The sequence below is a fragment of the Neoarius graeffei genome, chromosome 25 (genome assembly GCF_027579695.1).
Source record: "Neoarius graeffei isolate fNeoGra1 chromosome 25, fNeoGra1.pri, whole genome shotgun sequence".
Taxonomy (NCBI): Eukaryota; Metazoa; Chordata; class Actinopteri; order Siluriformes; family Ariidae; genus Neoarius; species Neoarius graeffei.
Window position 1 is genome coordinate 53,023,990 of NC_083593.1, and position 72,089 is coordinate 53,096,078.

General features: G+C 39.4%; 1 protein-coding gene across 2 annotated transcripts; it reads left to right on the forward strand.

The window, feature by feature from the left end:
- Positions 1-7,383: 7,383 nt before the first annotated feature.
- Positions 7,384-56,264, forward strand: phf24 (PHD finger protein 24). Of its 2 annotated transcripts, XM_060908204.1 has the most exons (8): positions 7,384-7,773; positions 23,607-23,792; positions 39,886-39,964; positions 40,174-40,376; positions 43,366-43,532; positions 51,444-51,479; positions 55,797-55,889; positions 56,168-56,264. In XM_060908204.1, exons 1-8 carry the CDS (start codon positions 7,384-7,386, stop codon positions 56,262-56,264), a joined length of 1,251 nt encoding a protein of 416 aa, XP_060764187.1. The 2 variants fall into 2 exon arrangements, with proteins under 2 accessions (XP_060764187.1, XP_060764188.1); XM_060908205.1 differs by lacking the exon at positions 51,444-51,479.
- Positions 56,265-72,089: the final 15,825 nt, after the last annotated feature.

Consider the following 72,089-nt stretch of genomic DNA (forward strand, 5'->3'; position numbering starts at 1 on the left):
TTCATTCATAAGAAATAACCGAGTTTCATTAAATTCCTGTGAATTAAATAAGTAATGTAAATTCATTTGCATACAGAATCAGAGTAACTCATTACCAGTTGGATAACTCAAAGCTGATCAACCGAGGATCAGACTCAGGATCAGAAATGTAGGATCCATTTTTAGAACTAACTGCACGTTCACGAAAACCTCATTTCTGGCGTAAATGCTCCTTCAATAATTTAAAAATAAATTAATTTGTATCTAATAAACACGGTCCTAAAAAGCACGACCCATCCCTGCATGCTTATCAGAATATCCCGCATATAAATAAAGTAAATCTCTAATGAGAACCTGTTTAAAAGCCTGAAACCCTTAAATCCATCTCTGTTATCACTGAGGAAGCAGCGTTTTGTTTACAGATGCATGTTATTCGATCCTCTTTATCAGTTTTCCTGATGGATACACTGGTATAGAAGTTTCCAGCGAAAGAGAAAATAATTAAATCTTCTGTTTAAAATTCATAGTTCCGATTTATAGTTCATTTTCATCTGCCAGGAAAGAATATTAAGAAGTAAGAGAAGCTGGAACATTCAGATAAGAATGGGTTCTTTCGGTTGAAATTTCAGGAAGTCGACTCTGGAATGAATTTAGACTTCCTGATTTATTTTATCTGTAATCCACACCGTGGCAATGCTTTTCAGGGAACACGAGTCTCATTCCAAATCATTCATAAGTGCAAGTACGATGTCATATACGGTAATATACACTCACTGGGCACTTTAATAGGAACTTGTTCTTGATCCTAAGATTCCCGTTCTTCGCAGAAGTGGAACGCATTGTGCTCTTCTGCTGTTGAATGCTGAGATGCTTTTCTGTTCACCACGGTTGTAAAGAGTTCCTATGAGTTACTATATCCTTCCTGGCAAAAAAGCTCAAACCAATCTGCCCATTTTTGTCTGATCTCTCTTATCAACAAGGCGTTTGTTTCTACTCACAGAACTGTCACTCACTCAACTCTCTCTATTTTTTTGTTTGCTTGTTTTTTGCACCATTCTGTGTAAACTCTCGAGACTGTTATTTGTGTGTGAAAACCCCAGGAAGGAGATCAGCAGTTTCTGAAATACTCAAACCAGCAGTCCATCTGACTCAAACCAACACCCATGCCACAGTGAAAGAAAGTCACACGAAAATTGAGATAATAATTTTTCCCATTCTGATGTTTGAACATTGTGAACATTAACTGAAGCTCTTGATTTGTATCTGCGTGATTTGATGCATTGTGCTGCTGTCGAGCGATCGGCTGATTAGAGAACTGCATCAAGCAGCTGGTGGGTGTATGGGTGTTCCTAATAAAGTGTCCAGTGCGTTTAATTTGTTCATAATATGTTCACTACGATCACAGCATGCATTTCCCCCAGTTTTGTTTTTAAAAATTATTATTGATATTCTCATTTTCTCTGTTTACCTATAATTTATTTATAGTTGTTGTCATTGCTAATAATTATTTCATGTTTTTATTTTTTATAAAATTATTTTATTGTCGTCTTTCTCTTCTATGTTTTTTAAATTATTTTATTGTCATTTTTGTTATTGTCATTTCTCATGTTTTTATTATTTTGATTGTTGTCACTGTTATTTTGTCTTTTATGCATCTTGTTGTTTGTTGTCAATTTTATTGTCCTTTTCATTTCTGTTTTGTTTTCCTCTGTTGCAGTCATTTTCCCTTTTTATGTTGTTCCATTGTTTGAGTTGTCATTGTTATTGTCATTTTCTAGTCTGTTTTTATTTTTTATTATCATTTGTATTTGTTGTCATTGTTATTTTCTCTTCTATATTTTATCATCTTTCTTTCTTTCTTTCTTTCTTTCTTTCTTTCTTTCTTTCTTTCTTTCTTTCTTTCTTTCTTTCTTTCTAAGCTTTTAATTGTTGTCATTATTTTCATTTTATAATCTTTGTTAACCATTTTTGTCATTACTGTAATTGTCATTTTTCCTTTTTAAATTATTTTGTTGTTGTTGTTGTTGTTGTTGTTGTTTTTATAAAAGTCCCATAGCTCATCCCATAGCTGTAGGTGTAATGCTGTGATTACGTCCTCCATGATGTAAATTCAGATTTCACAATGCCAAGTTAAACAAAGGATTTCAGGGCACTACATCCACACAGTTACCTCCGTTTGCAGTTTGTTTGAATGCAAATATATTAATTCAAAAGCTTCAGCTCGAATTTTCTTCATCTGTGTTGTCTGAAAGCCAGACTTCTGTTCGTGCAGCAGCTGACACTGAGGAAGACAGCGTTTGTGTGGGTATTTTGAGGTTGAGGATTAGTTACTGCAGCGAGCTGTCTCACACACACACACACACACACACACACACACACACACACACACACACACACACACACACACACAGTCTTGAAGTTTCTGACTGCTTTCCCACCTTTGCTGGTAATTAAAGTTGCTCCACACGACTCCGTCCTCAGGGAGAAAGCTGATACAGCAGTGCTGGCCAGCATGATGATAGAGGACAGCTGTCTGGAAAAATGAGCTGAAGAAATTGAGGACAGTGAGTGAAATACACAGCAGAGAAATAATAACAGTTTTTTATTTTTTATTATCAGGTCACTTGTGGAAAAGAGATTTTAATCTCAATGGTTTTTTTTTTACCTGGTGAAATAAAGGATATTGATTGATTGATTGATTGATTGATTGATTGATTGATTGATTGATTGATCAGGGTAACTGCTGCCTTACAGCTCAGGATCCCAGGTTTGATCATGAGCTCGGATTACTGTCTGTGTAGAGTGTTCGAGTCTCCTTGTGTTTGTGTGGGTTTCCTCAGGATTGGACTCCTACCTTTGCTCCCAGTGTTCCTTGGACAGACACTGGATCCATCATAACTCTGACCAGGATAAAGCTCTTACTGAAGATCAATAAATAAATGAATTGTAATTGTTGGTACCAATGGTATCAGAGGAATAAAACACTTCAAGAGAAACTGTTATAGGAAAATAATAAACCTTCAAGAGGTAAGAGTAACTCCGCTTCATCACAACACACTGTCGTAAATTACTCTCCTATAATATCAAGTCCAAGTCCAGACGTCTTTTAATTCTTGACTTATGGGCTAATGTTGAGGTGTGTGTAACCAGTCTCCACTATATAAAAACATGATCTAGTGAAACTCTCATAAGATTTATAAATTATCTGTAAGTAGCTACTTGTACCGTAGCTTGCAGTAAATGTCAAAGTGGTATTTCTCTGCATTGCAGGATAAAGGAATGGGTTTTTCCAGGCATCCATAGCAAACAATACATAAGAAACAGTGAAGTCTTGAAATATGGGCTTAAAGCATTCAAAATCCATTAAACTGTCTACTGTAATTCTAGTGAAGATGAATAAATTGAATTCTTGCTGTGCTTGTCAGAGATAAGGTTGCAGTTTCCTCTAGTCTCAGCCTCAACCTACTTCCAGAGTCATACCATTTTGTTGTGTGTTCTGTAATTCAATACGTACAGCAGGAAATCGTGCTCCTCCTGTAAAGCCTTGTTAATTTTGCTTTTGTTGGTGAGTTATGAAAAAAAACTAGCTATATACAGTAGTCTGTAGTTGTTCATAGCTCTTTTAATTTCAAGACTGCATGTCTGTATTTTGTAGTACCACCCTCTTCCTACACTGTACACATGAGTACAGTAGGAGTCCATTTCTGTCCCCAAAGATAAAACCTACACTAATGTACCCCCTTAGGGCTCATTATTAGACCTCAAAGTAACTATGTGTACTGTAAATATACAATAATGTCTTTTTTTTTTTTAGTGTATGGGCTATGAAAAACAACAATCTGTGACTGCTTGTTTTGAAAGGAGGTGATTCTTGGTTATGTTCTTGCCCATGAGAAATTTGACACATGAGATTACACTTCCCATTATTGAGATTATTAGTATTAATAGTCAAGTTGAATTAAGTGTGGTCCTGCTATCCTGTTATACATCGAGCATCATTTCTCATTTGTTCATTAAAGAGCTCTTTGCTGCCCTGTAAGCATATTGTGTGAGTTCTAGTTTCACTAATAACTCTAGGAATGTACTATTTGGACTATTTAGCATGCATCTATCCATCCACTCATCCATTAACTATTATCCATTATGGTTGCGGGGGAAGCTAGAGCCAATCCCTGCTGACTTTGGGTGAGAGGCGGGGTACACCCTGGGCAGAGCTTACTGTTTAGCATTTATTTAAAATATGGTGTGATTTTGTCTGTGTACTTAGGCTTATAGAGCTGAAGAGTGCCTATTCACTTTTTCAGCAGCGCTGGTTGTAGATGTAAATTCCCCATTCATTTTCTCTATAGACTTTACAGAAAATTCTTCAGAGTTTAAAAGCAGCGAACCAAATGAAACAGCAATGAGATGAATGAATATGAGATTAAAAGAAGTTAATATGTTTAACTGTCAGATGACTGCATACAGGAATATATGTTATATGACAGCTTTTTGCTGCACTTGTTCACATTGGTGCTCATTCAATATTTTATTTCACTTGTTTGCATTTTATATGTACCTGCATGTTCCTCATTCTGAAAAGATCATCGATAATACATGGAAACTAAATAATTTACCTAGTTAAACCCATTCTAACATCAGTTCGATGATAATAATGAGTGAAGTCTTAAATCACTATTGTAGCTCTTGTTTTCAGCCTTATTAATTCATTCCATATTCATCTTACACACGCTCATTCCTAAACTGCCTTTCTTTTCCAGACATGACTGATGAGCTGACATTCCCCCTCACCCCCACTTGCCTACTGGAGTATGCTAATCCACCTCATGTACTTCTCATGTTCACCAATATGTCAGACTCTTGTAGAGCCTCAAAACGTTACAGTTCATTTTTGTATTTTTTTTGTGTTCATTGACATTTATAAATTCAGTTTTGAATGAAGCAGCTAATGCTAATTATTAGAGAGCATTTCTGTTGAAAGACAACCACATAGCTCTTTATTTCACAGGCTCTACCAGGGGCGATTCTAGCATCTGATCTTTGGGGGTGCTTAGCCCCCAGAGCTGACAGAGGCACCTGGCTTGAACGACAGTGTTTCCACGTTTATTCCGCATTTAGACTAGACTTAACTAGACAAGAAGACTAGACTAGACAAGACTAGACTTATGCAATGTTTTAACAGAAGCTGACCCAATAAACTATGATATCTACACATTTACAACCACTGACACAGATATTTACGTTATATTTTTAACTAAACAAGACCTACTACTGCATTTGTAATGTTGGAGCTATTCATTTTGAACAGTGGTAATTGTTAATTAATGTGTTATTGTGTATTGTGTAATAATAGTGTGTATTATTATGATTTTACATTAGTTTACATTAGTTTATATTTTTTGTTATATTTGTTATATTTTGGTAGCGTTCTTTTGAAAATGTAGGCTTTATCCAAACCACACTCACTGTCCCCCGAGACAATGACCAGGGTTTGGATTTGTGAATGATAAGCAAACGTAAACGCTATGTTACATTAAATAAAACTGACTAACACACGGTGGTCTAGCACCGTAGCACTTGTACAGCTCTGCACAAAAGTATCTCGATATCATATCGAGATACTTTTTATGATCGATGATAAATGTCATTTTTATCATTCTGTTCATAGACCAGGGAACATCAATATTGCATTATGCATATTATTGTGTTGTGTTTAACAATTGTAACTCCAGTCCGTACCTTCACATCTCGCTATGCCAGTAATACTCGGGTGCTACTTCGAGTTCCTCATCGGCGTGGAATCCAGTTAAAAAAAACACCATGTCGTAGCAAGCACTCGCGCGGACAGGCAACCCAATCAGAGGGGACGCAAGGAGGAGAGGTATTTTACTGCTTATAGAACTATCACGTAACAGGTGAATTCAAGAACACACACACGCCCGCGCACACATTCATTGCGCAGTGCACAAGGGCACTTATTTCTGAAAATTACGTCCAAAAGCAGTGTTTTTGAGGGTGCTGAGCTAGGGGGTGCTGAGCTCGTTTTTGGGGGTGCTTGAGCACCCCCAAAAATAGGCTAAACACACCCCTGGGCTCTACTACAGCTATTTCTATGCTCCACAACAACAATGCTATTTCTATACAACTATTTCTCTTCAAACATAATTCAGTGGTATAATGAACTTGGTGTATTGGTAATTTGCAACTTTTTTCTGTTATTCCTCACCAGTTAGAAATGATAGCAAATAGCTGGGAACCCTAAGTGACATTCTACTTGACCAATCATATTATCAAGCAATGCAAGAATCTCATCTCATTATCTCTAGCCGCTTTATCCTGTTCTACAGGGTCGCAGGCAAGCTGGAGCCTATCCCAGCTGACTACAGGCGAAAGGCGGGGTACACCCTGGACAAGTCGCCAGGTCATCACAGGGCTGACACATAGACACAGACAACCATTCACACTCACATTCACACCTACGCTCAATTTAGAGTCACCAGTTAACCTAACCTGCATGTCTTTGGACTGTGGGGGAAACTGGAGCACCCGGAGGAAACCCACGCGAACACGGGGAGAACATGCAAACTCCGCACAGAAAGGCCCTTGCCGGCCACGGGGCTCGAACCCGGACCTTCTTGCTGTGAGGCGACAGTGCTAACCACTACACCACCGTGCCGCCTGGAAGGATATAGTAACTCATATAATCATTTTTTACAACCATGGTGAGCAGAAAAGCATCTCAGCATGCAATAGCAGAAGATCACATTGGGTTCCACTTCTACAGCCAAGAACAAAAATCTTAGAATCAAAAATTAGTTCCTATTAAAATGGCCAGCGAGTGTAAATGTAAACACAATAGAATTCCACTTGTATCAAAACTGAATCTTGAATTAATGGCTGTCCAAATCGTCATGCTCAGTGACCAGGATATGATAAAATTGTTACAGTTAAAGCTCAAAACTATACTGTATATTTCCTTATTCAATCAAACGCTGTGACACAACTACTCACATTAGGCTACTGTTTTTCAAGATGAATGTAAAGTAGCTAGCTTGCTAGCAGCTTAATAGTAGCCCCAAGAAACTATCTAGTTAGAAAGAGAACAGAAAAAAAAACCTTATTATTAGATTGGTTTGTACCCATTTTTCCTCTCTAGCATTATTATATATTTCAACCACAACCTTAACCAGGATACAGTGAATATTGAAGCTGAATAAATGAATGGACGAGACTCAAACTTTTACCTTGGAGGCTTGAAAAAACTGAAAGGAAAAATAATTTAATTTCAGAGATCACATCAAAGGGTTGTGTCTGCCCTGATAGCATGATATCTACATGATTCTCTCTATGTGCTCCAAGCCTCTAATCCATCTCCAATCCAATATTTCTCTGTGTGTTGTAGCCATGGGTGTTCTGATGTCCAAGAAGCAGCAGGTGGAGAAGGTTCAGAAATGCAGTGCGGTGGTCTCAGCATTTCGTGATGGTCTGAAAAACCAGTCGAGTGCCACTCAGGCTCAGAATAACTCTGAGAGTAAAGATGAGGCTCCAAAACAGTCAGAATCTGATGAGTCTGGACGAAAAGAGGAGGACGGGAAACCTGGGCCTTCCACCGCGCCACCCAAAGAAGAGAACAAAGCCAATCAGGAGGCCTGGGGCCGCTTACGGGATGGGAAGGGAGTAGAGCCTGAGGAGTTAAATAAAGTGCATCAGCTCACGCCACCGGCCTTTATAAGGCCGAAGAGGCAACCGAATGATGATCAGCCCATACAGATTGACCTTGGTCAGAGAGAGCAGGTAAGACTGCAAATGAAAGCATTTTGGATCAACAAAACATCTCTATCATTTTACATGAACTTTGGTACAGTCTATATCAATCAGCCATAACATTATATATGACCACTGACAGGTGAAGTGAATAACATTGATTATCTCATTACAATGGCACCTTTCAAGGGGTGGGATATATTAGGCAGCAAGAGAACAGTCAGTTCTTGAAGTTGATGTGTTGGAAGCAGCAAGCGTAAGGATCTGAGCGACTTTGAGAAGGGCCAAATTGTGATGGTGAGATGACGGTGTCTGAGCATCTCCAAAATGGCACATCTTGCGGGGTGTTTCCAGTATGCAGTGGTTAGTACAGTACCTACCAAAAGTGATCCAAGAAAGGACAACTAGTGAGCCGGCAACATGATTAGTGGCGGCCAAGGCTTGTTGATTTGCATTGGGGCACGAAGGCTAGCCCATATGGTCCAGTCCCACAGAAGAGCTACTGTACCACAAACTGCTGAAAAAGTTAATGCTGGCTAAAACAGAAAGGTGTCAGCATTAACCTTTCCAGCAGTTTATGCTACAGTAGCTCTTCTGTGGGATTGGACCATATGGGCTAGCCTTCATGCCCCATGCGAATCAACAAGCCTTGGCCACCCATGATGCTCTCACCGGTTCACCAGTTGTTCTTCTTTGGACCACTTTTGGTTGGTACTAACCACTACATACTGGGAACACCCCACAAGGCGTATCATTTTGGAGATGCTCAGACCCAGTCATCTCGCCATCACAATTTGTCAAAGTCACTCGGATCCTTACACTTGCCCATTTTTCCTGCTTCCAACACATCAACTTTAAGAACTGACTGTTCTCTTGCTGCCTAATATATCCCACCCCTTTGACAGATGCTATTGTAATTAGCTAATCAGTGTTATTCACTTCACCTGTCAGTGGTCATAATGCTATGGCTCACCGGTGTAAATTAAACTTACAATAAATATTTTCTACAAATGGAAAACCTCATTATGTTAAAGATTGTGTCAGACAGATAACAAGCCTGGTTGTTGCTGTGTTGCTCTCATTAGAATGATAGAAAAAACAGCTTTGCTAGCTAACCCAGGCATTTTTCAAACAGAGAACTCAACTGACAACTTTTGGACATATTTTGATAATTACACACCCTAGTTCCCACAATTTCACAACCAAAACAAAGGCCCTATTGATATGGAAGGGGCACCATGGCAACAATCGCAGATTTCCTCTCGTCCTTTTCACACAAAACACTCCTGTCAGACTCGTGCCTCTCTTAACCTGTGTAAATGTCATCTCGTCCACAAAGTCTACAATTGAGGTATCTGCCAAGAGCTGGTGATTCATATCACACCTTTATAAATGAGACTTCTTTTTCTCCATACACTCAGCTAGCACTGTTCAAAGGCACAAAATGTCCATCACACCTTTTTTCTAACATCAACCAAAAGCACCTGTGTGTGTGTGTGTGTGTGTCTTTATTAATACTGTGTACCTAGGGAAGTTTCACTGTTGCACCAGCCTCAATTTTTACAATATGGCTCTATGGCTTAAACAATGTATTGAGGAAATGTGCCTGTTAGGCCAGTTGAAGGAGGCGTGGCCACTGTGCCTGTCAATCACTGTGAGAAAGGTGTGTCATTCTCTGTGTCATTCAGTGTGAAGAAGGTATAGCTTTAATGCCCGTCAGTCCAACTGAAGAAGTTGTGGCCTAAATGCCCGTCAGGCGTTATGAAAGAGGCATGGCTGATTTACCTGTCAGTCATTATGATGGAGGTGGAGCCTTATTACCTGTCAACCATGTTAAATGAGGTGTGGCCTGTGTGTCTTCCAGTTACTCTGAAGGAGGTGTGGCCTGTTTATCTGTCAGGCTTTGTAAAGGTGTGACCTCTGATAAACTGGCCAATGAGTGCAAGTGCAAAGTAGGTTTTCCAGATTTCCCTTCAAGGATCAATAGGATCCATCCATCCATCCATCCATCCATCCATCCATCCATCCATCCATCCATCCATCCATCGTACTAATACAGTGCTGAGGCTGGGAATCAATCCTGGAGTTTAGTCTCTCTCTCTCTCTCTCTCTCTCTCTCTCTCTCTCTCTCTGTGTTTTCATGCATTTACTTATAATTCTTCAGTCTTTGTGAATTAGGAATGTTGATTCTGGCTCAGTTTTAAAGGGGAATTTCTCCCAGGAGCCATAAGCAGAGGGAGCCACTGTTTGTGTGACTGTGTTGGTGCATTTGGCACCAGGCTGATGGTGGGTGGGTTGTCAAGGGGCCCAAATTGGGCGAGAAAGCTGAAAGCTGAAGAGAAAAGACAAATTCTGTTAGCGTCCAGATCCGAGCTGATTAATTCAGCTGATTAAGGCTGACAGCAGTGGGGTCACCGGCTCTACAGTGGTGGATGAGAACTCTCAGCTTGGCTTTGTTTACTGAGCCGCTCTCTCAGTGGAGAACCAGGAGAGGCACCTCTCACTTAGCGACTGTTTGCTGTAAGGGTTTTTATGAAGCCTGTGATAAAGGTGTTCAGCACTCGGTTGGAGAGCTGGAAGCGAATGGATTTGTTATGAAACAGTTTTCAACAGGATAAAATTAAAGTCACTGAATGTTTGGTTTAATAGCAGGTATATTAGTATTGGTGTGAAGCAACCGGAAAACATGGAAATGAACAGTTTCTGAAATCTAGATATGCCTGTCTGTTAAAATAAACAAAATTCAAGTGTTACTGCTGTTTACAGTAGATTGATCAGATTTACAAATCAATATGTTTAAAATGTTGGAAAAGTGCTTACTTTGGCTCCAGTTCACATTAATTGTCTCTAATTAATGTGTAGCTAGGAACTGTGTCAGAATACTTAGGTACAGCTTTACAAGAAGGAAACTAACAAAACAAACTGCCCAAAGATGGAGCAAGCAGATGATTAAAAACAAGTTGACTTTCCAATTAGCAAACAAGAGTTATGCTATGTTGAATTTTACACTTGTATGTTGGGTTGGGGGCGGCACGGTGGTGTAGTGGTTAGCGCTGTCGCCTCACAGCAAGAAGGTCCGGGTTCGAGCCCCGTGGCCGGCGAGGGCCTTTCTGTGTGGAGTTTGCATGTTCTCCCCGTGTCCGTGTGGGTTTCTTCCGGGTGCTCCGGTTTCCCCCACAGTCCAAAGACATGCAGGTTAGGTTAACTGGTGACTCTAAATTGACCATAGGTGTGAGTGTGAATGGTTGTCTGTGTCTATGTGTCAGCCCTGTGATGACCTGGCGACTTGTCCAGGGTGTACCCCGCCTTTCGCCCGTAGTCAGCTGGGATAGGCTCCAGCTTGCCTGCGACCCTGTAGAACAGGATAAAGCGGCTAGAGATAATGAGATGAGATGTTGGGTTGGAAGCTAACAGGAAGCCATAATGAGCCTTAATATTTAAAAATTTAAGGTAAAAACATCATCTGGCACAAGGGGATGTCCATTTTCATTTCACCCTGGCTAATGACTTTGCCAGGATGCTTCTTTTTACCTTCCTAAAGGTGGGCTGTTGTTCAGGGGCAAACAAACTCTTGAAGAGTGAGGACAACTTTGCTACGGTGACTACGAATGCCTTTAAAGGTGTCTCGGCAGTTTTGGCAACTTGGATCCTTCCAGACTGAGAAAGAAAACTCATCACGCCTCCTCATCACAGGACCTCAAGATCCTGCTCTGTTTCACTGATGGTCCCCGTGGGAGGGTGACTGGCACTCATGTCCGTTTATACTCGCCTGCCCTCCTGTGTGCTGCTGAGAAAAAGGCATGATCTTGTTTATCGGCATGTAGAAAGATGGATTAACTCCTGAGGCATCTTAAAAACATGGACTGTTTAACATGGGAAATGTAGCACAGATCCACTATTGTAAGCACTCGGATTACAAGGGGGCTCGGGGGGTTTTGTGGCAGGCTAATTACAATGCTGATTAGCTTGGCATTAACACAGTCAGGAGGCTCTGGCATGGAGAGTGCAGGAAAAATAATCATACCAAATAATCAGACAAGTATTTCTGGATTTATTATCATGCCTTCAGTTCAACATGCTCCAAGATTGGGGAAGGAAATATCACTCAATCACTCAATCTTTTATTTCAATTACATATAAAAATATAATAGACTCCACGAGTCTGCAAATAGCGCACTGCTAATCAAGGCAGACTCATGTTTACAAAGAAAAAAAATATTTGATATGAATTAATATAATACTTAAATATGTATGAAAAGATAATAAAACATACTTGACAAATTAACAACTATTTGGTAACAAAAGGAAAAAGAGGAGACCATACTTGTTATTCGATATAAAGGTACAGTAATATATCATTCAATAACATTGAAAAAAAATATATATATATATAGAGGGAGAGAGAGAGAGAGAGAGAGAGAGAGAGATACTTGTCATATTGATAATAATAATTAATGCATGGTATTAAATAAAGTTAAAACTAAGATAAATAAATAAATAAATATATATATAGCTCTTAATTATATATAGAAATAAAGTTATGTAGAAAGAAAGAGTTTGGAGATGTCAACATCATATCCATATCTACTTAAATCAGAAAAAAGGTGGTGTCTGACTTTTTTCTTGAACAACAATTTAGATAAAGATCTTATAGAAGTTGAAATCTGGTTCCGTACCCTAACACCAACACGGGAAAATTAATTCTTTTGTAGATTTGTACGAGAATACTGAGTATATAAGTTCTTGGAGTAAGATGACCTAGTGTTATAAGAATGGATACTAGAAATGGAAGAAAATAATTTACAAATGTTTGAGGGTGCACTTTGATTAACAACGTCATACATTAATTTAGAAATACATTCCTAGAAAAGAAGATTCACTGGTAGAATATTGGTTTTGGAAAACAATGGAAGGGCACTTTGACTATTATCAACAAAATGGATTAATCTGGGCAGCACGGTGGTGTAGTGGTTAGCGCTGTCGCCTCACAGCAAGAAGGTCCGGGTTCGAGCCCCGGGGCCGGCGAGGGCCTTTCTGTGTGGAGTTTGCATGTTCTCCCCGTGTCCGCGTGGGTTTCCTCCGGGTGCTCCAGTTTCCCCCACAGTCCAAAGACATGCAGGTTAGGTTAACTGGTGACTCTAAATTGACCGTAGGTGTGAATGTGAGTGTGAATGGTTGTCTGTGTCTATGTGTCAGCCCTGTGATGACCTGGCGACTTGTCCAGGGTGTACCCCGCCTTTCGCCCGTAGTCAGCTGGGATAGGCTCCAGCTTGCCTGCGACCCTGTAGAACAGGATAAAGCGGCTACAGATAATGAGATGAGATGAATGAGATGGATTAATCTTAAAGCTCGTTTTTGTAGAATTAATACTTTATTTAAATGAGTTTTAAATAAGCCTGTCCCCAAGAACTAAGACCATATGTTAAATAAGGTTGAATCAGACAGCGATATAATATCATAAGGGTATGTAGTGGAATAAAATGTCTAAGCTTGGCCAAAAGGCCGACAACCTTGCTTATTTTGTTGCAAATAAAATCTATATGAGGCTTCCAAGAAAGATTGTCATCGATTATTAAACCCAAATATTTGACATACTTCTTATGTTCAAGTGAAACAAATTCGTTTTGAGAGTTATTCAATATTTTAATATTAATTGAAGATACTTTTTTACGATAGTGAGAAAAAATTACAAAATTCGATTTTTTTTAGATTAAGAGTTAGCTTATTAACTGTAAACCATTCATGAAGTTTTGTTAGCTCTTTATTTACCACACTTTCAAGTACTTTAATAGATTTATTAGCATATAAAATGTTAGTATCGTCAGCAAAGAGGTGAAGCTTAAGGATACTGGAGGCATTTGAGATGTCATTTATATAGAGTAAGAATAGTAAAGGTCCAAGAACTGAACCTTGTGGTACACCACAAGTCATTTGTTTTTTATTTGAGATACTGAAACCAATAGATGTAGTTTGAGTTCTACTGCTTAAATAAGATCTAAACCAGTCATAAATTATTCCACGGAACCCATAGCAGTATAGCTTATTTAACAATATACTATGGTCCACAGTGTCAAAGGCTTTCGATAAATCCAAAAATATTGCACAAGAGAAGAGGTTTTTTATCAATATTCGATTGTATAGCGCTTATTATATCTAATACTGCATGCTGAGTTGAGAAGTTTTTTCGAAAGCCGTATTGAAATTCAAAGAGTAGGTCATTTTTATCAATAAATGCAATTAAACGATTTCATCTCATCTCATTATCTCTAGCCGCTTTATCCTGTTCTACAGGGTCGCAGGCAAGCTGGAGCCTATCCCAGCTGACTACGGGCGAAAGGCGGGGTACACCCTGGACAAGTCGCCAGGTCATCACAGGGCCAATTAAATGATTATAAATCAATTTCTCAAAGATTCTATTAAAGACTGAAAGTAATGCAATTGGTCTATAGTTACTTGGATCAGAGTCATCATCTGATTTGAATACAGGAATAATTTTAGAGAATTTTAATTTAGAGGGATATGATCCAGTGTTAATAAAGGAGTTTATTAGATAAGCTAAGTGATCACTAATAAGGTGACACGAGGCTTTAAGTAGGTCAACGGGACGAGAGTATAGACCATAAGACTTATTTTGGGGCAAGGCTAGGATTTCATTTTCAATTTCTTGCCTTAGAACTGGTGAGAAGAAAAAAGACTCTTTTAGATCTACACTACTGTTCAAAAGTTTGGGGTCACCCAGACAATTTTGTGTTTTCCATGAAAAGTCACACTTTTATTTACCACCATAAGTTGTAAAATGAATAGAAAATATAGTCAAGACATTTTTCTGGCCATTTTGAGCATTTAATCGACCCCACAAATGTGATGCTCCAGAAACTCAATCTGCTCAAAGGAAGGTCAGTTTTATAGCTTCTCTAAAGAGCTAAACTGTTTTCAGCTGTGCTAACATGATTGTACAAGGGTTTTCTAATCATCCATTAGCCTTCTGAGGCAATGAGCAAACACATTGTACCATTAGAACACTGGAGTGAGAGTTGCTGGAAATGGGCCTCTATACACCTATGGAGATATTGCACCAAAAACCAGACATTTGCAGCTAGAATAGTCATTTAGCACATTAGCAATGTATAGAGTGGATTTCTGATTAGTTTAAAGTGATCTTCATTGAAAAGAACAGTGCTTTTCTTTCAAAAATAAGGACATTTCAAAGGGACCCCAAACTTTTGAACGGTAGTGTAGATTCTTTAAATAATCGGAAAAATGTTTATTAGACAAAGGAATCTTGCTAGCTAGTTTAGGCCCGATCGAAGCAAAATGTGTGTTCATAATATTGGACAAATTTCGAGTATTGAATTCCAGTTTTTCGTTATTTAACGGGTCTTTAAGACGGGAAATGGTTTTCGATCTTTTTTATTGTTATTAATACTGTAATAGCTATAGGTCCTGGTCCTTGACTAGCCAGAACACATATTGTTTTATTATTTATGACATTTTACCATGACCACATGTGAGGTTCTGCAGGATAAAGTTACTTTATTGTATTTCATAAAGCTTCTCAAGGGCATGGACATGGGATTTCATGCCATCCCAAAGCAGCTGCACCACTGTACCTACACTAATGGTGCAAGGGAAATTGTTGCTATATTTAAACCTCAGAAAAAGAAGCGTGTTAATGGAATAATTATGGAAGTTCAGTTGTGGAAATTCAAGTTCATACGACGTTCAAGACGCCAGACTAAAATGCTCCACAGCTCCTTTAAATTTAGAAATAAAGCAGCAATTCAGATTTATTACCCAGTGGCCCAGAGAAAGGAAGGTTATATTATTGAACGCCAGCTTCAATCTCTTTCCATAGTCCCTATTTTTATTTCTTCCTTGTTTCCAGTAAATACTAGGTTTTGTTTTGTACCATAATTGGTCTTATTAGTACATTTTAAGAACACATAACCCCCTGATAACCAGGTTTGTCTGCAATCTGACTCCATTTCTGGATATTCCCCATAAATCTTTGATATTCCTAAAGAAGACAGTGTTTGACTACATGCATGTCCCTGTCATCAGTAAGGGTCTTAATGTATCTACTAGTGTCATGGACCTGGGTATATCTGATCATTTCTGTGTTTTCTTTGATGTTTCCACTTCCCCTCACTTTCAAAACAAGTCTGTGACTGTAAAAAAGAGGGTAATTACCAATGGCACAGCAGCTCTTTTTGAGCAGGCACTCTCAGAACTCCCATGTCAATCTTCAGATTGTGCAGATGATCTAATGGAAATTTTTAATTCAAGAATGAATCATATTATGGATGCTATTGCTCCTTTAAAAACCAAAAGAGTCATAGACAAAGGAAACGCACCCTGGAAACTAAATCCAACAGTTAAAATGTTAAAGAGGGAATGTAGAAAGTCTGAAAGAAAATGGCGTAAATCTAAACTCCAGATTCATTATCAAATCTACAAAGGGATGTTATGTAAATACAACTTAGACATTTCTAAAGCAAGACAGTCTTTTTTTGCTGACATTATTAATAGGAATATCAACAATACCCGTGTGCTATTTTCTACAGCTGAAAAGCTAACAAACCCATCAAAACAAATGCCTTCTGAATTTCTCTCAGTTAATACATGCAACGACTTTGCATCTTTTTTCAAAGGAAAGATTGATAAAATACGTATGAATATAGCCACACAGGTGCAAACACTTCAAAATCTGGAACCATTGGATAACGAGAGAGGGGGTCGTAATACAATGTCAACATTTAGTTTAATTGATGTTGAGACTCTGAGAAAAACAGTACAAAGTCTCAGCTCCTCCACATCTGAACTGGACATTTTACCTACAGTCTTTTTCAAATCTGTTCTTCACCTAATATCAGACGAGGTACTTCAGATTATCAACACCTCCTTACGAACTGGCATGTTTCCCTCATCTCTGAAAAAAGCGGTTGTAAAACCCCGACTGAAAAAGAATAACCTGGATGTCTCAGTACTCAACAACTACAGGCCCATATCCAATTTGCCATTCGTTGGTAAAATAATTGAAAAAATTGTTTTTAATCAATTAACTGTCTTCCTGACATCAAACGGATGTTTTGATAAGTTTCAGTCAGGTTTTCGTGCTGATCATAGCACTGAAACAGCTCTTACTAAAGTCATGAATGACCTACGTCTTAGTTCTGATGCTGGTAAAACATCAGTCTTGGTGCTTTTAGACTTAAGTGCTGCATTTGACACGGTAGATCATTTCATACTGTTACATCGACTGGAGCATTGGGTTGGATTTACTGGTATAGTAATCAACTGGTTAAAATCTTACCTACAACAAAGATTTTTTTATGTGGCCATTGGAGGCCACAGTTCATCACCCGTGCCCTTGAACTGTGGGGTTCCCCAGGGCTCAATCCTGGGACCATTACTACTCAACCTTTATATGCTCCCACTTGGACAAATTATTAAGAATAACTCAATAAACTTCCATAGCTATGCAGATGACACTCAGCTTTACTTAGCTATGTCACCTAATGACTATGCCCCTCTTGAGTCTCTTCATAGATGCATTGACCAAATTAACAAATGGATGTCTCACAATTTTCTTCAGCTGAACACAGATAAAACTGAAGTAATTATATTTGGCAAAAAGGAGGAAAGGCTTAGGATTGCCACTGTTCTTGAAACTAAGGGGCTTAAAGCAAAGGATACTGTCAGAAACCTTGGTGTCCTTATTGACAGCGAACTTAACTTCAACAGTCATATGAAAGTGGTAAAAAAGTCTGCATTCTATCACCTAAAAAACATTTCTAAACTCAGGGGTCTCATGTCAAAGCATGAGCTAGAAAAACTTATTCATGCTTTCATCTCCAGTAGGGTTGATTACTGCAATAGTCTTTTCACAGGTCTTCCAAAAAAGACCATCAAAGAGCTTCAACTAATCCAAAATGCAGCAGCAAGGGTTCTTACAAGAACAAAAAGGGTAGTTCATATCACTCCAGTCCTAAGGTATCTGCACTGGCTTCCAGTGAGCTATAGAATTGACTTTAAGGCATTACTTCTTCTATTTAAAACATTAAATGGGATGTGACCCAGCTACCTACTGGATATGTTTCAATTATATGCACCAACTAGGTCTCTAAGATCACAGGAGAAAAACTTGCTAGTAATACCAGCTGTCAAAACGAAGTGTGGTGAAGCAGCCTTTAGTTGCTATGCTGCTAAGCTTTGGAACCGACTTCCAGATGAGATCAAAAATGCTCCTACTGTTGTTAGTTTTAAATCCAGGCTCAAGACAAAGCTGTTTTCAGATGCTTTCACTTGATTAATTTTTACCTAAAGTGTAATTAATTTCCTTTAACATAATTTCTTTTAATTTTGATTTTAATGATTTTACTTTAATTCTTTATTTTAATTTCTTTTTAATTTTGGATTTTAATGATTTCACTTTTACTTTAATTCTTTGTTACTGTTCTTATGCTTTTATTTTTTGTGAAGCACATTGAATTGCCTGTGTGTGTGAAATGCGCTATACAAATAAACTTGCCTTGCCTTGCCTTGCCTCAGGCTGTATAGGTTGTATTCAGTCATGTGACTTTTACTTGTGAGTTAACTTCCGGTGAATGAAGTGGTGGTCAGGCAAACAAATTTGGCTGCCGTGTTGTAAAGAGCTCATGAAACCATCTCGCAGTTTAGAGGCCAACACATGGTCAAGATACCTTCAGAAAGTTGCTTTTTGTGATGGGATAGATCCTTACATGCTAACAAAGAAGGAATTTTCCTATCAGTTGGAAAATAATTCATCTGTTGAGTTCCCCGACATCTCAGACTACCTGGTGCTGCAGACATCGTTCTACACGAACAAACAGATGAAAACTTGGAAGAGCATGGAGGCGTACAACTTTTTATATGTGGCTGGGTTAAAGATCTGGGGAGCAGGACATTACAAGATAAATCCTGTATTGTTTTTGCCCAGGTAAGGAGGCATTTCTGGGCTTTTTGTACGCGCCTTTGTGATGGTTGCTAGGACGCAACGAGTTTTAGTATCGGGTGTAAACAAATCACAGCCGCTCGATTCTCAATCCTCCCTGCTTTTCTCTTCCAGGTAAATAATTCACAAAGATCCACAGAAATCCCTTTAAACACCTGGGTATTGGTGAAACAGGACGGACGAGTCATCATGGCTCACTGTAACTGCATGGCCGGGGAAGCAGTTTCGTGCTGTTCATTAACTCATGAACTCTGCTTTTGTGTTTCCATGGATCGTCTCGATTATTTTATCTCTCTAGTCCAGTGTACGAGCCCAGTCTACATCATCATCCTTGTAAAGATTGCTAGGACGTCCTGATAAATAAAGTGAAAACATAGTTTACAATATGGCAGGGCTTTTCAAAGTGTGGGAGAGTCAGCCCCCCCCTCAGAGAGCAAATAAACAACAGGCCCCCCCCCCCAATTTTTGTTGCTGCTATATTTAATGTTCCATTCGTATTTAAAAAAAAATGGTTGTTGTACACATTTTTATTTTTTTCTTTTACACATTTTAAACATCTGTGCTTTTTGAAAACATCTTTTTTTACACATTTAAAACATATGAGCTTTATTAAAACATCTTTTTTTACACATTTTAAACATCGGCGGCACGGTGGTGTAGTGGTTAGCGCTGTCGCCTCACAGCAACAAGGTCCGGGTTCGAGCCCCGGGGCCGGCGAGGGCCTTTCTGTGCGGAGTTTGCATGTTCTCCCCGTCTCCGGGTGCTCCGGTTTCCCCCACAGTCCAAAGACATGCAGGTTAGGTTAACTGGTGACTCTAAATTGACCGTAGGTGTGAATGTGAGTGTGAATGGTTGTCTGTGTCTATGTGTCAGCCCTGTGATGACCTGGCGACTTGTCCAGGGTGTACCCCGCCTTTCGCCCGTAGTCAGCTGGGATAGGCTCCAGCTTGCCTGCAACCCTGTAGAACAGGATAAAGCGGCTACAGATAATGGATGGATGGATTTTAAACATCTGTGCTTTTTTAAAACATCTTTTTTTACACATTTTAAACATCTGCTTTTTTAAAACATCTTTTTTTTACACATTTTAAACATCTGTGCTTTTTTTAAAACATCTTTTTTTACACATTTTAAACATCTGTGCTTTTTTTTAAAAAAACATCTTGTTTTACACATTTTAAACATCTGTGCTTTTTTTTAAAAAACATCTTGTTTTACACATTTTAAACATCTGCTTTTTTAAAACATTTTTTTACACATTTTAAACATCTGTGCTTTTTAAAAAAAAAAAAAAAAATCTTGTTTTACACATTTTAAACATCTCATGGCATCGTTAGCTAGCACCTCTTGGCAGACAACACACTGTGGCAGTGGAGCATCTTCAGATCCAGTCCATGAAAATCCAAACTTTAAATAATCGTGGTCATACTTCCTTCTTTTTTTTTTTTGCTTGGCCCAGACTCTGTCTCCTCACTCACTGTAGCTTTAGGTACTAAAAATCGATCCATTTTGTCTCTGGCGAAGGCTAGCTGAAGTTCGCTAAATGTCCGCAATAGTAACTTATTCTGGTTTATTTTTCCTCACGTTGCGCCCCCCCCGAAGAACTCTGGCGCCCCCTAGGGGAAGCGTGCCCCACACTTTGAAAAGCCTTGCAATATGGCAACCACAATGAAACAGTAAACAAAAACATATCTGAGGACTTAAGCGTCTCCTGAACTTCAAAACATTACAAAATACGGAAAATGGCGAGAAAAGTGATTTGCGAATCCGAACGAAATAAATCAGAGGAATTTACAAACCTTTCCTGAAGTGATCACTGCAACCTTGAGCATTCTTCGACTTGGCTCCCTTCCATCACAGCGAAAGGGTCAAGAGCCCCCTTTCTTGTCGTCTTTTGGTAAAATCCTTTGCTCTTTCTCCCTTTATCACTTAACAGAAAACTCAGAAGAAACTTTGATCAGTTTCACAGTTTGCTCAATTTGAGCAACGCAAGCGTAGGACGCTTTTAACAACTAGCAAAAGACTCCAGTGATAGTAACGCTTTGTGAACAGTGAGCTTAGCTGACCACCACTTCATGTTTTGCATATCTAATGAGGTTGATGTGACATCTGATACAACCCACCTATAAATGGATTGGATGAACCATACAGGAATTATGACTCGTTAGAATTGAGTGCCAATAAAGCTGAGTAATCAGTTCCCACTGGCAGTGTAAGATCACTGAGGTCATGTTTTTTTTTTAATACATTAATTCTATATTATGATACATCAATACCTGCACTCTTAATACATGTAGAACCCTTAAAGGAACAGTCCACCGTACTTCCATAATGAAATATGCTCTTATCTGAATTGAGACGAGCTGCTCCGTACCTCTCCGAGCTTTGCGCGACCTCCCAGTCAGTCAGACGCAGTCAGACGCGCTGTCACTCCTGTTAGCAATGTAGCTAGGCTCAGTATGGCCAATGGTATTTTTTGGGGCTGTAGTTAGATGCGACCAAACTCTTCCACGTTTTTCCTGTTTACATAGGTTCATATGACCAGTGATATGAAACAAGTTCAGTTACACAAATTGAAACGTAGCGATTTTCTATGCTATGGAAAGTCCGCACTATAATGACAGGCGTACTAACACCTTCTGCGCGCTTCGGCAGCGCATTGATATCTGAGCTCCGTATCAATGCGCTGCCGAAGCGCGCAGAAGGTGTTAGTACGCCTGTCATTATAGTGCGGACTTTCCATAGCATAGAAAATCGCTATGTTTCAATTTGTGTAACTGAACTTGTTTCATATCACTGGTCATATAAACCTGTGTAAACAGGAAAAACGCGGAAGAGTTTGGTCGCATCTAACTACAGCCCCAAAAAATACCATTGGCCATACTGAGCCTAGCTACATTGCTAACAGGAGTGACAGCGCGTCTGACTGCGTCTGACTGACTGGGAGGTCGCGCAAAGCTCGGAGAGGTACGGAGCAGCTCGTCTCAATTCAGATAAGAGCATATTTCATTATGGAAGTACGGTGGACTGTTCCTTTAAAGGAAAACCCCAACCTGAAGAGCTTGCATATTAATCTTTAAACTAACAGGTGATCTTCAGTGTCATCTGGGATTTCACTTGTACTGAAATTGTAAATTTAGATCGATTGTACAATTCTGTATGTCATTTTTGTGCTTGCAGATTTGCAAAATGGTAGGCACGACTTTCATCCATTTATTAATTATTATTATTATTTTCCTTTGGTACGAACAATCAAACGGCAAAAAACAACACTTGTCATGGCAAGTCATCATGCAGGAATTCTTGTAAACGAGGAGAAGGAGCTTTCACATACAATGCAGGCCACACCAGCGTTCAGTTGAAACGAATCCCAGACCAACATTTTGAACAGGACAAGGATCTGGGTCAGTGATCCATTCCTGGGCTTCAAAACAACATTGACGCTCCATGAAATGGAGCGAGCCTTCACTGTGATATTAATAATGGAATTTTCAGAGTTATGATTATGTTTTAAATTACATAATGCCAGTCTTGATCTTAGCCAAAAGGCCGAGAAGCGATAGGCTCCAGCTTGCCTGCGACCCTGTAGAACAGGATAAAGCGGCTAGAGATAATGAGATGAGATGAGATAATGCCAGTCTATGTGCAGTCTAACAGAAGTACCATTGCCAGGGGCATAGCTAGGATTTTTCAAAGCGGGGTGGGGTGTCACACACTGACTGGCAGCCTGAGTGCGTTATGTAACAAAAAATAATTACCATTGCTAGTTTTAGGTAGCTTAGAAACCGGTTCTTCCATTATTGCTGTTTCTTCTACGTTTTCTTGATGTGTTCTAGAAACGGCACAATAAAACTTAGCTTCGAAGCCACAAAATGCAACTTTGATGGAAAAAATATATAATAAATTGCTTACCTCTCTTCACGTCGAAAGAAGGAGGAAAGTTTCACTTGTTTTGACATGGAGAATTATTAACACGAGGAAATACTCGTAATTCGCGACTAAAAAGACTGCAGCTACACCGGCAGCTTGACCATGCTTTCTAGTGCGATCGTGTTGCGCTTGCGCAGAACTGTGTCGGTCCTACACGCCTTGGCTCGTGCACCTGAAGGCGTGTCTCGGGCTGCGTGCGTGCCTAATGAGCTCCGTGCCAAAGAACACCTGTCTTTAATCAATGAACTATGTTTGGGCTATTTAAGGACTGCGCCCATGCAAGGACGATGCGAAGTATTACGCCGCATCTAGTGTGCCTTACAGAGCCTTGGTCCCTGTTCTTGTTGACCTCCTGGTTTTTCGACTCCTGTTTCTCGTCCCTTGATCTTGTATAGTTTTGCCTCTGATATTCTGTCCGTGCCTCGATTGACCTCCTGCCTGTTTCCTCGATTACGACTTTGCCTGCTGTTTCGGACTGTTTGCCTGTTGTGTGCGTTTCACGCACTTTATGCTCATATCGCACTGTGCATGATTTAACATACCTGCACTTACATCCGCCTCTCCCGCACACACTCTGACAAACTGGGTTTTCGCGTCCAAACCACAGGAAGTCCATACAAGGTTAAAGAAACCCTAATGAGGCTGAGGTGACAATCTAGTTAAAAAAATGCTATAAAAATTACAGTGAGCATTTTTCTAATATTCTTATGCGGCTATTGAAAAAATGTATGGTCCGACAAAGGGGGTGTGTGTGTCACGGGCACCCCAGGACCCCCCCGCTACGCCCCAATTACGGCCATAAAAACACTGTGTAAAGTTAACAACACCTACTGGAGCTGTTTCTTCCTAAATCACAGACTATTAAAATTCTAACAGAAGCTATTGTCACTTTATTGCGCCCTTGCAGGTGGTGAAAGACTGAGCCCAAGGTCTTCTTTTGTTCTCTTTTTTTTTGCAGCCAGTGAATGATGAGATGTGCGAGGTGTGTGAAGTATGGACAGCGGATGATCTGTTCCCGTGTCGAACATGTACGAGAGTGTTTCACGATGGCTGCCTGAAGGAGATTGGATACCTGCGAGCTGACACTGTTCAGGAGATGAGAGAGACAGCTCACACCACCACGGGCTGGAGCTGCTACTACTGCGTGAGTCTGCACTGACACTACATACATATGTATAATCCGCAAAAGTTTGGGCTATCTGAATTTGGGCTATCTGAATGCCAACTTGCCAACTGGTTGTGCTTTTTGCTGTGTGTTTTGAGAACATATCTGATCAAACACTGTCATGAAGACCCAGGCGCTATTCCATTTCCATACAGTGAAGCATAGTGATGGTAGCATCCACCCTCTTTATCCCAGTCACTGACGTTTGGCCTTCTCCTCTCAGCAGATTCACGGTTGTACCATATTCTTTCCGATTTTTAATAAAGGATTTAATGGTACTTCAAGAGGTTGGGATTTTGACGTCATGGCGTGACGTCTGTCATCCGTCGTCCACAATTGAGTTAAATCGTATCTCCTCCGTCAGTTCTCCACGGATTTCCGTTCTAATTGTTTTGTTTGAAAGAACTCATCACTCTGCACAAAACTTGGTCATTGTTTTGTCAGATTTTTTGCTAGTGAGTTAGTAATTATGCCAAATTAACTAATTTTCCAGGCCTCTCACTAGAATTTTTTATCTCCTCTCTCATTTCTCATCCAGTTTCAGTACTGATCAATGTTCTGGGTCGATCTTCCCTTGAGGAACAACAGTTGGTCATTTGTTTGTTGATTTTCTTGTTGTAAACAATTTGTTTACAACTTTGTTTATTTTCAGTTAAATCATGTCTCCTCCCTCTATTCTCAGTGGATTTCAGTTCTGATTGTTCCGTTTGAAAGAACTAGACCTTCTGCACAAGACTTGGTCATTGTACTGTCAAATTTTTTGCTAACGAACTGCTAATTAGGTCAGCTTCACGAGTTTTGGGAATTCTCATTAGAACTGTCTCCTCTCACAGTTCTCACCCGATTTCAGTTCTGATTGATGTTTTGCGCCGATCTTCCCTCAGGGAACAAAACTTGTTTGTTTGTTTGTTGATTTTCTTTTTGTAAACAATTTGTTTACAACTTTGTTTACAGTTAAATTGTATCTCCTCCTTCAGTTCTCAATGGATTTCAGTTCTGATTGTTTTATTTGAAAGAACTCGACCTTCTGCACAAAATTTGTTCGTTGTATTGTCAATTTTTTGCTACCAAATTAGTAATTACCGTATTTTCCGGACTATACGTCGCTCCGGAGCTTAAGTCGCATCAGCCAAAAACTGCATTATGAAGACGAAAAAAACATATATACGTCGCACCGGAGTACAAGTCGCACTTTTTTGAAGGGTTATTCTATCCATAGAATCTGTGATTCTATCTGATAAGCGGCGCGTGGTTACTGCGCGACTGCATTGTTTATTTAATAAACGAACAGCTGAGCAGTGATAACGCACCCTTTGCCCTGTAAGTAGCCTAGTCTGATTATTTTAAATATCTACTACTATCTTTAATACTATCACTATCGTTATTACTAATAGCCTATATTATTATTATAACTAATATTAGTAGCCTATTACTAATCGTTACTATTGTTATTACTCGCGGTGAAAAAAAAACATATATACGTCGCACCAGAGTATAAGTCGCATGGCCAGCCAAACCATGAAAAAAAGTGCGACTTATAGTCCGAAAAATACGGTATGTCAACTTAACACATTTTTTTCTGACTAGAATTGTATCTTCTCTCTCATTTATCATGCGATTTCAGTTCTGATCGATATTTTTACTGGTGTTATCAAACCTGGATTATTGTTCTATTGTATGGTCCTCGACATCTTTGGGTAACATAAGGAGATTACAATTGGTCCAGAACAAAGCGGCAAGAGTAGCTCTTTCTTGTAATTGGAGAACAAATGTTATTAAAATGCATAAATCTTTAGGTTGGTTAGATGTAAGAAATAGGTTTTTGTCTTTACTTATGGTTTTTATTAAGAATTTCATAATTACAAAATCACCGCTGATAATATATAGAAATCTCTGTTTTAGCTCACTGGTCCACACTCATTCAACAAGACATGCAGTTGGTGGGTGTTTCACGTTATCTAGATCCAGGACAACATTGCAACGTTCAGTTATTTATAGGGCAATGCATGAATGGAATATACTACCTTATAACATGACTCAGTTAACCTCTCATACCTTTAAAATACAAATTAAAAATTACTATATGAATATCAACTTTAAGTGATGCAGCTGTCTTGTCTTTTTTTGTGTGTTTTGTCTCTCATGTCATTTATGGTTTGTAACTTTTAGTGATGATTTATGAGAAAACGTTTATGTATTGTCTGCGTTATTTATTTATTTATTTAGTTATTTAGATATGTATGTCATGTCCATTGCCATTTTGTGTGCCTTATGTTTGTATTTGTCAATTGTGAATATGAATGACCCCAGGAAGAATAGCTGCTGCTTTGCAAAAGCTAATGGGGATCAAATAAAAACAAACAAATTTTAGGTAGATCTTCCCTCAAGGAATAAAATTTCATCCTTTGTTGATTTTCCTGTTGTACGCAATTTGCCATGGAGGTTGGTCCTCTCTCACACTGTCACGTTTCAGTTCAGTTTGATGTTTTGGGAGTCATGGTTGTTTTGATGGCAGGCCAGATGAGCTACTACATCCTTGACGTTCTGTTTTTTTAACCAAGCCCTGATTGATATCTTCCCAGAACTTTGTCCTGGGTGTTTTTTGCTCAGTTCCTCATCTGCATGATGCTGTTTGTTTAGGTATTCCAAGGGTTCTTCCAAGAGCAGGTGTATTTATACTGAGATCATGTGACACTTACTCCACACAGAACTAAATGTGACGTCTAACGGTGGTTGGCGAAACCAGAACTAATTTAGAAATCATTAATTAATTGTTCAGAAATACTTCTGCAACACACTGCACAATGAATTAAGATTTTTTTTTCTAAATAAGCCAATCCACCGTTTGACTCATAGCATCCTCTCAAGCCACCAATACAGTATTCTGATCACACAAAACACTGCAGAATGGAGCGCCTCTTGGAAACCATCGGCCGTGCGGGGTTTTAAGGTTAAAGAGGAAATAAGTGTGAGGATTATCTTGTCAAGTCGCAGTGTTTGGATGCTTGTGATGGCTGATCCTTTCTGCCTGTTAAAGATTTATAGAGCTGAATTTGCAGTGAGCGATGTCAGATGGTGCCAATGTGCTTCAGATTGAAACACACAGCTTATCTCAGCCTCGCAGCCGGCTGGGGATTAAGGGAATTGGTGGTGACTGGTGGAGAGCGTGAAGAATTGGTTTATTGCACAAGTGTGAAACAGTTTGTCAACATATGCACACTTAAATGTGTGCTTACATGCATCTGTACATTTATTCATAAATGTACACACCCTTGAATACGCAGATCCTGATTTTGTCATGTGATAGATGTTATTTGTTAAACGACATCAGTGCCTGAGTGAAATTTGTCCAGCTAATTGGAAATGATAAGAGAAATTTGTTGCACGTTGAAGTACCAATGACTATACTGTTAGTATTACAAAATAAAACCATTTATCACATCTTAGTAGCATATTTGGCCAATATTTTTTAATTACATGCCAAACTAATTTTCTACTAATTCTAGTTACTATCTTTTTTAAAAGATTTATTTAGTATTAGCTATCTTGCTAGCAAACATGGATCCAGTGGCTACTACCCATACGAAAAAGAACAGTAAAGAACTTATAAGAATTTACCACTGTCTTAGTAGTAAATCCTTATAAATATAAGGATAAATCCTTATAAGGATTTATAAATAAATATATATGCCATGTATGATTTACTCCTGAAAGTGGCCCATTTTGCATTTTCCTCATACAAATTTTTTTATGAAAATCTAGTATGTATGAAGTGAACATTGTGCATGGTTTTTACAGATAATGTGTATGTGTATTTAAAATGTACATGCCTTTTATATGTAAATCCAACACAAACATATGTGGATTTACATATAAAAGGCATATGCATTTTAAACTGTAAAATATAATTTAAAACTACAAACATTACATGAAGCATACAAAGACGGTGTAATTCATCATACACATTATCTGTAAAAACCATGCACAATGTTCACTTCATACATACTAGATTTTCATAAAAAATTTGTATGAGGAAAATGCAAAATGGGCCACTTTCAGGAGTAAATCATACATGGCATATTTATTTATTTATAAATCCTTATCAGGATTTATCCTTATATTTATAAGGATTTACTACTAAGACAGTGGTAAACTCTTATAAGTTCTTTACTGTTCTTTTTCGTATGGGTAGCTTCAATTACTGTATCTTGCGACAAGACTTGCCTACTATTTCTACTTCCTACTTACTTAGTATCAGTTATCTTGGTTAGCAATCTTGTTTACTGGATTTTGACATGATAATTAACAGTTACTCCACGAAATCGAATCGTACATGAGCTGATAGCTGACGAGGCGCATAGCACCGAGTTGTCTATAAGCCATGTACAATGAGATTGAATGGAATAGCTTTAATTCTTTCCACGTTCACTGGATTTTGAGAAACAGAGCATTTTTATTTTTATTTTTTGCAAATTCGATAAATAAAAACTTGATACAAAACGTCCGACAAAATAATTTCCGCTTAGAATGTAAACAGACCGGTGAAATGACAGGAGCAATTTGTGAAAAATGCTATAATAATAATTCTTGAAAAATAAAAAAAGATATGTTCTTACCATCAAACACTTTCATTCCATATTTTCTTGCTTTTTGTGTATTTTTTGGAGTTTTGTTTTCGAGTAGAGTTTTTATTTCGTCCTCGGTTGGTTCAGCTCTGCCATTTTGTTTTTCTCTACTCATGATATCCTAGTAGTCGAGTAGCCAATCAAAGTGCGTGATTGCTCATATCCAGTGAACGCGGATAGAATAATGTTAAATATCTTGCTTGTGAAATTGGTTGCTTCTTTTTTTTGCGTGAAAATATACTTTACCTAATCGTAGCTATCTTGCTAGTACACATCTTTACTTTTAAACTTACGAAATGTCAGCTTGTAACAAACATGGCTATGAGTTAGGTTTTTTTTTATTATTATAGGTTACACAAAGTTTATTTAGTGCTAAATACATTGCTAGTGCGCTTGTGAGTTCTAAATCAAATCAAAATCAAATCAAGTTTATTTGTATAGCGCTTTTAACAATAAACATCGTCGCAAAGCAGCTTTACAGAATTTGAACGACTTAAAACATGAGCTAATTTTATCCCTAATCTATCCCCAATGAGCAAGCCTGTGGCGATGGTGGCAAGGAAAAACTCCCTCAGACGACATGAGGAAGAAACCTCGAGAGGAACCAGACTCAAAAGGGAACCCATCCTCATTTGGGCAACAACAGACAGCCTGACTATAATATTAACAGTTTTAACAGGTATAACCCTCAACTGTCCTCATGGGGCCGTCCTTCACAGGAGTGGTGCGATAAAACTCCGACCAGACACAGGGCACCAGGATGGATCAAGCAGGTCCGAGGGGCAGAAGAGGCCAGCATCTCAATCCCAGGATCAACAGTTCTACTAATGGAGTTCTACTAATGGAATGAAATAAAGAAAAAACAAAACAAAACTAATGTTAGCTAGCATACTATTGGAGCATGCCAGTGTATCTGGCTACTAGTTTAAATTATACAATACAAACTGTATTAGATGGCCTGCTAGCAAACTCAAGATATACTGTACGTCAGATCGCTAGTACGACAAGACGATTAATTCTAAAGCACAATATTAGCGCTGTGCTTCATTTATGTACTTGGCTAGCTTAGCTAGTGTTGCTAAACTTTTCAGAGGTTGGATTATAAACACCCAGTAGTGGCTGTGATCCAGGGTTTGTCTGCGGTTTGTAATTATTATAGCTGCTGCGTCTTGCACATGTTTCCTCTGAGGAGATGTTTCACAGCTTCTGGTTTTCTCACTTCATACTTGCTTCTGAATAATGTGTGTGTGAGTGTGCTTCAGAGTGAAAGAGAACCTACTTTCAGTGAATTTGTCCACCTCACAATTCCCAGTCAACTGACACCACATGATTTCCATGTTACTTTCCATGTGGTAGCCATCATTAACCAAGCTTCACCGTGAGTCAGGATGAAACCAAGGCTAATGAGGAATGACAGAAGCATGGCAGAAATATGAAACTCTGCAACACACGCACAATCGGTTTGAGGGGACTTTTAGCCAAAGTGTCACATCGATTTTTTAAGCGGCGGTTAACATCTCAGGAAACAATTTCCAGTCATTGATGATGTAACTGCCCTCATCATGAGCTGAGCTCTTTTTTAATACACATTTAACCGTGATACAGCTTCCTGAACGCCTCACCTCGTCCTCGTTCTGCCTCATCTTACAGCCATTAACATTTCCACATTTCCTGACAACATTATTAGACAACATTAACCGAAGAGCCAGGATATTATAATGCCTAAAACATTAACATACCGTAGCTGTACTCAAACTCGACGGCTGGGGTCAAAATATTGACAGGATCATTGAGGAAAAAATCATAAGCAAACAAACAAACAAGCCAAGACTAGAATTCTCAAATCTGATTGGTCAGAAGGTGTTGATTAATTTTTAGTAAGAGCAGCTCTGACGGTAGTGCTGCTGCAAATCACACATTCATATCAAAGCACTTGTTTGAACAAGTTACGCAGGGACTTGTATTGCAGATGCGCCAGGTAGTCTTTTTTTATTTAATTTTTTTGTGGTTTCTTGGTAAAATAACAAGTTGTGTGGGTTTTTTTCTTTTTTCCCTTTTTTTTTGGTGTTAGAGTCTGGTGAGGGTGCCGACACACTGCCAGGGTACTAATACTTTTTTCAGGGTGCCAGTACTTTTTCCACACCTGGCTTTTTTTCTTAATGCCAACATACGACAAGTGCAAAACAAACCTCGCCTGGCAGCACTTATTTTATACATATATGGTGATAATGGTAATATTTCTCAATCATCAGCTGTCAGGTTATAGTCCTATGAAAATCCATGACCTTGAGTTTGACATTTCAAAGGTCATTCAAGGTCAAAGGTCATGGTGGCAACTGAAAGCCCATATGCGACTTCTTATACGCTGATAATGGTAAACATCTGGCTATCATGAACCATTTTAAAGTTATAGGTCTTTGAAAACCCATGACCTTCAGTTTGACCTTTCAAGGTCACTCAAAGTCAAATACCATGGTGCCAAATGAAAACCCATATGGCACTTCCTATAAGTTGATAACGGTAAATATCTGTCTACCGTCAACCGTTTTCAAATTACAGCTCTCTGAAAATCCGTGACCTTGAGTTTGATCTTTCAGGGTCACTCAAGGTCAAAGATTATGGTGTCAAATGAAAGGCCGTATGAGAGTTCCTGTATGCTCATAATAGTAAACATCTGTCTATCGGCAACTGTTTTTGAGTTATAATGGAATTATTGAGTTATTTTGACCGAAAGGTTGACCTTTCTGGTGACCTTGACCTTCACCTGATTACCCTCAAAATTTAATCAGATTATGTACAGACCATTGCCCACCTATCCTGAAAATTTGAAGTCAATCGCTGCAACCATCTATATGCTAGATTGTTAACAGACAGACACATAAACAAACCGCACTGATTACAATACCTCACCCTGCTTACTCCGTCACGGGCGTGGTAACAATCATCTCATCTCATTATCTGTAGCCGCTTTATCCTGTTCTACAGGGTCGCAGGCAAGCTGGAGCCTATCCCAGCTGACTACGGGTGAAAGGCGGGGTACACCCTGGACAAGTCGCCAGGTCATCACAGGGCTGACACATAGACACAGACAACCATTCACACTCACATTCACACCTACGGTCAATTTAGAGTCACCAGTTAACCTAACCTGCATGTCTTTGGACTGTGGGGGAAACCGGAGCACCCGGAGGAAACCCACGCGGACACGGGGAGAACATGCAAACTCCGCACAGAAAGGCCCTCGCCGGCCACGGGGCTCGAACCCGGACCTTCTTGCTGTGAGGCGACAGCGCTAACCACTACACCACCGTGCCACCCGGTAACAATCATGCTAATGTATAAAGTCACTCGAGCAACACCCACACTGTAGCAACGTTCTTACCAGTCCTAGCTAGTATCAGCTGACTAATTAGCCGAGCTTGCTCTCTAAATTAGGTTTGTTATTGTAATGAGTAATGCAGATGAAAGTAAAACTGGTGTAAATCTGGTTTTTGAGGAAGTTATTTGTCTTTGCTGTAGCTTTGGAGGCAGACAATGAAAAGAACTTGTGCATCTTGACTGAATGCAGGTACAATTGAGGTGGTATGGCACATTGTGACCTGGAGAACATCCTCAAAATACAAGTGTTATTTTTTTATGTAGAATCATTCACTAAGAAGACTTTTAGCCCCCCTGCGATAACTTGGCGACTTGTCCAGGGTGTACCCCGCTTCTCGCCCATAGTCAGCTGGGATAGGCTCCAGCTTGCCTGCGACCCTGTAGAACAGGATAAGCGGCTATAGATAATGGATGGATGGATGGATGGATGGATGAACTCTTAGCCCCGCCTTAATTTTGACCTGGTAAAAAAAAAATGATGTTACTCTGCAATTTTCTTCATCTCTGGAAGCCCAACGTGACAAAAATGATGGTGGATCATGATCTGTTTTCGATAGGATTACATATAAAACCCTCACAGGACATCCATCCATCCATCCATCCATCCATCCAATTTCACAGGTGAGCTGAAGCCAATCCCGTTTGACTTCGGGTGAGAGGTGAGATGCACCACGGACAGGTCTCCAGTATACCATGGGGCTAACACATCAAAACAGACAGCCATTCACACCTCAGATTCAACACATGGGCAATTTAGAGTAGCCAGTTGACCTAATCCACATGTCTTTGGACTGTTGGAGGAACCCATACAGGGAGAACACACAAACTTCACACGGGAAGATCCCATTCAGCCACAGGTTTGAACCCGGAACCTGCTTACTGTGAGGCGACAATGCTAAACGCTGCACCACCCTACACTCCGGACATGAAATAAATACACTTACCGGCCATTTTAACAGGAACTCATTCTTGATCCTAATATTCCTGTTCTTCACAGGAGTGGAACCCAATGTGTTCTTCTGCTGTTGCATGCTGAGATGCTTTTCTGCTCACCACGGTTATAAAGAGTGATTATATGAGTTACTATATCCTTCCTGACAAAAAAAAAAGCTTAAACTGCTCAATCTGGCCATTTCCCTTTGATCTCTCTTATCAACAAGGCGTTTGTTTCCACCCACAGAACTATCCTTCCCTCACTCACTCGATTATGTTTTTTGTTTTTCGCACCATTCTGTGTAAACTCTAGAGACTGCGGTTTGTCTGTGAAAATCCCAGGAAGGAGATCAGCAGTTTCTGAAATACTCAAACCAGCAGTCCATCTGGCTCAAACCAACGCCCATGCCACAGAGAAAGAAAGTCACACGAAAATTGAGATAATAATTTTTTCCATTCTGATGTTTGAACATTGTGAACATTAACTGAAGCTCTTGATTTGTATCTGCATGATTTGATGCGTTGTCTTGCTGTCAAGGAATTGGCTGATGAGAGAGCTGCAGAAAACAGCTGCAGGTAGATGGGTGTTCCTAATAAAGTGGCCGTGAGTAGAAAGAAAGAAAGAAAGAAAGAAAGAAAGAAAGGTGCAAAACTTTAAGTGTAAAAGTGCAGCTTTTATACTGAAATATTAAAAAAATTTCTGACTTGTATTTGCGGTTTACCATCAGTTAAAAAAAATCGAGATTAATTTTATGTTATCAGTTATTAGCAACTAATTGATGTTTATTATAAAGATGATTTAAAACTGAGGCAAAGCCCAAAATTGAAGCAATTCGGTCTAAACACCATTTGTACAATTTTTCCTTTCAATGTAACCCTTTTGAAATAGACTGGTACCAAAATTCAAAAAAGTGCTTATTTAAGGAGTTAAAGGCATTTTTGAGACAAAGTCGGCAAACAGTCTTATTTTGTCAATTTGGGTGTGCCGAATTCAAATCTGCAATATGCCGAGCTCTGTCTGACCTCTGTTGACCTCTAGAGGTCATTGAACTTTGGGCCTGTAAACGTCTCAGCTGAACCCAGTTTCTCAGCTTTCTAAGGAATGAAATGTACTAAAATGATTAATGAAGTTAGCAAATGGCCTTGTTTGTTAAATGTTTGGGTGCTGAATTCATTTTTCATTTGTAAAACGACATATGACCTCTGATAACCTCAAGGTCATTAAACTTGGCCTATAGGCCTATGCATTTAACGGCATTTTTAAACTGACTTTACTCCCCCAAAAAGAATATGAACAGACAAAAAACAAATAGAAAGGAACAAATACAACATTAAATGCCAGTCCATGTACATGTGACTTACTTTTCACAATGAGAATGCCTCGGCGATCACCTTACATAACATTGCATTACATTTAGCGGTTATTGTTTATACAAAGCTACTGAAAAAAGGACAGATTCAGCAGCATACAAAATGTGGGGGCGTACAGGGTATACAGGTTAATCAGGGTTAGTATATATGAGAGTTTTTTTCTTTGTTGTTTGTTTTTTGTAAAGGCTTTACCCAGATAGCAAATGATGTTATTTCAATGTTGATATTTGGTCAAGATGGTTGATTTACAGTTATAGTTGAACACTGATGGTGGCTCAACCATTAATCAACCACTGATAAAATAAAAAGTTGAAAAAATGTGTTCGAATCAATGTAATGGTTGAAGGAAACATTTGATCAATGTTGAATATATGTTGATTTTGTTGTCATCATACACTGCACCACTGGACGGGAGCCTGGGGTGCACTCTGGGTGAGACCATTTTGTGGGAGGGGGGTTTCCTATATTTCATTGAATTTCATTTATTTAATTTAGAATTTTAATAGAGCACAAGGAACTATGAAGAATAGATTATTATTTATGGTTATGTGCAAATCTTGTGTGTGCAACATGTAAGGAAAAAACGAACAGAAAATTCTACCGTACCGGCCGCTATTTGGAATGGTCCAAATAACCATCTCTCAGAAGAACTTTCAGAAGAGCTCGAGCTCCGTTGACGACGAGACTTGCAACTATAGACTGTCCGTGCTTGCGACTGAAGAAATTTGCTTCAACAACACTGGCCAGTTCTCCTCTTTGTGGTAGTGTGGTTAAAAATAGTGGTTAAGTGAACATGTGCTTGTACACATGGTACTCTGATGGACAAGAACCCCATCCCACCTCACGCCCAGTGTTCCTGGCATAGGCTCCAGATTCACCACCATACTGAGTAGGATAAAACAGTGACTGAGGATTACTATACAGACTTATTATGACATGTTATGTATTCTCATCTCATTATCTCTAGCCGCTTTATCCTTCTACAGGGTCGCAGGCAAGCTGGAGCCTATCCCAGCTGACTACGGGTGAAAGGCGGGGTACACCCTGGACAAGTCGCCAGGTCATCACAGGGCTGACACATAGACACAGACAACCATTCACACTCACATTCACACCTACGCTCAATTTAGAGTCACCAGTTAACCTAACCTGCATGTCTTTGGACTGTGGGGGAAACCGGAGCAAATATTCAAATATTTTGTGAGTCAGGCAGTTATTTGAATTGTACAGTAAATTTAACTGCTAGTACTGTATTTAGGCAATATTTTATTGTCCAGGTAAAGACTGTATAATCCTTTCTGGTTCATATCATATCTGGTTCATGTCCACAGACAGGCCTTTCCATCATTGTGTACGGTGAAACATCAACATCAACCCAATTTCTCACGGTGGTGTAGTGGTTAGCACGGTTGCCTCACAGCAAGAAGGTTCCAGGTTCAAACCCAGCGGCCGGCGAGGGCCTTTCTGTGTGGAGTTTGCACGTTCTCCCCGTGTCTGTGTGGGTTTCCTCCACAGTCCAAAGATGTGCAGTTAGGTTGACGTGGGGCGGCCTTGGGCTGAGGTGCCCTTGAGCAATTCCCAGATAGCAAAAATCAGTTGAATCAACATTGAAATAGCGTTTGGCAGAAAACATTGAAATGATATTGAAAGTGTCCCCTTGAAGTTGGGTTGAATCAACATTGAATTTTCAACCCTATCAGCATTGAATCAATAGTGATTCAACCATCATCTAAATAGAAATTTCTATTTAGATGATGGTTGAATCACTATTGATTCAATGCTGATAGGGTTGAAAATTCAACGTTGATTCAACCCAAATTCAAGGGGACACTTTCAATATCATTTCAACATTATTTCAATGTTTTCTGCCAAACGCTATTTCAATGTTGATTCAACTGATTTTTGCTATCTGGGTACCCCATTTAAAACAAAACAAAAAACAAACAACAAAGAAAAAAAACTCTCATATATACTAACCTTAATTAACCTGTATACCCTGTATGCCCCCACATTTTGTATGCTGCTGAATCTGTCCTTTTTTCAGTAGCTTTGTATAAACAATAACCGCTAAATGTAATGCAATGTTATGTAAGGTGATCGCCGAGGCATTCTCATTGTGAAAAGTAAGTCACATGTACATGGACTGGCATTTAATGTTGTATTTGTTCCTTTCTATTTGTTTTTTGTCTGTTCATATTCTTTTTGGGGGAGTAAAGTCAGTTTAAAAATGCCGTTAAATGCATAGGCCAATAGGCCAAGTTTAATGACCTTGAGGTTATCAGAGGTCATATGTCGTTTTACAAATGAAAAATGAATTCAGCACCCAAACATTTAACAAACAAGGCCATTTGCTAACTTCATTAATCATTTTAGTACATTTCATTCCTTAGAAAGCTGAGAAACTGGGTTCAGCTGAGACGTTTACAGGCCCAAAGTTCAATGACCTCTAGAGGTCAACAGAGGTCAGATAGAGCTCGGTATATTGCAGATTTGAATTCGGCACACCCAAATTGACAAAATAAGACTGTTTGCCGACTTTGTCTCAAAAATGCCTTTGGGTGTCACAATTCTGGATTTTGGTACCAGTCTAAAAGGAAGATAAAGCCTTCTTCCGACACGTTTTTAATTCTCAGTAAGTACACACCTTCTCAACATCATATCCGTAAAAAAGTTGTGTGTTTACAGGTTAAACATTTCATCTCCCTGAGCTCAGTGGCCTTTCCATCAGTCCTGCACGACTGTTAAAATGAAGCCGATAAAATGCGCCTCTCAGCCGCCCCTGGTGCTAACAGCCTCTAAAAGCGTACATTAGATAGACGAAGTAAGAGGTCTGTCTGAGGAAGAGCGGCTTTTGATATCACAGAGACCTGGCTGCATTTGATCTTGAGAGCTTCCTCCTTCAGGCGCCACGAACACATCAGGCCTTTTAAGAGTCCAATTAATCAGCATGATTATTATCCTCTCTTCATCTCCTGTTCATCTCACCCACTTCTTTCACAGAGCGAGAGAGAAAGAGAGAAAGAATAGTGCGATGTCCTGAAACAAAGGCTGAAGAAAAAGAGCTTGGGCTTTTAAAAGAAAAGTTCATCATTATCTGTTACACAAACCTTTTATTACGGTTCTGATTTATACCGCAGCGCTGTTGAATCTTGAATCTGATTGGTTAGAAGGTTGATTCATTTTCTGTAACAGCAGTTCTGAGAGGAGACAGTATTTAGTACTTTCTGTAAGGAGGTATTTATTTAACTTTTTTTTTTTTTTAAGTCAGTCTAATGCTAAATACTTTGCTGTAACTTTATGTTTTCCACCATGGGAAAGTCTTCAGGACAGAGTAGAAACAGACAGAGAGACGCTTCGTAGTACGGTAACATGACAAGTTGCTTTTTTTTTGTCTTATTAACTTCAAATGTGAAAACAAAATGGCTGGCGAAGGAACGACTGATTATAGATGTTAAAACAGAAGTAATAAGAATGATTCTATCCACATTCACTGGATATGAGCAATCGTGCACTCTGATTGGCTACTCTACTACTAGGATATCGGTTCATATACCGTGAGTAGAGAAAAACAAAATGGCGGCGCGTGTTGCTGAACCAACCGAGGATGAAATAAAAACTCTACTCGAAAACAAACCCCCCAAAAAAATCAAACAAAAAAAGCAAGAAAATATGGAATGAAAACGTTTGATTGTAAGAACATATGTTTTTTATTTTTCAAGAATTATTATTATTACTATTATTATCGCATTTTCACAAATTGCTCCTGTCATTTCGCCGGTTTGTTTACATTCTAAGCGGAAATGATTTTGTCGGACGTTTTGTATCAAGTTTTTATTTATCGAATCTGCAAAAAATACAAATAAAAATTCTCAATTTTCTCTAAATGTGGATGAAATAAAACAGTTAATCCACTTAATCTCGCCGTACATGGCTGAAAGCTATCAGGTCATGTATGACTTGATTTCGTGGAATAACTGTGAACTGTATTGTTTTATGGATGTTACACAACAAAACATCTAACTATAAATGCATTAAAACTACGATGTCTTTAATAAATAAAAATTTTAATTGTTGGACACGCTGTTATTGGAAAATAATCAAATTTAAGGCGTTTCCAGTAACTCCAGTGTGTCAGGACTCATCACACCACCCTGTCTTTCACTGTTTTCCTCTAACAGCACATCCTGAAGTCTTTTTATTCCTGACTTAACATGCTTTCATGAAAAGGGAATCAAAACAAGACAAAAATGTCAAAATCAGTCAACTGGATCGACTCCCAACTCTCTTCTTTCTTCTTTGTGCACGCTCACTGCAAAACTCATTAAACAAATCAACAAATTAAGACTCTTTGATTCAAATAGCGCGTCGTAATTTCAAGGAAAGATCCTTAAGAGCTGCATACCAAGAATGCCATGTCATCAAATCCCGCCGAAGGACTGTCCTGATGTCGAGGATCCATTATGTGTTCTCCAAATGCTAGGAAGGAGTCTTGCCTAGCCTCTGAGGGACCTGACTTGGAAGGAAGGATCCATCCTACCAAGGAAGCATCTTTGACTTTGGAAAATACTCAGAGATTTTGTGTGCATGGTTGTTTGGAGCACCTGGCAGTAAATCCATACATTTCTTGTACAACCGCAATTCTAAAAAAGTTGGGACGCTGTGTAAACTGTAAATAAAAACAAAATGTGAAAATTTGCACATCAGTCATGGAAACCCAATAGTTCACTGGAAATAGTACAAAGACAACATATCAAATGCTGAAACTGAGAAATGTTATTGTTTTTTGAAAAATATATGCTCATTTTGAATTTGACGTCTGCAACATGTTTCAAAAAAGTTGGGACGGGGCGTGTTAACCACTATGTTGCATCACTTCTACTTTTAACAACACTCTGTAAATGTTTGGGAACTGAGGAGACCAACTGCTGTAGTTTTGAAAGAGATAGATAGATAAGATAGATAGGATATTTATTTGTCCTTTCGGAAAATTGTTCTGTGCCATTTACAGTATGTCTGATACAACTATTACAAAAACACAAAGAAACACAATATACAAACACCCCCCCCAGGACAAATGAGAGAAATGTTGTCCCATTCTTGCCTGATATACAATTTCAGTTGCTCAACAGTCCGGGGTCTCCTTTGTCGTATTTTGCGCTTCATAATGCACCAAATATTTTAAATGTGAGACAGGTCTGGACTTCAAGCAGGCCAGTTTAGCACCTGGACTCTTTTACTACGGAGCCATGCAGTTTTAATATGTGAAGAAAGTGAGAAAGTGGTTTGGCGTTGTCTTTACGCAGTGTCCCAACTTTTTTTTTTTGGAATTGGGGTTTTTCGATGTATTTCCTCTTTATTAGCGAAGTTCAGGATTTCAACTCTAGCACTGCGTCCTCTCCTGTTTTACTTCACCCCAGCAGAGACCATTGTCTCTTCACTGCCTACTTTAAACTCTCAAGAGCTTGTTAATTAGCCCAGAAGTGTTTTAAAAGGACTCTGTACTGTAGAAGAAAAAAACCTCCAGGCTTGTAGATTTCTAGTGACTCAACAAGCTACATAATTAACCACATTTCTCTTTTTCAGCATGAAGTTGGGACTTGGAAAATATGTCTCAGCTTTTAAAAGATGATTTTAATGACGTACGAATGTGTAATATGAGCTCTCATCCAAAAATCACAGAAAATCAAAAGTAGACATAGTAGCACTTAATACTGTCATGAAATCCAATATGGAAATTTCTATGCTAAGGTTAATTTCCTTCTCAGGACAACGTGAACTTGCTACTGACTGAAGAAGAGATGTACAGCCTGATGGAGACATTCAAGCAGTGCAAGATCATCCCAGGTACATCATCCCCCCCAATACACACGTCTAGTCATGACCCCTTTGTCCTCAGCTGTGCAACGCTGTAGGAAAACTTAAGCATGCACCCCAGATGGTGGTAGCTTATTAAAAACATCAGTGCATTCATCACAGTCTGTGCTAATTAGCTCTGTGTCTCTGTGCCAGGATTGATGATGGCTGCGGTTCAGTATTCTGCTCCTTTGTTGCAGAATCCTGTCTCGTCTCGGACGAGCTCCTTCAGTACAGGCACTTTGTGTCCAAGCAGCTATTTGAGAAGGATTTGACAGATGATCAGGAGGAGGAGGTGCTGGCCCAGTTCGCTGCTCTTGACCCAGAGAAGAAGGGACAGATAGAGTGGTCAGATTTCCTCTATCATGAATCGCTGTCAGTGTTGCAGAAATTTCGGACAGAGGTATGGGAGTGTCAGCTTGTGTATGCGTGTTTATTAAAGCTCACCAAACATTAGTAGAGATGACTGTGTTAGACAAAAAAAAAAACTGTGACATCAGTACTTCTAGAACATGTGGCATATAAGCCATGCTTCCTTTATTGGAACTGACTCACATGGAGGCCACACCTCTTTCACTTTTATTGACTGATACAGAGACCACGCCTCCGTCATTGTGACTGACAGATACAAAAGCCACACCTCCTTCAGTAGAACTGATAAACAGATAAGCCACAACTCCTTCATTGTGACTGACAGATACAAAAGCCACACCTCCTTCAGTGGAACCAATAGACATAAAGGCCACACCTCCTTCACTTTTACTGACTGATACAAAGACCACACCTCTGTCATTGTGACTGACAGATACAAAAGCCACACCTGCTTCAGTGGAACCGATAAATACAGAGGCCACACCTCCTTCACTTTTATTGACTGATACAGAGACCGCGCCTCCGTCACTGTGACTGACAGATACAAAAGCCACACCTCCTTTAGTGGAACTGATAAACAGAGAGGCCACACCTCCTTCATTGTGACTGACAGTTACAAAAGCCACACCTCCTTCAGTGGAACCGATAAACATAGAAGCCACACCTCCTTCACTTTTATTGACTGAAACAGAGACCATGCCTCCGTCACTGTGACTGACAGATACAAAAGCCACACCTCCTTTAGTGGAACTGATAAACAGAGAGGCCACACCTCCTTCATTGTGACTGACAGTTACAAAAGTCACACCTCCTTCAGTGGAACTGAGAAACATAGAGGCCACACCTCCTTCACTTTTATTGACCGATACAGAGACCATGCCTCCATCATTGTGACTGACAGATACAAAAGCCACACCTCCTTTAGTGGAACTGATAAACAGAGAGGCCACACCTCCTTCATTGTGACTGAGAGTTACAAAAGCCACACCTCCTTCAGTAGAACCGATAAACATAGAGGCCACACCTCCTTCACGTTTATTGACTGATAGAGACCACGCCTCCGTCATTGTGACTGATAGTTACAAAAGCCACACCTCCTTCATTGTGACTGACAGTTACAAAAGCCACACCTCCTTCAGTGGAACCGATAAATACAGAGGCCACACCTCCTTCACTTTTATTGACTGATACAGAGACCACGCCTCTGTCATTGTGACTGACAGATACAAAAGCCACACCTCCTTTAGTGGAACTGATAAACAGAGAGGCCACACCTCCTTCATTGTGACTGACAGCTACAAAAGCCACACCTCCTTCAGTGGAACTGATAAACATAGAGGCCACACCTCCTTCACTTTTTATTGACTGATACAGAGACCACGCCTCCGTCATTGTGACTGACAGATACAAAAGCCACACCTCCTTAAACACAGAGGCCACACCTCTTTCACTTTTATTGACTGATATAGAGACCACGCCTCCGTCATTGTGACTGACAGATACAAAAGCCACTCCTCCTTCAGTGGAATCAATAAACACAGAGGCCACACCTCCTTCACTGTGACTGACAGATACAAAAGCCACACCTCCTTCAGTGGAACCTAAACAGAGAGGCCACGCCTCCTTCATTGTGACTGATAGATACAAAAGCCACACCTCCTTCAGTGGAACCAATAAACACAGAGGCCACACCTCCTTCACTAGGACTGATCCTGAGGCCACGCCTCCTCCAGTAAAACACACAGGGCAAGCCTCCTATAAACATTGAAACATCAATTCAAATTATTAATGAGGTTTACCTGCTAATCCAGCAATACAGTCAGGACCAATAAAACTTTACATTTTATACACTAGGAACAGCTTGATCTATAGCAGACCATGTTGAATATTAAATAAACGTTTTAAAATAATAAACCCCTCTGCCTAGGTTTAGAGAAGCTGAAACTATTTTGATGAAATGCAATGACACAGTTGTTGCTAAGCACATATTTTATTCTTGCTGCGGCTGTTAATTACCCATCTGCTGCTTTCAGTGGTAGCCTGTGCATTTTAGAAACAGGCTTTCAGTACATTCCAAGAAAATTCATTTAAATTAAATGCATCACAGTGTGGATATTACACATTAAAATAATTTTAAAAATACCATGCATATTTTTAAAATGAATTATTTTAAAAAATTGACCACAGAACTGCGATAATGTCATGAGCACAGGACCTAATCTGTTCCGTGGACGTTCTGTAACAGTAAATGTAACTATAAATGGATTTTAAAAAATTAATAAATAAAAAAATTAAATAATTGGCAAAACATTGGGTGGTAACATTAACTGTCCTTCCTCACACCACTCTGTCATTGATTAGTTTCCTGTTTTATTCCTCACATATTGCATATTATTGATGCTTCATGATTATACTTGCATTGCAGCTTGCATTAATTTGACCAAATATATTTTTGAGGGGGGCGGCACGGTGGTGTAGTGGTTAGCGCTGTCGCCTCACAGCAAGAAGGTCCTGGGTTCGAGCCCCGGGGCCAGCGAGGGCCTTTCTGTGCGGAGTTTGCATGTTCTCCCCGTGTCCACGTGGGTTTCCTCCGGGTGCTCCGGTTTCCCCCACAGTCCAAAGACACGCAGGTTAGGTTAACTGGTGACTCTAAATTGACCGTAGGTGTGAATGTGAGTGTGAATGGTTGTCTGTGTCAGCCCTGTGATGACCTGGCGACTTGTCCAGGGTGTACCCCGCCTTTCGCCCGTAGTCAGCTGGGATAGGCTCCAGCTTGCCTGCGACCCTGTAGAAGGATAAAGTGGCTAGAGATAATGAGATGAGATGAGATATTTTTGAGGATCACACCAACACTATAATTTGTTGAATATAAAATATTCTGGTTTGCTCGAGGCTCATTTGCATATCATAGTCTTCTCGGATATTAGTCCTCCCAAACTGGATGCTTTGTATGTATATAATTTAAAAATAGAGCTGAGAGTTTGATTTTTTTAGTACTGATTTACGTTTTTTGTCCCCAGAACTCCCTGGTGCGTTTGCTCACAGCTAAAGAGCGTGACCGAGCACGTGCAGTCTTCCAGAGTCTGGACCAGGATAAAGATGGTGTCATTACAGGCGGAGAGAGTCGGCGAGCCCAAACTTCGTGGTTCCATAAGCACAGCAAAGAGTCGCAGTCATGCAATGTCAGGTGGGTCAAGATGTCTATTTCAGAGTAATCACTGCCGTAAAGGCTCTTCGTGCACTCTTCTTAATGAGCACTTAAATAATCAGGACTAAGATAGAGTTAAAGAAATGAATTACAAGTCCTTCTCTGTCTGTCAGAACCCTTCAGAAAGCAGGAAACCTGCACATGTGACCATTTTTAATGAAATTATACTGACGGTCAAGTGTTCTCTTAGTGAATGCTAACTGACGCTGGAACATTCTGGGGAAGCCATGGTCTAATTGTTAGAGCCAGGCTTGTAGTACTTGAATCCAGGACTCTGACTCGTGCCCTAATTTTAAAGCAGATACGCAGAACCTTTATTTTTAAATACATTTCGGAGTGGATGGTATCTCCATCCTTGACTCTTGCATGCTGCATAAATGGGAATTAAAAATATATATATTTTTGAGAGTTAAATTGACCGCAAAGTTGGCATTGGAGCTGCCCTGCTGAGCCAGCCAGCCCCGAGCGCGTGACGTCACTGCGGTAACCGGTTTTAAGGCCAAGGCCTTTTACAGCTATAGACCAAAGTCATATAAATACAAATTTATGGTGAAAGTAAGAAATGGCGTTACCGATTTGCTCAACTAAGACTGATTTGACTTCATTGATTGTGGGTAGACTCTCATTAAAACAGGATGGGTGTTATAACCTGGGTGCGATTTGCTGGGGGGGATGGTGGGGATCATCCCCCCCTCTGGTTTTTATCTCTGCTGAAAAAAAAATCCTCGGGGACAACCCCGTCAATAAAACAAACAAACCAAAAAAAAAGTTGACATGACAGACATGTTGTGACACAGTTTTCTATGATCTACATTGCACTCACTTTCAAAATGACCCGAAGTGGCAGCTTTGATGTTCACGAACGTCTAGGGTTGCCAACCGTCCCGTATTGGGTGCGACATCCCGTTTTTTGGGTAATTTTAATTTGTCCCGTCAGGGACAGATCCTGCCCCTCACTCCAATGCTGTGGTGTAAATCGCGTAATTGCCGTGAGAAGCGCTATTTCCGCGAGTCGCGGTCATCTGCGATTTAAAACCATTCACTGTTGCCATATCCTGAATTTTTAAGCTATACTGACAAAATAGGCATCAAATTAAACTAGAGCAGATGGTGCAGCCAGTGGATACAGCCTAACTGTTCGATAAGGATAGCAGATAGCTTAAAAAAAAAACCTTCCGAAACAGGATAGACCTCAGCCTATAGTAGGGGAGCTCTTCTGCCTCACTCCTGCCTTTGTGATGTCTTTCTCTCTTCTTCTTCTGCTATGAAGCATTGCAGAAGGTTCTTAGGGTTTTCAAATGGACAATTAAGCAAATATCAGGGTTTTACAGCTACAGCAAATCATTTTTCAGTTTATGACATTGCCTTCATAAATGTGGCCTGATGAATTATTTGGCCAAAGTTTAAAAGAGAAAAATGAGACAATAATATTAGAATTGTTTGTTATTTTGCATTAAGTTACTTAAAAATATCCATTAATTGGTCTATTAATTTTTAAAAGCTCTATTTTAGAAATGAATTTGTAGTGGCCTACATTTGAAACCCTCACCTAAAGGCGATTCGGTACTGTAACTATTTTGGGGCGCTGGGGTGCGTGTACAGGGCCTGTACCGGTACTTGTCCACACCCGGATTTAGCGCCATGAATCACATCCTTATTGATGAGCGCAACAGAATGAATGTATCCACACTGACAGCCTTCTTTTCCTCGCTGTCAATGGGCCAGACGTGCGTTCCTTCCCTGCTGAGAAATTCGCAGAAATGTGGATTAAAGAAGGGCGAAACGCGGCGGATAGCGCACCGACGGGAAAGCAGAAAAGGCCACATGAACTGCGCCATCAGAGCAAACTGTTCATTTAGTATTCATGTATTTTAGTGATTTTCGAGTCACTGTCCATTTAATCCGGAGGGAGAGAAACATCACAGCAACGCGACAAGCGATGCGAACTTTGTTGTGTTAGTGTTCGTGTATTTAGTCAAAGAGATAGGAAGATGAATTTACTATCTCTGGTTTAGTGTTCATTTTCATTGAGTGTTATTTATTTGATATCATCGGATGTTATTGAGCTGTTAGCCTATTATTACCTTAATTTTGTGATGTTTCATGATTAAAAAAAAAAAAAAACATCCCCCCTTCTGGTTTTTTGACAAATTGCACCCTGGTTATAACTTATGCAACATACATGTACATGCATGCATTTTCACTGATAAAACGTAAAAGGCGAATTAAATAATCAGATGAACTGAGACAATCACATTCTGAAGCAAATTAAATAATCTCATACCGGTAACTTAAAAACACACAATACAAGTTACATGGATTAATCTAAATACAGGTAAACAATGTGTTGTTTTTGTTGTTTTACTGTATATCCAAATGAGAGTCGGAGCTTACCTGTCTGTGTTCTCGCTTCTTGAAGGCCGATCTTGTGGCCGATTGTTCTGAAACAATCTGACTTTCAGTTGTTCGTTCAGTTCTCCGTTCATTCGCTTCTTCCACGTAAGGGCGAGATGGCAGCAATATCCAGTTTAGAAATCAGATTGCTGGTCCATTCATTCTCTATTTTGTCCATATGGAGTACTCCGCCATTACTGCTTGGCTCAGACAATTACTAAAACCCGGGACGGAACGGGACGTCACCGGTTTTAGCAACAACCACGGGGAGGTCACTGCCCGAGCGATATGTCACGTCCCATTCCGTCCCGGGTTTTAGCAACAACCCTCGGCTCACTCTGGGAAGACAGGTGCAACTGAACTTTCCTTTTTAAATAAATAAATACTTTCCTTTTCTTGTAGTTTTCTTTTCCTTTAATTGTTGGTACTGCACCCTCTTTCAATACGGACTTATAGCCAACGCTCCTTAACAGATCAGAGGTTTCATACGAGTCTTCAGTAAAATGTGCAGAGCAGAGGACAAACCACTTCGTAGGCGCCCAATGTGCCCGTGAACTTCTCGCAAAACGCGTCCAAATCTTTGCAGTTTGAACATTCTTGGGTCATGAATGCAACGTAAATCCACCTTCTGTCGTGTTGCTGGCAGGTGCAGGAACACATCTACGTGGCATGGCGATAAATTAGTTCAAAATGGAAGCTCGAAGTCGCAGGCAGCTCTGTGTTTTAGTATAGCGGAAATGGCGATGAGACTGACAGACTTCCTGTTGTGACGTCAAGGTCATTCACTCAGACCGCTTCCTAGATAAATCACTTTAATCATAAAAATTACTATATTAGATTTATTGTTAACGCTTAAAACTATTCCTGTGCCATTCTTGAGGTCTCAAGGCATTTATAAACAAAAGTGAGGCCATGGCTCTGCGTATATGCTTTAAGGACTCGTAACTTGACTTGGACTTAAGCACTGATGACTCGGATTTGGACTCGGACTCGTGCATTAACTGCATTCGGACTTGTAAATTGGAGACGAGGACTTGGATTTTTTCTTTACTTTTTGTAACATGCCATAATAATTTGGCATAAGATATTTATTTCTACATTAATTTTTGTACTAATTTGGTGTAAGAGTGTCACACCTGCGTGCCTTGGGGCATGCATCAGATAGACTCTCGGGCGCGCTCCGGACAGCGCGCGCGTGCCAAGTGGACTTTTGTGCGTGCGCAGTAAACAACTCGCACCTGCACAGGATTAAGACACAATCAGCACGCCTGTATAAAAACTGTGAAAGCATACTTACTTTGCGAAGTACACTACCGTTCAAAAGTTTGGGGTCACTTTGAAATGTCCTTATTTTTGAAAGAAAAGCACTGTTCTTTTCAATGAAGATCACTTTAAACTAATCAGAAATCCACTCTATACATTGCTAATGTGGTAAATGACTATTCTAGCTGCAAATGTCTGGTTTTTGGTGCGATATCTCCATAGGTGTATAGAGGCCCATTTCCAGCAACTCTCACTCCAGTGTTCTAATGGTACAATGTGTTTGCTCATTGCCTCAGAAGGCTAATGGATGATTAGAAAACCCTTGTACAATCATGTTAGCACAGCTGAAAACAGTTGAGCTCTTTAGAGAAGCTATAAAACTGACCTTCCTTTGAGCAGATTGAGTTTCTGGAGCATCACATTTGTGGGGTCGATTAAATGCTCAAAATGGCCAGAAAAATGTCTTGACTATATTTTCTATTCATTTTACAACTTATGGTGGTAAATAAAAGTGTGACTTTTCATGGAAAACACAAAATTGTCTGGGTGACCCCAAACTTTTGAACGGTAGCGTATTGAGTTGTGTTGCTGATACATTACCGAGCCTTGTTTCCTCATTTGGTTTCCTGATCCCTGATTTCCTGTTTCTCGTCTTTGATTCTGCCTCATCTACGATAGCCTGTTTGTGCCTCGCTCAACCTATTGCAGGTTTCACTGTTTTACGATTTTTCCTGCCGTTCTGGATTGTTTACCGTCTTCACGTGTATTAATAAACACACCTTCTGTACTTACATCTGTCTCCCAACCATCTCTGACAGAATACTTCACACTCTCTGATAAAGAGAAGCACATTCACCTGTTCATACGTACTGTACGTCATGTTCAGGAACAAACTAATGTTAATGGCACTGAAACAAACAGCCACTGTCAAATGGTGTGGTTGGAGTCTTGTTCTCGGACTCGACTCAGATCAATACTGGACTCAACTTGAAATTTTTTTAATGACTCGGACTTGAACACTGGGGACTCGAGACTGGACTCGGACTTGAGGTTTAGTGACTCAACTACAACACTGGTTAGAGAAGCACCTTTGGCACCAAAAGGTTGCTGGTTTGAATCCCTAGACCAGCAGGAATAGCTGAAGTGCCCTTGAACAAAGCATCTAACCCCCAACTGCTCCCCAGACTGGGTTATGTCTGGGTATGTTGTACGTCACTCTAGATAAGACCGTCCACTAAACGCCAATAATGTAGTCTCTAGTCTTTTCAGTTCAGCTTTATTTATGTGTATAAGACTTTTACTGATAAAAGCAGCTTTAAAGGAATCTGGATGTAGAGTCCTAATGAACAACCCAGATATGACAGTGACAAGGAAAAGCATCTTCTTCATGGTGGGATTATAAATCAATCCATCTTAGGCTCAGGTATAAATTAGATGCGACTTCGTATTTGGTACACTTGGGGCAATATAGAAGATTTTGGTTCTTATAACTGACAGATTGCTGACAGCTACTTTCAGAAAGACTGATAATTAGAGAAATCTTGAAAAAAAATGTTTTAGTAAAGTTGAGAGCAGAGAAACGGAGGAAGAGATAAGGTTTGACATTAATAAAGCATTTCCTTATTAGCCTTCCAAGTCAAGCAGCCTATAAAAGCTAATAACTCAGAAATAATGATGCTTGCCAGAGTGATACGAAGCCAACCCATTTAAAGCCATTTTGAAAGTGGCAGGGATGATTCCTGCAATTTGTGGTTATATGTTTCATGGTCACTCTGCTGTAAAACTTCATCTACAGCCAAGTCGTAACCTCCTGGCAGAGGTAATCAGGATTTGTTTTTGAAATATCTTCGTGCTTAACCATGGCCAGGGAAGCCATGGCCTAATGCTTAGAGAAGCATCTCTGGGATCAAAAGGTTGCCGATTTATTTTAGTCGGGCTGTTAAGGTGGGAAATTGTTTACTTTGCAATAGAAGCATGAAATTTGTCCCACTAGTCAAGTTGATATATGTAATTCTAGATATGAGGGCATTTCAAATTCAGCTTCTAAACCCTAGAATACACGTGCAAAATCGACCCAACATGAAAATGAGGCTAAACGAATTTTCTTTTGTTTTCAAGGTGTTTTTCATCAGATTGCTTACAAAAAATGACACATTGATTGAACATCTACCTCACAAATAGAGAATTTCTTGTTCTCAAAGATGTCACGTGATTAGTCACATGACACAGTATTAAGTAAATAAAAAGGCTGCCAGAAGAGCATTTTTGCAGTTCAAAGTTTTAACTGAATACGGATTCATATGACCATGTGATGGGTGGCACGGTGGTGTAGTGGTTAGCACTGTCTCCTCACAGCAAGAAGGTTCTGGGTTCGAGCCCAGTGGTTGACCGGGGCCTTTCTGTGTGGAGTTTGCATGTTCTCCCCGTGTCTGCATGGGTTTCCTCCGGGTGCTCCGGTTTCCCCCACACTCCAAAGACATGCAGGTTAGGGTAATTGGTAGATCTAAATTGACTGTGAGTGTGAATGGTTGTTTGTCTCTATGTGTCAGACCTGCGATGACCTGGCGACTTGTCCAGGGTGTACCCCGCCTCTCGCCCATAGTCAGCTGGGATAGGCTCCAGTTTGCCTGTGACCCTGTATAGGATAAGCGGTTATGGATGATGCATGGATGATCATGTGATATCAAAATATTGAAAAAATACCTGTCTTGTCATTACTGATTACAATCCCCGCCACAGAAGCATAATGCTGTACACTGAAGATTGGCCTTCATACATTTACATCGACCCGAACACCCTTTCTTGCAATCACAATGAAACAATGCCCCCATATCTAGAATTATTATATACATCAACTTGAGCTAGTGAGCCAAATTTCATGCTTCTATCACAAAACAAACAACTCCATGTTTTTTTGTTGCTTAACAGCCGGATTATTTCCCCAGACTAGCAGGAATGGCTGAAGAGCCCTTGAGCAAGGCACCTGCTTCCCAGGCTGCTCTGGGTATGTTGTACATTGCTCGAGATAAAAGCGTCTGCTAAATACCTGTAATGTAATGCGTAACAGAATTCATGATGCCGTTAATCTTCACCTTCAGTGGCAAAGCCTCACTAATCCAACACCATACTTTGTAGTGAATTTTGCCAGTTCTTGTTTGTACGTAGTCTATGATTTCCACCAAACACTTTGATTGTGGCGGCGGCACAGTGGTGTAGTGGTTAGCGCTGTCGCCTCACAGCAAGAAGGTCCGGGTTCGAGCCCCGTGGCCGGCGAGGGCCTTTCTGTGCGGAGTTTGCATGTTCTCCCCGTGTCCGCGTGGGTTTCCTCCGGGTGCTCCGGTTTCCCCCACAGTCCAAAGACATGCAGGTTAGGTTAACTGGTGACTCTAAATTGAGCGTAGGTGTGAATGTGAGTGTGAATGGTTGTCTGTGTCTATGTGTCAGCCCTGTGATGACCTGGCGACTTGTCCAGGGTGTACCCCGCCTTTCGCCCGTAGTCAGCTGGGATAGGCTCCAGCTTGCCTGCGACCCTGTAGAACAGGATAAAGCGGCTACAGATAATGAGATGAGATGAGATGAGAAGAGACTTTGATTGTGTGCTTGACCAAAAGGCTCAATTTTGGTCTCATCTGACTACAATACATGTAACCTAATTGTAGATGAGTCTTTGGGGTGCAATGGCAACATGGTACCGTAAATAGTGATGCAGCCTCACAGCTCCAGGATCCCTGAGCTTGGATTACTGCCTGTATGGAATGTCACATATTCATATTCTCCCTGCATTTCTGTGGGTTTCCTCTGATTTCTTTCCACCTGTTTCTTCCGACCTCCCAAATAATAGTGGTAGGTGGATTGGTGACTCTAAATTACCCGTTGGTGTGAATGTGCATGCGTGATACCCTGCAGTGGACTGGCATCCCAGCAGTGCCTTTCACAGAGGACAATAATTATAGTATATAATAATATACTGCCAATAATTTTGCCACATTAAAGAATAGAAGGCAGGTTCTTTCAATATTCGTGTGTAAATTTAGTATCATTGTGTATGCAGTATTTACCCGTTTCCATGAACGGTGGCAATAATTTTGGACCAGTGTTTGCATGGGTTTTTCATGTATGTAATGGATTTAGCCTGTGTCTCTTTGTCTTCCATGCTGTCTCACTGCTGTCATCCATCATCATCATCATCACCATCATCATCATCATCATCACTGCATGTGCTCCTTCCTTCAGACTCAAGGGATTGTGTTCTCCTGTAATGAATATGGGGTGAGTTATAAAGTTGATTAAGGATTTTACAGCCATAAAACTGATCTCTGTAATTTATTTACTTCTAGCAAACTAAGAAGGTATGTAATATTATGGTATGTGGAAATATAAAATGGATTTATAACTGTAGCTTATATGATAGCATCGATTTTAAACAGCCTTCAGGATTGCGGTCTTCTGATTGATTTTTAGTTTCTTTCTCCTGCTAATGAGCTCTGAATGTGACTCACACCAAGAAAGAATTTGAGAGACTCCTTAAAAAAACAAAAGAAAACAAAAAAAAACCCTTACCTTCTCGAAAAATCCAGACGTGCATACATGGACTAGAGCGGCGGCTACAATTATCGACAGTCCATAATTAGACACCTTTTCAGATTTATCAATAAAAAACAATTTTACAAAGGTGAATTTCAGTTACAACGGTTATTATTGGTTAATTAATCAACCGGAAGACACCCCCCCCCCCCCAGCCTTTGATCTTGTCGTCTGATGACGCAGCTCATTACCGGAGATGGAATTTTTTTTAGCACAATCAGCAATTTGAGGAAAACCCGGATGTTATCATCGTAGGTAAGCATGGTGGAAAGATCATGGACATGTTTTTACTGATCAAATTCACTGATATTTCATGATCTCCTTGTCGAAACCGATTTTATTTCTGATTCTTTCATTTGACAGTCGCCATTTTGTATCTAAACGTGTGTTTGAGGAATTACGTGAGGTGTCGATAATAGCGATCACTTTCTGCTAACGGTGTCCACCATTATCGACACCCTGTAGAATTAAGTGGCATTTACAACTGTTATAGATTGATCTTTGTGTAACATTGTTGAAGTAGATGAAGTACTTTAAAAAAACTAAAAGTGCTGTGATTTATAATATATTTTTTTCTGATTCATAGTTTATAGTGTATTTGGAATCCGATTGCAATAAATAGAATTAGAGCAGAATTAAATTCCTACCATATAAAAAATTACATACGCGAAATATTCAGATTTTTCTATTCCATTCAGAATTTTTCTTTTGCAGTTTGTTGTAAATATCGACCACATATTACAATATCAGTAGACATTTTATATTTTGGTTCGAGGAATGACATGCGACCTTTGACCTGGACTTTCATGTGGTTACAATCTCAAGAGCCTGTTGATATTTATTGGTAAACTACAAAACTAGAAATTAATACAAACAACAACGAATGATGAACAAAATGTGATCTACAAAAATACTTAGAAAGTGGAACTGAAAGATTTTCTGACGCAGGTTAAACATTATCAGTTCATTTGTTTACAAACATTAGAATTACTTCCTCATTTACATAAGCACGGACATCCATATATTTATCTCATCATCTCTAGCCGCTTTATCCTTCTACAGGGTCGCAGGCAAGCTGGAGCCTATCCCAGCTGACTACGGGCGAAAGGCGGGGTTCACCCTGGACAAGTCGCCAGGTCATCACAGGGCTGACACATAGACACAGACAACCATTCACACTCACATTCACACCTACGCTCAATTTAGAGTCACCAGTTAACCTAACCTGCATGTCTTTGGACTGTGGGGGAAACCGGAGCACCCGGAGGAAACCCACGCGGACACGGGGAGAACATGCAAACTCCACACAGAAAGGCCCTCGCCGGCCCGGGGCTCGAACCCAGGACCTTCTTGCTGTGAGGCAACAGCGCTAACCACTACACCACCGTGCCGCCCCCCATATATTTATATAAAAGATATTTTGTACTAAATATAAGTCTATGGAAAACAAACTTTAAATAAAAAAATGTTTTGTTAACTTAATATCACATACTGATTATTTATTTATTTATTTATTTTTAATAAGTAATCATCTGGGTGTCGATAATTGTGGAACGGTGCTGATAACTATAGACAAAGGTGTCGATAATTGTGGAACGGTGTCACGTGATCTGATACGCTAAGTAATCGGGAATCAACTCATTTTTTTTTCCAGTGAATGTTTGAATAACTATTCATGTACAATTTACATATTGAAAGTCTTCTACTTTTGTAATGCCCAAAAGATCGTTAAGGTGTTGATAACTGTAGCCGCCGCTCTAGGTGACTAAATACAGTGAGTAGCAGTGGTCAAAAAAACTTTTCTAATATAATACAAAATCATAGACGTGTCTATCCAGATACAGCAAAATTGGTTAAAAACCAGGAGATCATTTGATCCGTAATGTTCTCATGAAAGAAAAACACCAACATGGCTGATCTGGATGGAAAAAAAAAATCACAGATAAGCACTTGCAAAAAAAAATAAAAATTGCTTAAGGTCAACATGTGGATTTAATCTCATTTATACAGGGCAACTGCTAACCTGCTACACTTGGGGAACATGTAAAATATAAAACTGTATACATTTGATCTTTTACCAATCGTTTCTTTTGTTCCTGCTAATGTTTACATATTCAAGTGAAGATTTCTATTAAAAACCAGCAGGTGAGTATGTCATCTGACTCTAATCATCATCATCATCATCATCATCATCATCATCATCACCATCATCATCATAAGAACTGGTCCTTATGGAGTTGTTGCCATTATTAGTGTTAAACAACAGGCTTGTTTTCCTCTGGGAAGCGCTCATCAGTTCAAATGGCCGCTGCAGGTTAAATGGTTGTGTGGCTTTGGTCTGGACATGGCGTAACTAATATTGCCTTTTAATCGGAGCTCATTAAAATCAGCTTGAGGATAAAGAGGAAAGCTTGGAGTCTCGAGTGCCTGCTTGTGCTGTGTGAGTCCTCATGCAGACCACAATTAAGTTTTCGTAGAAATGAATGACATCATTTCTTATAAATGGATGAAATTCAAGGAAAAAAACAGCGGCTTTATGACGTGGGGACTTTTATTAGCTAATCCGGCCGACAGGCGATGAGTTTATGCCATCATGTGTTGTCCGTCGTCTGTCCAGCATTGTCCACATTTCATGAAAATCACTTCTTCTTTCTCAATTCTTCGCCAATTTTGATTCTTTCTGGTATGAAGGTAGGAAGGTAGCATATAACTTCTGCCCAGATTTTCTTAATTACATTATTTATGAAGTTATGGACTAATTAAGCCTTAATGAGCAGTTCAATAAAAATCTCTTCTTCTCAGTCAATTCCTCACCGTTTTGGATTCTTTCTGGTAAATACCAGTAGGTCGGTATTCCTAGGGTGGATATGTAGCTTCTATATGAAGAGTTTGGTTCCAAAATGCAATAAATGCCAAATTTGAAAATTTGAAACTCCCTCCACCAAACCATCAGCAATTATCATATCTTACTCGTACCATATTCAGTTTTCGCCAAAACATGATATCTGCCATTGATTTACACACTGCATTACAGCATTTCATTCCAAAACGCAACAAGTGCCATCACCAATTTTTCTCAAAACCAGACATATCCATTTGGCCAATCAGAGGCCGCCATTGGTGTGAAGTCTTTTAAGATGGCTGTGCCCATGAAGTAGGAAATCATTTCGTCACTTCTTGCATTTATTGGACAATTTCATGCTGAATTATGAATAATTTCGATAAAATAATCTAAAAAAAAAAATCTGTCATGAAAGAACACAGTTAAATGCACTTTAAATAGAAGGGGATATGTAGCATTTGGGGGAAAAATGCCATGGCGTGGATATGTAGCGACTTGACAAAAAAAAAAAAATTACTTGGTTCAGTTAAAAGCTATTAATTAGTTCTGGATTTCATTTTTGAAGTTTATTATTAAGGACTTAGTCAATAAATTTTAAAACAGGATACAGTGGTTTTCCTTTTATCACTTCCTGTAATCAGAAAAAGTGATTTTTCTCGAAACAGTGGAATTGGATATATAGCATTTTGGAGCCAAACTCTTCATATATAGCTTGTATATAGTGTATATAGCTTGCAACGTTTATTGCGCAAGGTGGCCCACTTTAGATCGTTCCTTCTGGACTAGACGGGGCCGGCGTGAGCTACGCCATCATTGACGGTCTTGTTTATATTTGTCCCTTCAGTTGGAAGGGCCACTGCAAATGGATACAAAGGTTTTCTGATTATTGACCTTTATTGTGTCATGAAATTTGGGGAAAGGAGAATAGAAATAGAAAAAAAAGAAACAGAAAAAAAGATACAATACTTTTTCTTGATGTTAGATTGTTTTTCCCTCCGTATTCTTTCCTCTTAGTTGTAATTATTCCTGTTTGTAAAGGCAGATGTGTTATACTTGGACAAATTCAGTCCGTCATTTACCAGATTTAATGTGTGTGTGTGTGTTTGGATGGAAATGAAGCACAAAATGGAGTGTGTCATAATTCAGTCTCTTCCCCGCAGCATCAGCCATGTCGGCCCAATCTCAGAGAGCAGTCCTGCCAGCTCAAGCAGTGACAAGAGCAGAGACAAAGCCGTGGAAAAGTACGACAACAGGTGTGTATTTACTGTAGGCACCATTTGATATAGACACATTTAAAGTCATATTACACTATGGACAATAAATTCAATGACGTATATTAAAGATTGAACATAATCTTTATGGTTCTGTGATGCAACTCAAAAGGTTCCCTCGCCCAGTTACTGAGGGTACCAGGACTCTGCTTCAGGTTGATCCAGTTCACTTTAACCCATGGATACCAGATACCGGAGTCCATAGCGCATTAGTATGGCATGAAGTGTAGTTGAAACTGGTTCTTTGCATGTTTTTCCAGGCCGGTAACATGGGACGCGTTCTTGCGTGAGAGCGCCATCTACATCCTGGCTGCTCGACCCAACAGCAGTGCCATGCATATCCGCCTGCCCCTGTAATCCCACCAATCCCAGGCTGGAGTCTGCAGGAGAGCAGCACAACGCCCCCTAGATGTGTGGAACAAGTCCTGGCACTGAGAAAGGACGTGACACTCCTCAGAGGCTGTGTTAGCCATTGACGCACCTCCTCTTAAAGAGAACACTATTCCTTCCTTCCTATAACAGCACACTGAATAAAACAAATAAATAGATTTTATGAGGTTTTTTTTTCTTTTCCTGAGATGCATCTCTGGCACATATTGTAACCCAACCAATCGCAGCTGAGTGGTTGCTCGGGTGAGAAGTTTGACAGCTATTTCTGTATGTAAGCTATGAGAAGCACTGCCATTTACTGTGTATAAAATAGCAAAAATGCACCACGGTATTAAACCATCAGTCTTTAAATATCCAGAGTTCGTCACTTATGATCAGATTACATGTGAGATAACAGTGTTTGACCCGTTTTAAAGCCACTGTAAACAAGAAAATGACAAACCGACCTTCGATGTAGTGGGTAGCACAAGCACTAACAGGAACTAAAGTTATCTGCATATGTTATATAATTATATATAAAATATATACATGTGAATATTAATATGTATTATATATGTGTATTTATTCCTGAACATCCCAGTTTTAAAAATGTCCCGGTTTTAGATGCACCATATGTGTTTTTTATTTTTTTTAAACATACTAATGATAGGAGTTAAATTTGTCATTATTGGCCCAATCCGTCTAAATCAAAGACTAATTCAGTGGATTCTAATTAAAAATGAAAAATAGCTAATATTCTAATCAGTGGTTTAAATTCTCCTGAACATTCCCAGAGGTTTAAAGTTGTAATGACTTTTTTTCCAGTTGACTCCTGATGATGATAAATGTAATGAATTGAACCTAAAAAAAACCCCTTTGAAACTCTTTCCAGACTCTTCTTAGAAGCAGACCAAGCTCACTATAACAATCTATCAGCTCTTATAAGCAGTACTAAGTGGCTTCTACAGTGTTGTTATTTTTGAGGGTCCAGCTCAGAGCTCAGTGTGCTTGCTTCAGCTGATCACCTGTTGAGTCGATTGAAGCAGTAGGTTCAAGTCAAGGTGCAATGCTCCAAATTTTGCAGCAGTTACTGGAAATAAAAGCATGGCATTAACTCCACAACTATCAATGTCTATGGTGTCTTATTTGTGAGACTGAGCAACAATCCAACAAGACTTTATAGCTTCAATAAACCATATTTTATTTCCCAGAGTTGTGTCTCATGCTAATGCAGTTAGCCAAAAATGCTAATATGGTGAACATTCATCATTGGCCAGATTAGTGTTTTTGGCTTTATACTGAGGAACTTTTCAGAAAATTTAGCCCAGAACCCTAAGGACAGGAACTTGCTTACATCCATAAACTTTAGCCAAAGAAATAAAGCCCAGACAATGGAAATCTGAATGAAGGGGATTGTTTTTCCTTTTTTTTTATAAGGAAGCTTGAAATGTTAGGAACATAATCCCTGAAATTCATTTCTTAAATATCTTTATTATTTATTTGTAATGTTCATTTAATTTAAAACTCACACTTTCCCTACAAGTAGGAATTACTAGTTGATATTTCAGGAGCTTTCTTACAGCTCTGGTTTCTCCAACCAAACTCAGAAGAAGTAAAGTAACTGACTATGTGAACATGCTGTGTATCCGGGGAAATAAAGCTTTAAAATATCAATTTTAGTTTATATTTCAACTTGTTATTAAATTTCACCACCTGCTTTAGGTCTTTGTAAGATTATGAAGATATTGTGCTAAAATTTAGACAAACACAGATATATGCTCATGCTAGATAATATCAAATGCAAAAAAAAGATTACTGTCTGTTCTATCTAGTAAATTAAAGCAATATGCACACAGTTTTAAGTTGGAATCAAGATATTTTTTTCCATGAATACTGCATTGAGCACAGGAACTGTAAAATGAACTTTCCTCTATAGGAACATAAAACCAGGAACTTGAGAGCCAGGATCTTTAGTCTCAAAAAGTTAACCACAAGGAACTTTAGCCTAGGAAGGTTAGGCCAGGATGTTTAGCCTTGGAAGTTAAGCCCAGAAACTTGAGCTTGGAAGTTAGGCCTCAAAACTTGAGCTTGGAAGTTCAGCCTTGAAACTTAAGCTTGGAAGTTAAACATAGAAAATTGAGCTTGGAAGTTAAGCCCAGAAACTTGAACTTGCCAAAAAACTTGAGCTTGGAAATTAATCCTAGAAAACTGATCTTGGAGGTTAAGCCTCAAAACTTGAGCTTGAAATTTAAGCTGAGAAACTTGAGCTTGGAAGTTAAACCTCGAAACTTGAGCTTGGAAGTTAAACCTATAATCTTTAGCTTGGAAGTTAAGCCTAGAAACTTGAGCTCGGAAGCTAAGCCTAGAAACTTGAGCTTGAAAGTTAAACTGATAAATGTTAGCCTATAAAGTTAAACCCATGAACTGAAAGTTAAGCCTGGGATATTTAGCCTAGGAAGTTAAAACTTGGAACTTTTGCTTAAAATATTAAGACCAATAACTATAGCTGAAGAAGATAAGTCCAAGAGCTCAATTTTTAGCCCAGGACATTAAGCCCAAGAACTGTAGCTTAAAAAATGAAGACCAGGAATTTACCTAGCCTTGGAAGTTAAACCCAAGAACTTTATTACAGTAACTTTAGCCTACATCTGCACTTTCTTGTGTGTTTCCATTATGGTGTTGTTGTAGCTAAAATCACCCCAATTATTAGGAAAATGATGTGACATTTAGAAAGTCATATCTTTCTGTACTCTTTAGATCATTTAAATTCTTTCTCTCATGTTTTTCCTCTCGAAAGTCACTAACACGGATGGCTTAGAACATGGGATCCTATGGGTTCTCTGGACTTTACTGAAACACTCTTAATTACTGCCCAGATAATTATTAATCCCTTAATAAATGATCCAGTTATTCTGAGGGTAGAAAAAAAGTTCAAACCACACAAGGCAGAAGTTCTTCCGGACAGGAAATGAGAACCCTGAATTAAATACATGACTATTTTCTGAACGTTTTCATTATACTGGGGCGTGAACCTCACAGCAATAACCATCCATCATGAAATCTGCTACAATCATTCATCACGTCTTTAGACTTTAATTACAGCAATTTGTCATACTGTGGTTACTATTACTTCTCCATAATACTCTTAACATCACACATGCATACTCTTTAATGGGCTGATGACACGTTTTTGACATCTTTGGCGATGTTTTATAACATAAAAAGTAATTCCCGATGATCCATATATTAATTCACGAAGGCGCCTATTTTACAAGTTATGATAAAAAACGCGGCTATTTGGGCAAATTTGACGGGGCTGCAGCACCCAGGAGACGAAAGAGGAGGAGGGGCTATATGACGTCAGCGAAAGAACCTTCCTCCTCACTTACCAGTTTGTTGTTGATGCGACAGGTGTTCAGTTTATTATTATTATTATTATTATTATTATTATTATACATTATAATATATATAGTTATTATGCCTTCGTGTTGTGTTGCCGGCTTTTGCTCCAAAACCCACAAGGATGGGGTAAGTTTATTCAAGTTTCCCAGAGATCCCGAGCTGCACGTGAAGTGGGTGAAGCAAGTCAGGCGCACTCGTGACAAGTGGGAGCCCTCACCAACATCCATCCTGTGCTCTGAACACTTCGATTTGGATTGTTTTGACACCCTTCCCAGCTTAAAAGAATCTCTTGGGTGTTCAGTTCAGCACAAACGTGTGTTGCTACCATCAGCAGTGCCTACAGTATTCCGGAGGGGGTCTACTAGTAGCTATGCCGGATCCAGCAGTCGCCTGGGACAAGGCGACCCCTCCAAAGACAGTCCTCCTGTCAGAACATGTGTTGAGAAACGACATAAGATAAAGGTACGTAGAGCTATAGAGTGCTCCGACATGATGCTAAAAATAGTAACCATGCGGTCTGCGCGGCCGTCTTGGAAGTGACTCGCTCCAGAGCGCTCATAGAGTACACATCATAGAGTACACATTCATGATAATCATAAATGTAATCATAAAGTCGGCGTGATATCAGTCATGTATTTGCTTGTGAAAGCTTGCGGCTTTCATGTAACTGCCACCTAGCAACGAGAGGCAAAGGGTAAAGAGGGTAGGCTATCATAGATTCTATTCGGAAGAGATCAACACATGATTGCTTAAAAATGAGGTATTTTAACAATTTGCATCTGTTTTGTGATTATCGTGACACTTGTGTGTTATATAGAACTGTATGTCTTATCAGCACATCGAGGATCTTCCACCGGAGGCTTTAGCAAGTACTCGTAGCAACACTACACTTTACCCTTTGCCATGCGTTGTTAGGGAACGGTAGCAAGTACCCCGATGACCGACTTCAAGAATATGTAGAAAAAATTTAGAAATTATACTTTCCAAAAGTCATTTGAGCTTAGTGTATTGCATTTCCATTTATATTGTAGGTTCTTGCTGATGTTTTTGCGGAGTATGACGCAGCTGCTGAATCAGAAGCTGCGGAGTTTGTATGTACTAGTTGTGAACATTCACATTATTATCAATCTCATTTATTTAAAATCAGATAAAATCATGCCATCATGATCACTACTTAAAGTACCAGTATTTGGTTGTTGAAGAGCTAGCACTAGAGAGTTCACCGGCGTTTTCATGCGCCATTTCCATTGAGTAGAACAGCCAGTGAACCGCAGCGTGTTCTTCCGCTGAAGTCACAGCATGGCCGCGAGCCACGGACCCAGTTTTCTTGCGCTGTGCAATTAAAAGTTGGATATTCACGTAACAACAGCTTCTTTTCACGTAATTATAACAGAAATCTAACATGTTTGCCATGTTGTATAGTTTATTTAAGAAATTGCATAGAGTCATGTTCATGTCATCAGCCCTTTAATCGATAACAATATTCTCAAAAGCTTACAACAGTAAGCTTTTATAATATATATGAGTAAAAGTGATAGGTTAAAAAAAAGCTTCTGTAGAATTAGAGGATGGAAATAAAATGATTTTAGGCTGAATTTTTTTTCTCACAAAACACACAGAGTGTGTGAAAAACAATTTTCTCAGAAGGCAGCCATCTCGCTCCCAGAAGACACGTCCCAGATCTGACATTTTCTGTTAAATACCAGATCCCTATTTAGAATGCCAGATTGATTTATCCAGTGTGTAAGATCGCCTGAGGCCAGATTACATACACACAGTCATTTAGGGTTGTTTCCGTAACCACAATACCAGTACGACATTGTTCGATAAAATACTGTAGATTCCACCAAGAATTTCAAAGTAATTTATATGCAATTACTATTTATTTACTTTTTAAATAAAAATATATGTGCAATTTTTTCATGTCAGCAAATTTCCGACTCAGTGGTCCATTAAGGTTATTATTTATCACATTGTATGACATGATCACAGAAATATCGTTGCTGAATTCTATTTTTTAGATTATACAAAGAAGCTCCTCTTACGATAGACCTGTGATTAAAGGTATATAACATTTCTTATGTTAGTCACAGGTGGAAAAACCCGGGTGCAGAAAGTAAAAACCCTGCCACGTTTTTGCTCCAGCCAATTCAATGAACCAGCTGATCCTAATTACTACATCCCCTAAGCCAGGTTGATGAGCTAATTGGTGAAATCACCTGTGTTGAGAGCACAGGCAGAAGGAAAACCTAAGCAGGACTTTTACTGTCAATCCAGTTTTTGCACCTCTGATGTTAGTTAATTTTAACGGTGTGAATGGTGTGAATTCGAGTTGTGTTCTGAGCTTGATGTGGTTTTTCTCCACCTAAATCTCCTTCCTATAGAGAGTCTGAACAATCCTTTCTGCTGCTTCACTTATTTGTACCTGGTTTGTACCTTTATGTAATGTTTTCAAATGAACTAAGCTGGTGTTATTTTCCTAAATGTAAAGAAAATATGTACATCACCTTGTTAGCTCATGCGAACTTGTGGCTTGGTCCTGATTCCTGTGAGAACTTAATGCTGATTTAATGCTAGCAAAGTTACAAACGAGGTAAAAACAAAAAATAAATATTTTCTTACTTGTCACATTAGTGTAGAAGTAGTGGAGATATTAGTGCCATGTCGGACTCACAGTCCCAGATTGCACTGCAGCTGTAACCTACGTTATATAACTTGCATTGAGATGAGACTCGGCTTGGCTAGATAGCGATCTACAAGGTGATAAGTGAAATGGCATTGATGGTGATGGAGCAGAGGCTGATGTACAGTATGGAGGAGGTGAGAGAATCATTAAAGCGCTGCCGCACTGCTGTCTTTCCTCTGCACCACTCTTTCCTCCAGAAGTAGTAAAACTGCACTGTGGGTAATGTAAGGCAAGGCAAGGCAAGTTTATTTATATAGCACATTTCATACACAGTGGCAGTTCAATGTGCTTTACAGAAGTAAAAGCAGAACAGTAAACAATAGAAAATAAAATTACATAAAATAATTGGGGAAGAAAAATAATAAGAATTAAACAATAGTAGAAGTTAAATTAATAAAATGAAATAAAGTTAATCAGCCTCGAGATTAATTATTATTATGGGTTTAACTCATAAAGCGCGCTCTTCCCGTGGCTCTTCCACGAGGATCACCAAAAATCATCCCGCAGACAAAATCTACGAGGATCACAGTAACAAAGAATTAAAATAAAAGTAAAATCATTAAAATCCAAGATTAAAAAGAAATTAAAATAAAGTAAAATCATTAAAATCAAAATTAAAAGAAATTATGTTAAAGGAAATTAATTACTTAGGTAAAAATTAATCAAGTGAAAGCATCTGAAAACAGCTTTGTCTTGAGCCTGGATTTAAAACTAACAACAGTAGGAGCATTTTTTATCTCATCTGGAAGTTGGTTCCAAAGCTTAGCAGCATAGCAACTAAAGGCTGCTTCACCACACTTCGTTTTGACAGCTGGTATTACTAGCAAGTTTTTCTCCTGTGATCTTAGAGACCTAGTTGGTGCATATAATTGAAACATATCCAGTAGGTAGCTGGGTCCCATCCCATTTAATGTTTTAAATAGAAGAAGTAGTGCTTTAAAGTCAATTCTATAGCTCACTGGGAGCCAGTGCAGAGACCTTAGGATTGGAGTGATATGGACTACCCTTTTTGTTCTTGTAAGAACCCTTGCTTTTGGATTAGTTGAAGCTCTTTGATGGTCTTTTTTGGAAGACCTGTGAAAAGGCTATTGCAACCCTACTGGAGATGAAAGCATGAATAAGTTTTTCTAGATCATGCTTTGACATGAGACCCCTGAGTTTAGAAATGTTTTTTAGGTGATAGAATGCAGACTTTTACCACTTTCATATGACTGTTGAAGTTAAGTTCGCTGTCAATAAGGACACCAAGGTTTTTGACAGTATCCTTTGCTTTAAGCCCCTTAGTTTCAAGAACAGTGGCAATCCTAAGCCTTTCCTCCTTTTTGCCAAATATAATTGCTTCAGTTTTATCTGCGTTCAGCTGAAGAAAATTGTGAGACATCCATTTGTTAATTTGGTCAATGCATCTATGAAGAGACTCAAGAGGGGCATAGTCATTAGGTGACATAGCTAAGTAAAGCTGAGTGTCATCTGCATAGCTATGGAAATTTATTGAGTTATTCTTAATAATTTGTCCAAGTGGGAGCATATAAAGGTTGAATAGTAATGGTCCCAGGATTGAGCCCTGGGGAACCCCACAGTTCAAGGACACGGGTGATGAACTGTGGCCTCCAATGGCCACATAAAAAAATCTTTGTTGTAGGTAAGATTTTAACCAGTTGATTACTATACCAGTAAATCCAACCCAATGCTCCAGTCGATGTAACAGTATGGAATGATCTACTGTGTCAAATGCAGCACTTAAGTCTAAAAGCACCAAGACTGATGTTTTACCAGCATCAGAATTAAGACGTAGGTCATTCATGACTTTAGTAAGAGCTGTTTCAGTGCTATGATTGGCACGAAAACCTGACTGAAACTTATCAAAACATCCGTTTAATGTCAGGAAGGCAGTTAATTGATTAAAAACAATTTTTTCAATTATTTTACCAACGAATGGCAAATTGGATATGGGCCTGTAGTTGTTGAGTACTGAGACATCCAAGTTATTCTTTTTCAGTAGGGGTTTTACAACTGCTTTTTTCAGAGATGAAGGAAACATGCCAGTTCGTAAGGAGGTGTTGATAATCTGAAGTACCTCGTCTGATATTAGGTGAAGAACAGATTTGAAAAAGACTGTAGGTAAAATGTCCAGTTCAGATGTGGAGGAGCTGAGACTTTGTACTGTTTTTCTCAGAGTCTCAACATCAATTAAACTAAATGTTGACATTGTATTACGACCCCCTCTCTCGTTATCCAATGGTTCCAGATTTTGAAGTGTTTGCACCTGTGTGGCTATATTCATACGTATTTTATCAATCTTTCCTTTGAAAAAAGATGCAAAGTCGTTGCATGTATTAACTGAGAGAAATTCAGAAGGCATTTGTTTTGATGGGTTTGTTAGCTTTTCAACTGTAGAAAATAGCACACGGGTATTGTTGATATTCCTATTAATAATGTCAGCAAAAAAAGACTGTCTTGCTTTAGAAATTTCTAAGTTGTATTTACATAACATCCCTTTGTAGAGTTGATAATGAATCTGGAGTTTAGATTTACGCCATTTTCTTTCAGACTTTCTACATTCCCTCTTTAACATTTTAACTGTTGGATTTAGTTTCCAGGGTGCTTTTCCTTTGTCTATGACTCTTTTGGTTTTAAAAGGAGCAATAGCATCCATAATATGATTCATTCTTGAATTAAAAATTTCCATTAGATCATCTGCACAATCTGAAGATTGACATGGGAGTTCTGAGAGTGCCTGCTCAAAAAGAGCTGCTGTGCCATTGGTAATTACCCTCTTTTTTACAGTCACAGACTTGTTTTGAAAGTGAGGGGAAATGGAAACATCAAAGAAAACACAGAAATGATCAGATATACCCAGGTCCATGACACTAGTAGATACATTAAGACCCTTAGTGATGACAAGGTCGAGGGTGTGGCCATGGGAGTGTGTTGGCCCTTGTACATGTTGTGTTAGGTTGAAGGCATCAATCAGTGTAAGAAATTCATTTGCATATGTGTTATCTGGATTATCACCATGGAAATTAAAATCCCCAGAAATAATAAGATTGTCAAACTCTAAACAAATATTTGACAACAGTTCCCCAAACTCCTCTAGGAACAGTGGTGCAGAAAGTCTTGGTGGTCTGTAAATAGTCAACACTAATATGTTAGAAGAACATTTTAGGATTGCACTTAGGTATTCAAAAGATGTAAAATCACCAAGAGTTGTCTGTTTGTACTGAAAACATGCCTTGTATATATTTGCTTTTCCTCCTCCCCGTTTATTGGCTCTTCCAACACTCATGAAATCAAAGAGTGGGGGAGTTGCTTCAATAAGAGTAATAGAGCTACTTGATTGTTCAAGCCAAGTTTCAGTAAGAAGCATAAAATCCAGTTTGTGTGTACCGACGAAGTCATTAATTAAAAAAGGCTTATTAAGTGATCTAACAGGGCAGCACGGTGGTGTAGTGGTTAGCGCTGTCGCCTCACAGCAAGAAGGTCCTGGGTTTGAGCCCCGGGGCCGGCGAGGGCCTTTCTGTGCGGAGTTTGCATGTTCTCCCCGTGTCCGCGTGGGTTTCCTCCGGGTGCTCCGGTTTCCCCCACAGTCCAAAGACATGCAGGTTAGGTTAACTGGTGACTCTAAATTGACCGTAGGTGTGAATGTGAGTGTGAATGGTTGTCTGTGTCTATGTGTCAGCCCTGTGATGACCTGGCGACTTGTCCAGGGTGTACCCCGCCTTTCGCCCGTAGTCAGCTGGGATAGGCTCCGGCTTGCCTGCGACCCTGTAGAAGGATAAAGCGGCTAGAGATAATGAGATGAGATGAGAAGTGATCTAACATTCTGAAGAGCTAGTTTTACAGTGAATGTGGGGGTAATTTCCACAGAAGCGTTCTGTGGTTGTTTTGGAACTGGAAGGAGATTTGACGAGTTTACCCCATTGATAGGATGAATAAGAACACCTCTCCTTCGTGTTAGCACAGGAATAGAAAAGTACGTCGTGGGTCCCAGCTTATTTTCAAAACTACCATCTGGACCCAGATTATATCAGTTCGTTCCAACATGAAGGTCTTCACTGCTGCTGGTGAACTGTAGCTGTGCACATGGTCCTTGAGTCTTATCTGTAATCACAGGGGGAGGTGGTGCCCTCTGTTTCTTGGGTGCTGTGGCAGTTGGATATATCATTAGAGATTTTGGGGTACACAAGGCCTGACCATGAGACAGCTCTGTGTACGGTACTTGATTTGAGTGTCCTCTTGGGCTTGCCAAAGACACTCGGCTTAAAGACAATAGTCTCTCCATTTTCTCAGGAAAACGCAGTCTGGGGGGTGAAGGAGATACAGAGGGGCTTGGGGTTACATCCACTGCTGTTGTTGGTGATTGCCTATTGCCAGTCTCAGGAGGTTGTGGTGATGCTTGTTTATCTGATTGTCTTTCTGATAGTTCTGCCAGCTTACCCGTTAGCTCAGATATCATGTCGCTAGCCTTGGAAAGTGACGGGGATGTGTGTGGTGATAGCTCCACCCTCTGATCATTTTCCTGAACTGTATTGGGGGCAGATGAGTCAGCATGATCCTCTGTAGTTGCTGGGGGCTTAGTTGCCTTCGTTGGTGACAAGGAGTTTTGCTTGAATCCATCAGAGTGAGCGTTAGTCCCGCTTCTTTCTGCCTGCAGATTCACTGCTTGAGTTTGAACATCAACAGTGTGTTTCCGTACTGTTTTTGAGCCTTTGTTGATGTCCCTGGGAGGTTCAGTTTGTACCCAAACAGAGTTCGTATCAGTGTTGTTAGCTCCTTTCAGTGCAGCTACAGAGCGCTTATCAGAGAGTGTACCCAAGGTCGGCATGGAATGGTGGACAGAGTGTTGATAATGGTCTGCCAAGACTTTGGCACCAGTCCAGCTGAGTTCTGTGCTATTTGGGCTGAAAAAGGCTTTGCGTTTCCAGAAAAGGTTAAAGTTGTCAATAAAATTAATGCCAGAGGAAAAACATGTCTTTGCAAGCCAGGTGTTGAGACTGAGCAGTCGGGAAAACCCGTAATTGCCGATCACAGATCCTGGTAATGGACCACTGATAAAAAAAGGCATTCCAAGTCCGTTTAGGGCAGAAAAAAGGTCTTTGAAAGATTTCCTCACAGTGAGCTGTTCCCTGAAAACATAATTTGCTCCAACATGCACAATAATGCGTTTAATTGATTTGTAGTTTGACAGCATTTTTGAAATGTTGTCTGTAGTCTCTGAGATGGAAGCGTAAGGAAAACAGCACACAACCATGGACTCTCCTCCAATATTTTCCACAGTGAAATCACCCACAACAAGGGTTGTAGGATTAACAAGTGTTGGCGGCTGCTTTCTACCTCTACTGCGAGCTTTATTTTTGTTATTCAAATTCTGCCACTTTCTAGGAACTACTGGTTCCATGTCTGTAAGGCACTGAAATCTGTTCTGGAGTGTAATGGGCTGTGTATATCTGTAGTTTTCAGCCCGGTGGTATTCATAGACTGTAGGTTTGACGGCATCAGACCGCAATGGAGTTGAAGTTAATGCCCTTTTGTTTTTGGGTCTAGCACCTTGTCTTTTCCAGCAATCAGTACTCACATTTTGCTTTGTGAAGTCAACCGATTCATCCAAGTTCCCATCATTCAGATGCTGAACATTCCCCGCATTCCCTTTAGCGATATCGGCTGCTGGACCCCCTTCAATCCTTAATAGGTGGGCATTAATCATAGATTCCAGGCTAGAAATTCTTTTTTCAAGCTCAGTCCATTTGTTACTAGAGTTCCTTGGTTTCCCCATTTTGCTATAATCCAGTCTTCTGTGTCAGTTGCTTTGTCTAACTTCTAGGTTATCTTGTTGAATGTAAGTAAAAAGAAAGCAAATAAGAAAAAATAGAGAAATAGTGAAAAAAGCAGAAAAGAGAAGTTCAAGCAGGAGCAAAGCAAAAAGCGTCCTACTCGCTTGAGTAGGAGGAGCGAAAAAAAGCCCTATATGTAGCCCTAACCTGTTAACCAGATTGTAAATTTCATTACAAAATAAAGCTTTTGGTCAGATGTTGATTCGAAGTATTGATGTGATGTTGTTCAGGAGGGATTTTTTTTTTCCTGTAAAGGTTGAAATTGAATTGAAAATTTAACCTGTTTACATTTAAAGCTGTGTCGTCATCGTGGCACATTCACAAGGCGACATCAGAAACGCATCACTTTTTAATATAGACGCAGCTTTAGTAGCATCGCTCCTCTACACAGGCATGCTGGGTATCACGGAGAGACGCTTTCCCCCCGAAAGGTCATGACATCTGGGGTTTCTGATCTGAGCTCAGTCCACCAATTAGTTTCGGAAGAACAGGATCAGTGGCAGCACTAACAGCCCTAAAAAGGGCATGTGTCTCGTTTATTTTTAAAAGGCTTCCTCCTTTAAACGGCTGTTGCCATTTATTTTTATCCCTCATTAAACAGGAGGTAAAGAAATAAAATAAGACAGGCGTTATTCTGTGTGAGAGGTGTGATCTGAACGGAGTCACCCACACAAACACAACAAAACCTCAGCAGCGACAAACAATCGCCCACACACACACGTTGAAAGGGAGGTGAGCGCTTATAAGTGTTCCTTGTTTATCACAGTCAAGCATCGAATTCTACACACTATACACACACACACACACACACACTACATACACAATACACACTACAAACACACAACAGACACTATGCACACACACACGATACACACTACACACAACACACACTATGCGTGAGCACACATGCACACACACACTACATACAGTACACACACAATAAACACTACACACACCACACTACACACACACGATACACGCGCACACACATAACCAGCTGGTGGAGTCTGCTCCTGGAGCTCCAGGGAGATCCTGACTTGTTACCTTCTCTCTGGCTTTTTATAGGACGCTGTCATGAAAAATTAACACAGTCTCTTCTGAAAGCTTTTCCACAGTGAACTCACTCAGATTCCTGTCAGCTGCAGTAAATACAGCAGAATGGAGAAGAAAACGATGCTCTACACAAACAACATTAAAATAGGGACAGTTTAGCAAAATAGCCCAAGTGCTGAATTTAACAGGTTAAGCTAATCAGCATCAACACATCACAGTTTAATGCCCATTGCAGACGAGCTTCATGGATCTGTTTCACTTCATGGTTGAACTGCGTTTATCTTAAAAACTCGACAATCATTCAAAACAGACACACACTGTGTACTGTACAATCAGCCGTCCTGATCTGGAGAAACATCACGTAAACCTGTCCACAAAACTAACATTTCGATAACACACTCCGGCAGTGGCGTGCACAGACATTTTGCGGGGCAAGTGCTCTGGGGGGAAAAAAGGGCACTTTTTTGCGCATGTGGAACACCTTATTATAAAAGTCTGAGATTTAACCCTCCTCGTGTTCGGGTCGCCACTGACCCGTTTTAGTTTTTAAAGGTGTAAAACAACCACTTAATGTTAATTTATTACATCAAGGCTTTTTGACTTTGCCAGGAATCTCTAGTTGAACAAAATAGAAAAAGAAATTGTTGTTTTCCTAAATCTGAAAATGGTCTAGCAAAAAATATAATACTTATGTGCAGTTGTTTCTGTATGCGACGGGCTACTTCACGACAAAATAATTACAGCTTGGGCTTAGAGGGCAAACAATACATTTTCACTCGATTCCTGGCTGGTGGGGCAGGGGAAGAGCTGACTGACTGCCCGATGTGTTGTCTGCGCTACGACAAGGCCGTGGCTTCCAGGACGCTATGCTGCTGCAACCTCACATTGAATGCACTGCACGCTTGTTCACGTGACAGAGCAAGAGAGACAGAGGTCCGGTGTGTGTGCGGAGGGGGCACACATCGGGACATTATTTTCACACACGCTTTTAATGCTGCGGCTTTTCTAAAAGATCATGTCGACATTGGCCTCAGTAAACTGTAAAAAAAAAAAAATTCAAAAGGGCACTTTTTTGGACAGAGGGCAGAGGGGCAGGTGCTTGAGCACCACCTCGTGTCTATCTGTGCACGCCACTGCACTCCGGGTTAGAAATGTGATCATATAACATCAGCAGCATAAATAACAACATCCATATTAAACACAGTGAACAGTTCAAGTGTTGTGCTGTTTATTACACTGACTGGAACATCAACGTTCTATTGAAGGTGTTTAATGGAACAGACTTGTAACTTTAAAGAAACAATAAAATGAGCCAAATTGTCCTGTTAACAACAAAACAAACAAACAAACAAACAAACAAACAAACAAACAAAAACCTCTCAATCAGCTAGGACATGTCTGATATTTAGTGATGTACTGAAGCTACCAGGCTAACGTTGCTAACAAGTAAAGGATGCTATGAAGGAAATTAATAGCCGCTGATTCACATCAAATCATTGTACAGTGTTTACACAAATTTTCAAAAATAAAGTTGAATAAATTTGTATTGAATATCAAACAAACAAACAAACAAACAAACAAATAAATTTGAATGTTATATAGGTAAATTACTACTGACAGAGAATTAGAATTTTTCTGTATTAAAACAAACAAACAAACAAACAAACAAACAAACATGGAAGTACATTATTATCTAAATATCTACTAATATTGAATTACAATAGCTTTGGAATAGTAAAAAAATCAAAAACAAACAAATTATATTGTTATCTAGGTAAATCACTACTAATATACAATTAGAATTTTTCTGCATTAAAACAAACAAACAAACATGGAAGTATATTATTATAATCTAAATCACTATTAATATAGAATTACAATAGCTTTGGAAGAGTAAAAAAATCAACAAACAAACAAACAAACAAACAAACAAACAAACAAACAAACAAACAGAAGTACATTGTCATCCAGGTAAATTACTACCAACAAAGAATTAAAATTTATCTGTATTAAGACAAAAAACAAACAAACAAACAAGCAAACAAACATGGAAGCATTTTTTTTTATCTAAATCACTACTAATATCGAATTACAATAGTTTTGGAAAAGTAAAAAATCAACAAACAAACAAATTATATTGTTATCTAATATACAATTAGAATTTTTCTGTATTAAAACAAACAAACAAACATGGAAGTATATTATTATAATCTAAATCACTACTAATATCGAATTACAATAGTTTTGGAAAAGTAAAAAATCAACAAACAAACAAATTATATTGTTATCTTGATAGGTCACTACTAACATGCAATTAGAACTTTTCTGTATTAAAACAAACAAACAAACAAACAAACAAACAAACAAACAAACAAGGAAGCATATTTTCTCTAAATCACTTCGAATATAGAATTTCAATAACTTTGGAATAGTAAAAAACAAACAAACAAACAGAAGTACATTACATTGTTATCCAGGTAAACCACTACAAACATAGAATTTGAATTTATTTGTATTAAAACAAACAAACAAACAAACAAACAAACAAACAAACAATCACTACTAATGTAGAATTACAATAACTTTGGGAAAATAAAAACAAAAACAAACATTCATTAATTCATGAATTAATATGGAAGAAAATGATTGAACTTCAAGACAAAGCTACGACTCTGTTGAGCTTCACCTGAACACGTGATGCTTTAAACATACAGGTGGCACAAAGCTAAACGGCAGCTTGTCTTTCTTTCTTTCTTTCTTTCTTTCTTTCTTTCTTTCTTTCTTTCTTTCTTTCTTTTAGCGACTTTAGCCTCATAGCTCTTGTGCAAGTACAGAATCAAA

What these genes read in the sequence shown, in the direction of transcription:
- phf24 (XM_060908204.1), top strand. Translation starts at nt 7,384, where the DNA reads ATGGGTGTTCTGATGTCCAAGAAGCAGCAGGTGGAGAAGGTTCAGAAA. An exon ending in ACCTTGGTCAGAGAGAGCAG is followed by an intron (nt 7,774 to 23,606) that starts GTAAGACTGCAA and finishes TTTTTTTTGCAG; the next exon opens with CCAGTGAATGATGAGATGTG. An exon ending in GCAGTGCAAGATCATCCCAG is followed by an intron (nt 39,965 to 40,173) that starts GTACATCATCCC and finishes CCTTTGTTGCAG; the next exon opens with AATCCTGTCTCGTCTCGGAC.